This window comes from Gossypium arboreum, chromosome 13, assembly GCF_025698485.1.
Source record: "Gossypium arboreum isolate Shixiya-1 chromosome 13, ASM2569848v2, whole genome shotgun sequence".
NCBI lineage: Eukaryota > Viridiplantae > Streptophyta > Magnoliopsida > Malvales > Malvaceae > Gossypium > Gossypium arboreum.
In genome coordinates, this window is record NC_069082.1 from 114194855 (window position 1) to 114266943 (window position 72089).

The following is a 72089-nucleotide window of genomic DNA, read 5'->3' on the forward strand; positions in this document are numbered from 1 at the left end:
AAAAAAATAAAGTTTACGAGGAATAGGCTCGATGCTAATATTTTATATCGAGGTAAGTTCATATGATTTTTAATAATGCAATGTGTAATTTAATGTTTTGAAATGAAAATTTCATGAATGATATAGTATATTATTGCACATAAAATGTCATTAAATTGTGATAATTGTAAAATGATATTTGAATAAAAGTATAAATTAAATGGAACAACGGACTTGAGTACTTTCATTCAATGGCTAAGACGAATTGATTGGAAAAGACCATGGTTGGACCATGGCAGCATGTGAAATGTGATTTCAGATAAGACCATAGCTAGGCTATGGCTTCGAGAAATGTGATATGTGCTTCAGTATAAGACCATATCCGGATATGGCATCGGTGTGATATGTGCTCTTGCATAAGACCATATATGGGATATGGCATCAGTGTGATATGTGATCCGTGTAAGACCATGGCTGGGTTATGGCCTCGGTATGTGATATGTGACTATGTGCAAGACCATAGTTTTACTATGGCATTGTGATAATGAGGTACTCAATTCCGTAATCGTTCCCTAATTTGATTATGAACGAAAATGTAAAATGGCCCGAAAAGATTAAGAATTGGTGAATACTATGAAAATGACACGATTTGGAATAAGTTCTTGATACTTGATGACATTGAGATTATGGATCTATGCTTATGAAGCATAATTATGTGTTCTTACCATGATGGATGAAATGATATTGTATGGATTTAGTGAATAATAGTGGTGAATGAATAAAAATGGCCTTGGCAATTTTAGGTTACTGCAGTAGTGTATATTTTGAAATTCACCATAAATTTTGGAAATTGAGTTAAGGGCTGAATAAAATATGAGATTAAAGCCTGATGAGTCTAGTTTCATATAGAGGAAATGGTACATGCAATTGGACTTTATGTTATGAGATATTTAAATTGTTGTGAGACAGAGTCTGAATGACTTCGAGATCCCCTGTTCTGATTTTAGAAAATCATTAGAAATTGTAAAAAAATAATTATGAGTTTTAATTTATATATTTAAAATCCTTATCGAGTCTATTTTCAATATGGATAGACGGGAACATCATCCAAGTCCCGAATTATGAGATAAATAATTTTTAGTGAAGAGAGGTCAGAACTATTGGACAGCGAAACAGGGGAAACTTTAATGAATAAACTGTACTAAATGGATAAACCAAAAATTATGGAAATTTTATGGAAGAAAGGTATATGAATCTAGTTTCAAGGAAAATTAACGGAACTTAATTTAGATTTTCGTAGCTCCAGAAATAAATTATTTAGTAAATGTATCTCGATAAAACAGTTTAAGCTGAGTATGTATAATTGTACAATTGTGGTGTTTTATCTTAAAAGCATGTTGGTAGTTGCTTATTAATTTCATATGGACTTACTAAGCATTTATGCTTACTCCCTCCTTTCATTCCTTGTAGTTTTGACAAGCCAGCTCAGAAATCGGGAACGGTCGGAGGCCCACTCACACTATCCGTATACCATCTTGGCATAATGGCTTGTATGTTTTGAGTATGGCATGTATAGCATTATAATCATTTTGTATATATGGTCTTATGATATGAATATTGAGTGGTATGGAAATTCTTGGTAATGATTAGCCATTGGAATGGCTAATCATGATCATATTTGGTGTTATGTATGCTAAATTGCTATCTAATCCATGGAAACCATGAAATAGGCAAATTTTACCATAAAATAGATTCAGACAACAGCAGTGACGTGAGTTTGAAAAATCATTAAAAATAGTAGAGATATAATTAGTTGATGAATAAAATATGTAATTGAATAATTATGAGTCTATTTTCATATGGATGGAACAAAACAGGTATATGAGTTATATTTTATGAGAAGTTAAATTTTTTGTGAAACAGGGCCAGAGCGATTTCTGGATCCCCTGTTCTGACTTTGAAAATTCACCATAAATTGTACAAAGATAATTAGAAGTCATGCTTTATATTTAAAGATTCCTTATTAAGTCTAGTTTTATTAGAAACAAACGGAATAGTCATTAAAACTCTGTACAGGGAGATATCTGATTCGTAATACACGGAGGTCAGAGCAGTTGAACCCTAAAACAGGGGAGACTTTAACTAATAAACTGTACTAATTGGCCCAACCAAAAATTCTAGAAAAAAATTTAGTAGATAGATATATGAGTCTAGTTTAAGATAAAATTTATGGAATTTGATTTCGAGTTTCGGAACTCGAGATATGAATTTTTAAGCAACTATGACGCAATTGGACAGCTTGTCCGAATTTGTTTAAGTGCTCAAATAAGTTTAGTAATGCCTCGTGCTCGACTCCGACGACGGTCTCGGGTAAGGGGGTGTTACATTTATTGGTATCAGAGCAGGTTTAGTCGCTTCTCGGACTAACTTAGCATGTGTAAAAGTATAGCTATACATGCCATGCCACTGATCTGTGATAGTATGATGTCTTCCGACGCGTATAAGTACCGTCTTATTTAGACAGGGTACTCTCCAACCGAGCTGCACTGACCATGTTCAATATTATGTAAAGGTATTTGAGTAAAGTTATGATTATGATAAGTCTCGGTTCAGAAAAGTATGAATAAAAGTTTATGATACATATGTGATAATATGTGAGATTAAAGTTCATATTGTGAAAAATATCCATATTTGCTTAATGCTCATATGATGTAGTGTATGTGGCTTACTTGATAAGATGAACGGAATAAATAGAAAGTAATAGAGGTATGAATAAAGGTCATAATATCATGATACGAATGAAAATGTCCTGGTCTTGATTGGACGTTGAATGTTGATGAATGTTAATGATATATAATTTTTATGAGATAAAGGATTATAATGAAATGAACTTATCTATGTTAAATTGTTGGACTGAATTATATGATTGTAATGATATGTACATGATGATGCACGAAATGAAAGTTGTGATTGTGATGCAAATATTTATGTTTGTTTAGCCTTATATGATGTCATGAACATGAATTAATTTAAATAAATGAATGGATAAGTAAAGCTATCTAGAAAACATAGAATGTATGCATAAGTATATTGTCTAAATGGGACAATAGGAAAATTTGAGTAAGCCAACATGAATATTGCATTGCCTGAATAAATGATATGATTTTGATGATGTTGCTATGATGATGGAAGTTGTGTCATATGTGTATGTATAAGAAAGTTGAGTCAGAGGTCCTACATCCCCTCCCCCTTACCGGAGTGGTACTTATAATAGAATTTCATGAAATTTGTAATGAATAAGTTTCCGGTTGAGAACCCAAAGAGTTCAGTGATAGAATAATTATAATTATGATCAGAGATTGAAAATGAGCTGATAAGTAAAGTCAGAGCCAGTAAAGTATTGGATTGATGTAAAGATTATTGGAAATATGTTTGTTGATAATTACTTGATTGGTGAAATTGTTGGAAAAGAGAGAGAAATCCCAGTTGAACCTTCGGAAAGATTGAATGATACAGATGGTACGTAGCTAGGTCACATGTATGGTGCTGAGTGCACATCATGTGTACAAGAAACTACGAGACATTATAATATAGCTAGGTCGCATGGGTGATACTATATGTACACCATGTAGACAAGAGAGCTAGGGATATATGTAGCTAGGTCGCATGCGTGGTTCCAGGTGAAGGACACCATGTAGACAAGAGAGCTACGAGATAAACTGGCTAGGTCACATGGGTGGTACTAAGTGTTCACCATGTGTACAAGAGAGCCGAACTATATGATGGGTGGAGCTATGTCTGAAACCACCAAGTATCGAGTATTGATCCAAGTGTTCAACAGAAACTTACTATGTCTTCGCTTTGTGAGTTTTGTGAGGAATAAGTGCAGAACTTGGTTATGTGAACGATGTGTTCATTAAGTGACGGGATGTGGCAAGGTTATAAACAAGTAAGTTCGCACGTATTAAGTATTATTATATTGAGCATTTAATGCGTTGGAATCATATAAATGGAATATTTATGAGTATTTTAATGATTAATGATTTATTGACCAAACGAACGGCACTTAGTGTGCGAAGTATTGAGGATGGCACTTAGTGTGCAAGACATCCGAAATGACACAAATGTATGAAGTATTGATGATGACACTTAGTGTGCGAAACATCCGAAATGGCACTTAGTGTGCGAAGTATCGAGGATGGCACTTAGTGTGCGAAACATCCGGTATAGCACTTAGCGTGCAAGACATCGATTGTGCAGCGACATTTCGTGTAAGTATGATTTTGTTATAGATCGCTACAGGTATGTACATGTATGTATGAGCTTGTTAATAAGCATTATTATAATTGAGATTTAATGCTGTATAATTGAATTGTTGCTGAGTTATTTATTTGAAAGATTTCATGTGACAATTATGTTAGGATTATTTTTTCTCAGGTTTGATAATAGAATTTCATTTTTGTACTGATAAAAGAGTAAATAGTCTGAATGAGAAGTGTATATTTATTAGAAAGAGTTGGATATTAGTTAAAGTCACTACGAATGATAAGGTTTTCGTCTTGTGAAAGCTGAAAAGTTTATTACATGTTGACAGAGTTCGGATGGATGAGAATATTGGTAATCGAAGCGTCTGAACTAGACTAGTCTACATTGAGTAAAGACTTCCTGACTTTCAGTAATGTACTGTTGTATGAATTGTGATATGTTTCAAGACAGTGAGGTAATGTGATAGTTTAGAGCATTCGATGTTACATAAAATCTGAGTTGTTAAAGGGGTTATCAAAATTATCCTTGCCAATGTTGATATTAGGACGGAAATGAGAAGGATTATTCTTGAGGCCATATCAGAATTATTTCTATGTCGGAAAGAGGAAAATGTGATGTATCCTATTCTTAAAGGTTTGGCGAGATCTATAAATCATATCAGTATTGAATGAATTCCTACTCATCAGATTCATGGAATTTCAGGTCTCTTTGATTGTTGGATTTCTTGGAATTCCAGTCTCCATTAAATCAAGTTGAGATACGGGTTTTATGTCATGATATCATGGGAAACTGAGAAGGGTTGAAAATTTAAGAATTATTAAGAGATGAGTCCGTAAGCTTTCAGAATATATGAGAAATTAAAGAGATATATTGGAGGCACTGCCTGAGTGAAAGTTCTTCAAAGACCGAATATGAAATTGAGGAATCTAAGTGAAGACCACTTTTCGGTAAGATTTTCGGGACGAAAATCCCTAAAGGGGAGAATTGTAATATCCCGAATTAGGGCCTAATCGGAATAGTGATTTCGTGACTACAAATCCGAGATAGAAATAATTATTTTATAATTATTTTGAGGTTTATGATATGATTGAATGATTGTGTGAAAATTTCGTGATGAAATTCTATGCATAAAGTGCTTAGGTTGAGATTAGGGACTAAATCGAATAATTTGTAAAACTTGCATTCTAGAAGTTTTTAGTATGAAATTGCTTTAGAATATTAATGAGGAGGTCTTAAATAGCAATTTGACCAATTTCTAAGTCTATGGAAAAAAAATTTTGGACATGGATGGAATTTTTGGAAAGTTTAGTAGTAAGGACATTTTGGTCATTTGGATATTAAATGAAACTATGTAGTATAGGAAGTTGTAGATAAAACGGAATAAAAACGAGGTATCGAGACCTCAAATTCATAAACCGAGCCATAAATATTTTTAGAAATATTTATGGAGTGTAAATAAGCTAGTATTAAAGTTTCGTCAAGAAATTTTAAGATTTCGGTAGTTAATTAGGTGAAAAGGACTAAATTGAACTAAGTGCAAAATTCACCATAAATTGTACAAAGATAATTAGAAGTCATGCTTTATATTTACAGATTCCTTATTAAGTCTAGTTTTATTAGAAACAAACATCATACTCATTGAAACTCAGACAGGAGATATCTGATTCGTAATACACAGAGGTCGAGCGATTGAACCCTAAAACAGGGAGACTTTAACTAATAAACTGTACTAATTGGCCCAACCAAAATTCTAGAAAAAATTTAGTAGATAGATATATGAGTCTAGTTTAAGATAAAATTTATGGAATTCGATTTCGAGTTTCGGAACTCGAGATATGAATTTTTAAGCAACTATGACACAGTTGGACAGCTTGTCCGAATTTGTTTAAGTGCTCAAATAAGTTTAGTAATGCCTCGTGCTCGACTCCGACGACGGTCTCGGGTGAGGGGGCGTTACATAAATACTTGCTCTTATTCTTAATTATGTGTTCTTAATTCTTTCTTTGATATTTCAGGATATTAATTCAAGTCTGATGTGCTTATTCAGTGGAGCAAAAATCCCTGTTTAATAGTAGATCTAGCATAATTAAGCGGAGTTGAATGCAATCCTAGACATAGGATGACGTAAATCTGTCGGATTATAGTCAAATTTAATAACGGAATTCATAGATCGAGTTAATACGACAATAGGGGTTTTAATTAGAAAGAGAAATATTAACATAAACTAGGGATATTAATATAAACTAGGAATTTCTACGGATTAAGTCAAGTGAATAAATCGTCTAGTTCAGAAGTGGTAAGTGAAGTCTAGGTGGATTCTTCCTTGGGTATTGTCTTCTTCATCGGTTTTCCAAAAGTATTTTCAAACTTTTATTTCTGTCATGTTCTTCATTAATTAAATAGTTAATTTTAGTTTAAAAACATCCCTTTAATTCTTAGGCTAGATAATAAAAAGATAGTAATTACTAGTACTTTTAATCCTTGTGGATACGATATTTCCAGTCTTATCATAACTATGCCACTGTTCGATAGGTGCATTTTTCTTAGTCAAATTTTTAGTCAGTTTAGCAACCATCAGGAAGGCAAAAGTTTAGTTTGAAAAAGAAATAATTCAAATTCTTTACCTTGACTTTTGGGAAACTGTCGTGCCTCCATGAAAACGACAGTTTCATGAATTGGCTCTTTGAATGTCATTAATTCCTCCAGTTTATCCATTGTATTGAGGCCTTTCTGCAAAGCACAGTTTGTAACCCATCCTCTTCATCGTACTCAAAATGAAATTTCGTTAGTGGTTTAATAATATCAACACTAGAAATATTCAACATTGTACTGGGTTGGCTCATCGCCCCATAAACATTAAATTTTACCACCTCATCGTTGAATTCCATAGTAAGGGTTCTATTTTGAACATCAAACTTTGTACGTGCGATACTTAAGAATGGTCTCTCGAGTAAAATATTAGAATCATTTTTTGAGTAGTTATCCTCTATATCGATGATGTAAAAGTTTGCAGGAAAAATCAATTCATTACCTCTACGAGGACATCTTCTAGTACCCTTTCTGAATATACACGTGACCTATCTACCAATTGAATAATCACTCATGTTTCTTTCGAAAAACCTATGTTTAGCATCTTAAAAATAGATAAAGGTATTACATTAATTGATGTTACCAAATCACACATGGCTTTATTTATGCCAATATTACCTCTTTTACAAGATATAGAAAGTATACATTGGTCCTCACACTTAGGCAGGATTTTCTTTTGTAGCACTGCAAAAACATTTTCTCCCATATTCACCCATTCATTTTCTTGGAGCTTCTTTTTGCCCGTACACAGTTCTTTCAAAATTTTTGCATAGCGTGGAACTTGTTTAATTGCATCAAGTAAAGGAATATTAATTTCTACCTTTGAGAATGTCTCAAAGATTTGTTTTTCCTCTTATTCCTTTTTAACTTGGGCGAGCCTTCTAGGGTATGGGGGAGGTACAACAAATGGTTTATGAGGTGCTGGCTCAATGGGAGCTGTTGGTCCGGCTTCTTGTTCAACGTCGTTGTCACAACTCATGTCAGGAACTAGTTCTAACTCTGTTCCATCTTTTACAGTCATAGGACTTGCATTTTGACGTGGGTTTGGCTCAATTTGAGATGATAATTTTCCTTAGTTCTCCAAACAACTAACCGTAAGTGCTAGCTTACTTATTTGCTGATCTAGTTCTTACAAATGTGTTTCAGTCTTTTGTTGGAACTTTTCGGTGCTAAATGCTAACCTCTCTACTATGGTTTCAAGAGATGACTTTGGAGGTTGATACTGTTGAGGCAGAGGTGGTTTTGGTTGATATGGTTGATTGTATTGAAGATTCGACCCATAGCTTAGGTTTAGGTGATCCCTCCACCCTGCATTGTACGTGCTTGAATATGGATCATAACGCCTTTGAGGTGGCTCTGGGAAGTTCTCAACGGTGCTTACTTGTGTAGTTATGTCCTCAAGTAAAATCGGGCACGAGTCGGTTGGATGATTAGGCTGAGTGCAAATCCCACATAACAGAGTTGGGTTTGATTTTCCTACAAGCATACTTTTAACCACATTAGTAAATTCATCAGTCTTATTTACAATGGAATGAGTATTTAGCTCATGAACCCTTCTCGTTGGTTCTATAGGTGGTCGATATTGTTGAGAATTTGCAGCCATAGTCGAAATTAATTCCCTAGCTCTTTGAGGAGTCATATTCACAAAAGCCCCTCCACTAGCGGTATCAATCATCTTTATTTCCATTGGGAGTAACCCCTCATAGAAAACTGTAAAAGCGATTGTTCAGACAAGCTATGTTGTGGGAAACTTGCCCGCAACATCTTATATCGCTCCCAATTTTCATAGAGTGATTCTGTTTCTTTTTGTTGTATTTAGACTATATTCCTCATTAATTCTGCTGCTCAAGCTGCTGGGAAAAACCTGTTAAGAAACAATCGAGACATATCAATCCAAATATTAACAGATCCCGAAGGTAAATAAAATAATCATTCTCTAGCAGAATCAGCTAATGAAAAAGGAAAAGCTCGTAGTTTTATTTGATCCTCAGTTACTCCTTCTGATTTTATGCTCAGACAACCCATGTGGAACTCTTTCAGACGAGTATGGGGGTTCTCATTTTTCAAACCACGAAGAGTAGGCAATAAATGTATTAATCCCAACTTTAACTCGGACGATGTTTCACCCGCCGGGTAAGTTATGCATAATGGTTGTTGTTCATCTGGTGCAGCTGCAACTTGGCATATAGTTTGATCTTTCATTTCGTCTAAATCTTCGGATAAGTAAATATCTTCGCTGTAAGATCATTTTTCAAAGTCGGGTTGTGTTTGTTTACCATGCTGAATAGCTTCTCTTCGAAGTGTTCGAGCCAACTTTTCTATTTTCGGTTCAAATGTTAGAGTCCTCGATTCTGACCTGGTCATAAAGAAAACAAACAAAATATAAATTCCTACAATAAAATATAAATTCCTACAACAAAATAGCAGTAATTAGCAGTATAGAGCAGTTGGGTCGAATCCACTGGGACTGGTTATTTAATTTTGCTTTTTTCTGTGACCAGAATCGTTGTCGCGGTCATAGTCGTGCCCACACCGATGCGGTAGAAATACTGAAAAAATAAAAATAAAAATTGGGGGTTTAAATTGATTAAGATAATAAAATAAGGAAATATGAAAAATAAAATAAAATAAAAACATATTCATAAATGCAAAAATAAATTTAAGAAAATAAAATAAATGGATAAATAAAATATTTTTTTAAGCTTAGCCTTAGCCTCGGTGTACTCCAATCTTGAATCAATCCTTGAAACAGATTTTCCCTTCAAGCGATAAGCTGGTTATAGCAATCAAGGATCCCTCAAACCGCCAACACTTCCTCTCGTACTCGATCCCGGTATCACCTACAAATTGACCCTTATCGAATTTCCAGCCACGTGGCACATACTCGTAATTTAAGACTTCGGCAGCCTTGTGATCTGAAAAGCCCAACTAGAATTAACGGCCTCAACCGTGTGGGCCGTTTAAATCCGATCACTATCTCGCTTAACGTAATCCAACTAGCTTTTTCCATTTGAACACGCCAATTTGTTCGCGGGATTTTGAATACAGTACCACTGACTCAACTTTCTAACTGTACGCCAAACAATTCCAACCCAACGCACTCTTTTTGAATTGAAATCAAATCAACTTTGAGTGACAAATTTGTACTATCCCATATACCAGAGAGATAGCTAATACTGAATTGCAAATTATTTGATGTGGGTTCATATCTTATGATTATTTTGTTGAAGTGATAACCGGGTTAAGGCTAAAAAAGGTTTAGTTAATCATGGAAAAAATCATGGTTGAAAATAAATAGTTTAAAATAGAATTTTGGAAAGTAGAAAGGAAAAAGGCCTTGGAAGGGAATTAAACCAAAAGGTTGAAAAAAACAAAAAAGAAAGAAATGAAACAGAGAATTGAGTATGACGGAGGAATGAAAAAAAAAACTAAAGAATTTTATTAAATGCTAAAGGTAAAAGTATGTGTTTAATTGGCTGTAGTCACTAGGTATTTATATATATTTTTAGTATTAAAATTTAATTAGATTTTTCTTAAATATTATCACAAAATAATCTTAAATATTATCACTAAATATTATCACTAAATAATTTTAAATATTATCACTAAATAATTTAAAAATCGAATTTAAGTTAGAGATTAAATTTAAATTAATTACAGAGTTATAATAATATAAAAAAACTTTCAATCTTTATCCAGCTAGTTTTGAAAAAAAATCTTCAACACTTCAATCTTTATCCAATCAGCTTTGTATCTTCAATCTTTCAATCAAGCCCTGCACTTTATTTTTTGTTCCAATTTAACCCTATTTTGTAAGAATTTAAATTTAACACACTAACTTTATTCCTGATAATAAAAACCCAAATTTATTAAAATTTTATTTGATAATTACCAAAACTAAATATGTTAAAAATACAAACTTATCTTACTATCACTCTCATTAAATGTCATGCTTAAAACCTCCCCCAACCCCTCTTAGCTTTTCTCTTTCTTTCCCTCCTTCAAAACATTTTTATTTTTATTTTTGGGCCAAATGGACATGGGTTTTGAACTACCCTCCCACCACAAGTTCCTGAACCCTATATATAAAAAGGTCTTTCTGATGACACGTGGCTCTCTTTTTTTTTTTTCATTTTACAAAAGTGATTAAATTTCACTTTTGATCCATTTAATATGCCTACCATATAAAGGAAGGTCATCACCTGGCTCCCTCACCCACGCTTCTTTCTTTTTCTTTCATTTTACAAAAATAATTAAATACGTTCCTTTAATATGCTTAAATTTTATATTTAATATATATACATTAATCTCTATATTTTAATTAATTAACCCAAATAGTTAATATCATTAACTTTTCGATTAAAACATTATATGTTCATATATAATTTTAAAAGTTTTAAGAATGAGAATGATAAGTGACTTTCCATTTCTTTAGATTTACGTCTTTTTTTTTATTTTTTAGTTTTAAAAAAAATAAATTTTAATTTTGGTCTCTCTATTATGCCTAAATTTGAAATTTAACTATTTCACTTTTGTACGGGCCTAAATTTTCCAAGCCCATCAAAAACCCAAAAATGACAACAACCCAAATATAAAACCAAGTCTTGTAGGCCCAAGACTAAAACTAAACCCAAAAATACGGCCCAAAACATAAAATAACATAGAAACCCTAATAGCCTAAGGCGCCGCGCCTCCATTTGCGCCCTCGACAAGCACGACCCCCAAGATTCGGCCCCGTTGCACCAAAACTGCCATCTACAGCCCCGTTGACCCTCGTTGTACCTGCAAAAGAAAGAAAAAAAAGGAAACAAAGATGGAAAACAAGAACGAAAGCAGAAGCAGAGATAAAAGCCATAAACTTTAATAATAACAGCAAAATACACAGTGTTGTAAAGGCTATAAAAGCCAGAATCGACGTTGTAAAAGGGACCCTTTTTTTTTTACAGCATATTAATAAAAAATTCAAAGCAAAAAGGTGATTCTCTTTTAATTCGATTTAATATTTCACAACTCTTTTTAGCAAGTCTTCTCTTGTTTTGGTATTATAAGGATTGTTTACAAAAGGAAATAAGGGGGAAATGATGAAAGAAAGTGTAACACCTCTTACCCAGCCCAAACGTTATGGCCGGATCCGACATGCCACATCGAAGCATTCAAAACATTTCATATTATTGATCCAGAAAAACTTACTTAGTGTTTTAAAAGATAATTTCATTATAGGTTAAAGTGAATGGAAGCTGTGCACCAGGTAGGAAATCGGAAAAGAGGAGGTGAGTCCATCGGACTGCTTAAGTACCAAGCTCCCTTCGGATCCTATCCTAGACATGCATACTGCCATTGCCACACCTTAACGTCATGTATATTTCTAGGAAACCGATTTGGTTAAGTCCTTTTTATGAAAAGTGATTAATTTTGGAAAATACTTTCATTGCAGAAGCTTTGCTTGTTATCGTGGTATTTTGAAATCAATTGTTGTTTTTGAAAACGCGCCCTAAAGCTTTCCAACTTCAACAGTTAAAATAAGTAATAGTTATCTTAGTAACACATACTAAAACCATCAAGAATAATTAAGCGGCCTTATTACATTAAAAAAAAACCCAAAACCTCAAACGTAAATAAAAGGATATCCAGTTCACCAGAAGAAAATCAAACTTTCAGAACGGGTGGCCACTCCGAATTCCCTCACAGCCCAAGCCCACTATGGTTGGGGATTACTGCGTGGATGAAAATAAAAGGGTGAGTTTGAGGAAACTCAGTGTAAAATAACCCAACCATAGTCTAAATCACTCAACCCACGTAAATGTAATAAGTTGGCCTTAGCCCGAATGTAAATTCGAATAAAGCCCATAGGCCCATAATGTAACGTAGCAGATATTACATGTTTATGCGTAAACCCAACCCAGATTCATCCATAACACCCCTGTACCAGCCTTACACCATGTGGGGAGACTACTCGACCCACCCAACCGCTACACACCACAGAAATCGCAGCGAGGCTGCCAGATATTGTGACGAAGTCACCAGATAAGATATTGTGGCAGAGCCACCAGAACAGATATATGTGGCAGAGCCACCAGATCAGATAATCGTGGCATAGCTACCCGAACAGATATATGTGGCAGAGCCACCAGATCAGATAATTGTGGCATAGCCACCAGGACGCTTCCTCCATAATATAACCCATGTCCCCATGCAACAGATGTATAATCATGGCATACATCATACAGAATCAGATCGTCATGCTTTTCAGTCAAAAGTAACCCTAAGGGTATAATGGTAATTTTTCATACATAGGGGTATTCAAGTAATTTAACTATTCTTAAGGTTTTCATACATAATATAGCCATTTACGTACGATCAGAAACACTTACTGCGTTTTCTTACCAATTTGGGCCCGTTGGCCCATTATCCCTTTTTTGGCCCATTAAGCCCAAAAATATGGAAATGCACAGAATCGCGCACTCTGCAGTCTTATCACTTTAGTTTACCATAGACATCAAACTATTAATCTCATGAGCATTCACACACTCGCAAGATCTCAAAATACCGGCTTTTCGGCATTTCTGCTTGTGCCGATCTAGTCTATAAGAGGGTGTTAGTTACACACACTTTGCTGACGATATATCTTGTGAGATCCACACACGAACCGCCTACAATTGGATTACTAACACGTTAATCTAACTATTCAAATACAAACTACGTATTAACCCCTTACAATATTCGGCCAACCACACCTATAGACCAGAGTAAGCTTATAAGAAATCAATAAGCAACTCATTAACAAATTTTTGTCAGTGTTTACCACATAATCATAATTTCACCGCAAGCTGTCTTCCTGAGCAACAGTCACTAAATTATTTATAACTGGAGCTACGAAACTCCAAATCAAGTGCCGTTAATTTTCCCTGAAAATAGACTCATATATTTTCTATCCATAAAATTTTCAGAATTTTTGGTTTAGCCAATCAATACCAGATTTTTCTCAAAGTTTCCCATGTTTCACTGTTTGACTAATCTGACCACTCTTCATTACGAATCAAATTTCTCATTGTACAGAATTCAAAATATGTTCTTGTTTATTTCATTTGAAACTAGACTCAATAAGATTTAATTACATACTGTATTCAGATTCTAATTCATCTCCCACAATTTATGGTGATTTTACAAAGTCACGTTACTGCTGCTGTCCCAAGCAGATTTATTACCAAATCACTCTTTCACACATACCTTGCATGCATTTTATTTAAACATGTATATCACCAACCAATCATCACATATCTATGATTTTACTTAAGTATAATCTCTATTTCATCATTTTAAAGCACAACATGTTAGCTGATTTTTCTCTTTAGCATTTAAGGCACATGCATGCTCATTTGTTTGGCTCAACTTCACCTATCTTCCATTTTTCATCAAAAGAACATGAAACAACAACCATTTCCTTCATTTTAATTCATGACTAAATGCTCACAACACAACTAAAAACCAAAATATGCTTCAAGAGTTAAGGTAGAATCAAGAAGAACTCATGAACATCAAGATAGAAGCAAACTACCATGAACTTACCTTCAATTTTTTTCCCCAAGTGACCGAACATTCAAGAGCTTTCTCCTCTCCTTTCTCTTCTCTAACTTTCGGCTATGATGAACAAAGATGGACAAAACTTTGTTCTTTTCACCCCTTTTTCTTTTAATAAAATTTCATATTTCATCCATTTAATTCTTTAATACAAAAGACATGAAATGTCCATCATGGAACATTTACCTAAACCATTATCATGGAACATTTACCTAACCCATTATCATGGAATATTTACCTAATCCATTATCATGGAACATTTACCTAACCCATTATCAATTTGTACCATGAATTATGGATATCAAGTGCTCATATTGTCTACAACAACATGATGGCTGGCCACTTCAGGTAAAATGGGAGGTTTGTCATGCAAATCCTCCTATTTTGCACTCCTATTTATTTGGCCACTTCAATTTAGCCTATAGCATTTTCAAACATTTTCACATAGGTTCTATTTCATAATTTCACTCACAAATGACAAAATCAAAGCATGAAATTTTGCCAACATTCACAGAATTCCCGAAAATTGGGGCATTACAACTCTACCCTCCTTAAAGAAATTTCATCCTCGAAATTTACCTGATCCAACTAGTTGAGGGTATTGTTGACGCATAGTCTCTTCTGATTCCCAAGTAGCTTCTTCCCTTCCATGATTACGTCAAAGCATTTTCACTAACGGGACAGATTTCCTTCTGAGAACCTTAACATCTCAAGCCAATATTTGCACAGGCTCCTCCTCAAAGGTCAAATCAGTCTGAACTTCAAATTCTGCAACTGGTAGGATATGAGCAGGGTCAGAACGATAACGCCTTAACATAGAGACGTGAAAAACATCGTGAATCATGTCTAACTCTGGAGGCAATTCCAACTGATAAGCCACTAGCCTACTCGCTTCAAAACCCGATAAGGCCCAATAAACCGCGGACTCAACTTGCCCTTCTTACCAAACCTTAATATCTTCTTCCAAGAGAAACCTTTAAGAAGACCATATCACCTACTGAGTACTCAATTTCCTTACGCTTCAAATCTGCATACGACTTTTGCCTATCAGATGCTTCTCTTAACGGTCCCTAATTATTCTGACCTTATCCTCAGTATCAGCTACCAACTCTGGTCCAAGAACTTGTCGCTCTCCTAGTTCGGTCCAACAACTAGGTGTACGACACCTTCGTCCATACAGTGCTTCATACGGTGCCATTTGAATACTCGCCTGGTAACTGTTATTGTATGCAAATTCTGCCAACGGCAAGTAATCCTCCCAACTACCTCGAAAATCAATCACGCATCCCCTCAACATGTCCTCCAGAATCTGAATAACCCTTTCCGATTGACCATCAGTCTGGGGATGGAAAGCCGTACTAAAATTCAATAGCGTCCCCAACGTCTAATGCAACTTTTGCCAAAACCGAGATGTAAATCTGGGATCCTAATCAGAAATAATTGAAACTGGGACTCCATGAAGTCACACAATCTCTGCCACATACAACTTGGCTAACTTTTGAAGTGAAAAGTCAGTATGAACAGGTATGAAATGGGCCGATTTGGTCAACCTATCCACAATCACCCACACCGAGTCTTTATTTGATGGTGTCAAAGGCAACCCACTCACAAAGTCTATGGTTACCCTCTCCCATTTCCAAAGTGGTATCTTCACTGGCTGCAACAATCCAAAGGGTAATTGATGCTCAGCTTTCACTTGCTGGCATGTCAGACATTTCCCTACAAACTCCGTTACTTCTCGTTTAAGTCCAAGCCACCAGTACAATTCTCGTAAGTCGTGATACAACTTGTTCCCTCCAAGGTGCATGGCACAAAGTCCTCAATGAGCTTCCTTCAATATTGTCTGCCTCAAATCAGAGTCCTTCGGAACACAAATTCTTCCTCGGAAACACAGAACTCCTTCGCCATTTAACCCAAACTCAGAAGTTTCCTCTTCCTTAACTTGTTGGAAACGAGCGACCAAAGACTCATCGTTCAACTACTTTTCCTTAATCTGATCTACCCAGGTTGGCCTCACTTGCAACTCAGCCAACAGACCTCCATCATCATATAGACCCAGACGAGCAAACATTGCTCTCAGATCAGATACAGTTCTACGACTTAGAGCATCGGCTACCACATTAGCCTTGCCTGGGTGATACTCGATCGAACAGTCATAATCCTTAAGCAACTCAATCCATCTCCTTTGCCTAAGGTTCAGCTCCTTCTAAGTCAACAAATACTTAAGACTCTTGTGGTTTATGTATATAATACACCTCTCCCCGTACAAGTAATGTCTCCAAATCTTAAGTGCAAATATCACTGCCGCCAACTCTAAATCATGAGTAGGATAGTTCCCTTCGTGAGGTTTAAGCTGTCGTGATGCATATGCAACCACCTTACCCTCTTGCATTAACACGCAGCCCAAACCCACGTGTGATACGTCACTGTACATAGTAAAATCCTTCCCAGACTCCGGCTGAATTAACACAACTTTCTTTAACTTCTCAAAAGCTTCCTGCTGCCTCTTAGTCCATACAAACGGTACTCCTTTCCTTATGAGTTTTGTTAAAGGTGCTGCCATCACAGAAAAACCTTCCACAAACCTTCTGTAGTATCCTTCCAGTCCTAGGAAACTCCGTATTTCTGACACTGACCTAGGCGGCTTCCACTCCAAAATCGCTTCAATTTTCCGAGGGTCCACCTTAATCCCCTCAGCAGAGACCACATGTCCTAAGAAGGTTACCTCCCTCAACCAAAATTCACACTTGCTGAACTTCGCAAAGAGTTCATTCTCCCTTAACACTTCAGCACTATACGGAGATGCTCATCATGTTTCGCTTCAATTTCAGAATATACCCGGATATCGTCAATAAAGACGACTACGAACGGATCTAAAAATGGTTGGAACACACGATTCATCAGATCCATAAATGCTGCAGGAGCGTTCGTCAGTTCAAATGGCATAACTAAAAACTCGTAATGACCATACCGAGTCCTGAATACCGTCTTATGGATATCCGCCTCCTTAACCCTTAACTGATGATATCCAGATAGGGGGTCGATCTTAGAAAATACAGAAGCCCCTCTAAGCTGGTCAAACAGATCGTCAATCCTTGGCAGTGGATACTTATTCTTAATTGTCAGTTTGTTGAACTGGCGATAATCAATGCACATCCGTATTGTACCATCATTCTTCTTTATGATTAGCACTGGTGCTCCCCATGGAGACACGCTTGGCCTAATGAAGCCCCTATCCAACAACTCTTGAATTTGTGCCTTTAGCTCCACCAACTCCTTCGGTGCCATTCTATACGGTACGATAGACACTGGTGCTGTTCCAGGCAATAAGTCGATTCCAAACTCCACTTCTCGGTTCGAAGGCAATCCTGGAAGCTCCTCCGGAAAAACATCTTGGAACTCATTTACAGTCCTAACCTTATCCACTGATAATCCTTCCCCTTCCGACTGGCTTACAAATGCCAAATAGGTCTCATAACATTTTCGAATCCACTTTTCGACTCTTAATGCTGACACCACATTGGACAAATAATCCCTTCGCTCGCCTATCATCATAACCTCCTCACCCTCCGTGGTCCTTAACACCATTCGTTTTGCAACACAATCCAAAGTTGTCCTATGCTTAACAAGCCAGTCCATTCCCAGAATGAGGTCAAACTCTCCGAACGGTAACTCCATCAGATCTCTAGGGAAAATCCTACCTTGAGTTTCTAAGGGTACATCCCTATACAGTTTGTCTAGCCTAACCGAGTGACCCAAAGGACTTAGTACAGATACCCCACTCACAATCTCCTCAGAGCAGTCCAAGTCGTCCATAATCCGTTCTGTGGCCTCCAACCAATATTTCACCACATTCGGAGCTATACCAAACACGCCCTTAAAGATCTCTGTTCCGTTAGTCCCGAAGTCATTCAGAAATAGATCCCTGAATTTCGTTGCCCGAACTTGCTCCGGTAACCTTTTCCAGAACACGAAACATTGCCTGTGACAGAGCATCATCCTCGGCGGCCTGATCATATGGCCCATTCTCATCCACCGGTGGTGGTCGTGCTACTCCAGTGGGTATGTGTTCAGAAGACGAAGATCCAGCTTGAGTACTACCTCGGCCTCGACCATGGCCTCTTCCCCGAGTAGCTCTCGTATTCATATCGATTTATCTTGATTACGAATTTTTATGCATCAATTAATATTCTAGTGTTTATTACAGATATTTTATGAATCAGACAGTAGTTCAGAGTTTGTTTTCACAGAATCGAAGTCTAGCTACAGTTTAAGTCTCTTATCAGATTTTCCTATGGTTTCAGTATCATCCTATCTAGAGTGTCCTAGTAGGGTTTCAGTACAGACAGATAATTCAGGAAAATATTCAGAAAAATTCAGAATACTTACGGACTTGAGCCGGAGATTCGGAATGCCATCTTCTAAATATCTAAATTTTAAAAATCGAGTTTTTCGCATTCTTTATAAAATTTTCGCTTTAGAAAATCTTTTTTTTTGTAAACCCATTCCACAGCTGAGTTGTTACAATCTAGGCTCTTATACCACTAAATGTAACACCCCTTACCCGGCCCAGACGTTATGGCCGGATCCGACATGCCACATCGAAGCATTCAAAACATTTCATATTGTTGATCCAGAAAAACTTACTTAGTGTTTTAAAAGATAATTTCATTATAGGTTAAAGTGAATGGAAGCTGTGCACCAGGTAGGAAATCGAAAAAGAGGAGGTGAGTCCATCGGACTGCTTAAGTACCAAGCTCCCTTCTGATACAATCCTAGACATGCATACCGCCATTGCCACACCTTAACGTCATGTATATTTCTAGGAAACCGATTTGATTAAGTCCGCGGTATTTTGAAATCAATTTTTATTTTTAAAAACGCACCCTAAAGCTTTCCAACTTCAACAGTTAAAATAAGTAATACTTATCTTACTAACACATACTAAAACCATCAAGAATAATTAAGCGGTCTTATTACATTAAAAAAACCCAAAACTTCAAACGTAAATAAAAGGATATCCAGTTCACCAGAAGAAAATCAAACTTTCAGAACGGGTGGCCACTCAATTCCCTCACAGCCCAAGCCCACTATGGTTGGGGATTACTGCGTGGATGAAAATAAAAGGGTGAGTTTGGGAAACTCTGTGTAAAATAACCCAACCATAGTCTAAATCAGCTCAACCCACGTAAAGCGAATAAGTTGGCCTTAGCCCGAATGTAAATTCGAATAAAGCCCATAGACCCATAATGAGCGAGCAGATATTACATGTTTATGCAGAAACCCAACCCAGATTCATCCATAACACCCCCGTACCAGCCTTGCACCATGTGGGGAGACTACTCGACCCACCCAACCGCTACACACCACAGAAATCGCAGCGAGGCTGCCAGATATTGTGACGAAGTCACCAGATACAGATATTGTGGCAGAGCCACCAGAACAGATATATGTGGCAGAGCTACCAGATCAGATAATCGTGGCATAGCTACCAGAACAGATATATGTGGCAAAGCCACCAGATCAGATAATTTTGGCATAGCCACCAGGACGCTTCCTCCATAATATAACCCATGTCCCCATGCAACAGATGTATAATCATGGCATACATCATACAGAATCAGATCGTCATGCTTTTCAGTCAAAAGTAACCCTAGGGGTATAATGGTAATTTTGCATACATAGGGGTATTCAAGTAATTTAACTATTCTTAAGGTTTTCATACATAACATAGCCATTTACCTACGATCAGAAACACTTACCGCGTTTTTTTACCAATTTGGGCCTGTTGGCCCATTATCCCGTTTTTGGCCTATTAAGCCCAAAAATATCGAAATGCACAGAACCACGCACTCTGTAGTCTTATCACTTTAGTTTACCATATACATCAAACTATTAATCTCATGAGCATTCACACACTCGTAAGATCTCAAAATACCGGCTTTTCGGCATTTCGGCTTTTCGGCTTGTGCCGATCTAGTCTATAAGAGGGTGTTAGATACACACCTGTTTGCGACGATATGCTGATGAGATCTACACACGAACCGCCTACAATTGGATTACTAACACGTTAATCTAACTATTCAAATACAAACTACGTATTAACCCCTTACAATATTCGCCAACCACACCTGAGACTGAGTAAGCTTATAAGAAATCAATAAGCAACTCATTAACAAATTTTTGTCAGTGTTTACCACATAGTCATAATTTCACTGCAAGTTGTCTTCCTGAGCAACAGTCACTAAATCATTTATAACTGGAGCTACGAAACTCCAAATCAAGTGCCGTTAATTTTCCCTGAAAATAGACTCATATATCTTCTATCCATAAAGCTTTCAGAATTTTTGGTTTAGCCAATCAATACCAGATTTTTCTCAACGTGCCCAATGTTTCACTGTTTGACTAATCTGACCACACTTCTTTACGAATCAAATTTCTCATTGTACAGAATTCAAAATATGTTCTTGTTTATTTCATTTGAAACTAGACTTAATAACCTTTAATTACATAATTTATTCAGCTTCTAATTCATCTCCCACAATTTATGGTGATTTTACAAATTCACGTTACTGTTGCTGTCCCAAGCAGATTTATTACCAAATCACTCTTTCACACATACCTTGCATGCATGTTATTTAAACATGTATATCACCAATCAATCATCACATATCTATGATTTTACTTAAGTATAATCTCCATTTCATCATTTTAAAGCACAACATGTTAGCCGATTTTTCCCTTTAGCATCTAAGGCACATGCATGCTCATTTGTTTGGCTCAACTTCACCTATCTTCCATTTTTCATCAAAAGAACATGAAACAACACCCATTTCCTTCATTTTAATTCATGACTAAATGCTCACAACACAACTAAAAACCAAAATATGATTCAAGAGTTAAGGTAGAATCAAGAAGAACTCATGAACATCAAGATAGAAGCAAACTACCATGAACTTACCTTCAATTTTCTTCCCCAAGTGACCGAACATTCAAGAGCTTTCTCCTCTCCTTTCTCTTCTCTAACTTTCGGCTATGATGAACAAAGATGGACAAAACTTTATTCTTTTCACCCCTTTTTCTTTTAATAAAATTTCATATTTCATTCATTTAATTCTTTAATACAAAAGACATGAAATGCCCATCATGGAATATTTACCTAAACCATTATCATGGAACATTTACCTAACCCATTATCATGGAATATTTACCTAATCCATTATCATGGAACATTTACCTAACCCATTATCAATTTGTACCATGAATTATGGATATCAAGTGCTCATATTGTCTACAACAACATGATGGCTGGCCACTTCATGTAAAATGGGAGGTTTGTCATGCAAATCCTCCTATTTTGCACTCCTATTTATTTGGCCACTTCAATTTAGCCTATAGCATTTTCAAACATTTTCACATAGGTTCTTTTTCATAATTTCACTCACAAATGACAAAATCAAAGCATGAAATTTTGCCAACATTCACAGAATTCCTGAAAATTAGGGCGTTACAGAAAGTTACTTACCCGAGCCTTGAATTGTTGGTATCGCATTGGAGTTCTTCTCCGTTAAAGTTGAATCCAACAAAGGTGGGGACTTTCTTTTTGATTCTTCATGGTGGAAAGTGTCAGATTCTTGATTATGGATCTAAAAAGGGTTAAAGAACGAGAAGACCACCCTCCGTCGACCACCGTTTGCGATGGCTACAAGGCGGCTAGGGTTTGGTCTCTTTAAGATTCGCACAAATGAAAAAAGGGGGGGAGCTGCAACCTTTCTGTTTGTTTTTGCAAAAACAAAAAGGAAGAAATGAAAAAAAAAGTGAAAATTTAGTTTAAATAGCAGTATAAAACAGTGCCGTTTTGCACCAAAGGCACCAGCAATGAAACAATAACAGATGAGCAGACCGCGTGCGACCGACCCGCCTCGGGGGGATCCGCGTTTCACTCTTTGGGTTTATTGCGTTTGGTCCTTCCATTTTCGTATGCTATAATAATCGCCTTCATTGTTTTTTTATTTCTTTTAAATTTCACGCACATTTTGTGTTCGCTTGATTTAGTCCATGTTGAAACGCAGCGCATAGGGTCTGGGGATAATTTCCAAATCAACCCTCCATGTGTTTCAGCGTGTTTCACCTAGGTCCTCGATGACCTATTTTCGTTATTTATAATTTTTTCCCTTGAATTTCAACTTGATCTCAGCCTAGTCCTAGCCTTTTAATTTATTTATTTGTTTATTTATTTAGCTTTTTTTTTGGAACTGTTTTAGTTTTATTTATTTTACGTTTGTTTTTATGTACCATTTATTTTAAATCACTTCATTATTATGTATATTAAGATCAATTTTGCACATTTTAAAGTATTATTATTATTATTATTATTATTATTATTATTATTATTATTATTATTATTATTATTATTATTGTATATATATTTGTTTATTTTAAACTATCACACATATTTTTATTTGGAGATTATATATATATCTTTTATTTTACACTATTATATATATGATACTTATTTTAAGTCTCCTATATGTCATTTAATCACGTTATTTCACATGCTAATTATTTTTAAGTTCTTTTATTAGGTATTATAAACCACTTTGTCATCATTTGTTCTAAGAGTTCATATATTACCTATACTAAATTGTTTATATATATATATATATATATATACATATTATTTCTTTTAAATTTACTTTTCATATATTATTTACGTTAAACTCCTTCATGCTATCTTCAAATATTTTATAAATTATTTATTTTAGGTTGCCCCATATATTATTTTATTATCTTGAATATTAATGATTTCTAATTGTTTTACACCATTTACTTTAAATCGTTTTTATAGTGTCTATTCTAAACTTGTTTTCTATACCTATTATCTATTTAGAATTGTCTTGTTTTAAATTGCTTTATCATTCATTTTATTTCTTTTTGATTATTAATGTCGGTACTCAAATTACTTGTGTTGTATGATTATTGCAATTGTGTACCAAAGTTTTTTTATTCATATTTTCATGTCTATGTGATTCTTTATTATAACATTCATTCGCAAATTATCAAGCTACGCCAATGTTGTCATTCATTTTCATTTCATTAAAGTCATTTCAAAGACCATATACTTACCCAAAAAAAAAGGGGCAATATTTCATGTTCGGAAATATCGAGAAAATCATGCCCTACGTGTTGGGTTTCGATTTATCGTTTGGCCGAGCAATCGAATATCTTTTTTAAAACTTCAACGCATAAGTTTTGGAAATCATAAGATGATTTTGGCAGCGAATATTTGAAATATCGTGTCCTACGTGTAGGATGTGATATTTTATTTCTTCAAAACAAAAGAATCTTAATCGTTTCATATTATTGCATTTTTATTCAAGAATTTTAAAAAAAAAAACAAGGCAATGCTTCGTGTTTGGAAATTTTGAGAAATTGTGCCCTACGTGCTGGGTTTTGATTTATTGTTTGACCGAACGACCGAATATCCTTCTTAAAATTTCAATGCATAAATTTGGAAGTGATGAGATGATTTTGATATCGAAGGTTTGAAATGTCGTGTCCTACGTGCTGGATGTGATATTTTATTTCTTCAGAACAAGAGAATCTTAATATCCACCTCGAATTATCCAAACATTCATAAAAAGGGATCATATTTTAAAATTTATTTTAAAACCCTTTCAACTTCCGACATCAAGACATTAATTAATCAATTAGGTACCAATTTTAGGCGTTACGAAGGTGCTAACACTTCCTCGTACGTAATCGACTCCCGAACCCGTTTTCTCAAGTTTCGTAGACCAAAATCGTTGTTTTAGTAAATCAAAGTATTTTATTAAAATGACCAAATTTCTAGGTGATCCGATCACACCTAAATGAAAAAGATTGGTGGTGACTCCCGTTTTCGTTTTTGCCTTTAAAACCAAAGTCGACCCCATTTTCAAAAAAATGGTTTCGACAGCTTGGCGACTCCACTGGGGAGCTCAAGAGTCGAGCCATAAACTGATTAATTTTTTTCCTTTGTCGAAAATTGAAAATTCATTTTTCGTTTTAAATTTACGATCCCTTCATTACATTTCATCCATCTTTCTTACGGTTTTCATTATTTTATTCCTATTTTCTTTATTGCTTCGAGTTTTTTTTATATATCCTCGCACATTGCATTGTATGACCGTTGTGGTCACACCTCTTAAGTGGGAGTGAGAAACTATTCCTTCGTGAGGTTTTCACCTCCATGTAGGATAGTGGATCACTTTTGGGATACATCCGTACCTATGTCTTCGTGAGATTTTCATCTCCATGTAGCCATAGGAAAATGTATTCCCCTGAACTGAACTCGGTCTATATGAGCCTATAATGGGTAAGGATCGAGGAATCTGCTAGTTCGGGTACCCTTACTCTAGAACCAAACTACATATAATAAGCCCTAAGAGCCTACTCTAGGTAGAACCACACGAGACCCTAGTGATTACCCGAATAGGTGCTTGATATTTCCTGTTTGCTTTGAGTTCTATTACGTAATATTGACTTGCTGTCTTTTGTTGTTATTGCATGTCATTTCATCATAAAAAGGCGTTGATTCCCGTTTGGTTACTAAGTAGAAGAGCTTAGCATGGAAAAGGGGTTTCTTGATAGAGTGGAGGATAATACGGCAGTCTGAGTATGGTCTGAGACGACACAATAAAAGAAAGGTGATAGTTTGACCGAAGGATATGAATCAGAATTGTGGGATTTCACTCGCATCGGGTGACTCAAAGTGACCTAGAAGAATTAAAAGAGATATGGGGTCAATGGAATGATGAAGTCAAGCAACTCTTTTATTGTAATTACGGTGACTTACCCTATTTTCTTGATGCAAAGGTGGACAAGTATCTATTTCGAGCCCTCGTGTAATTTTGGAATCTCGCCTACAGTTGCTTCACCTTCGGAAGAGTCGATTTGGTACCTACTGTGGAGGAGTACATGGCTTTACTTCGTTGCCAAAAATTTAGGTCGACAAAGCCTACTCAAGAGCTACTAATGTCATGGTTTTCGTAAAAAATTTAGTGAGTATCACGGGGATAAGCGAACAGTGGGTTGCAAGTCAAATTAAGCATAAAAGTGACAGTAAATGTATTCCTTGGAAGAACTTGAGGGATCTAATTCTGGCACATCCGGATATGAAGAAGAGGGTTGACATTTTCGCTCTGAGTATCTACGGTTTGGTTATCTTTCCCAAGGCTTTAGGATATGTGGATGAAGCGGTCTCAGATCTTTTCGATCGACTTGATAAAAGAGTCACACCCATCCCGGCAATTCTACAAGAAACTTTCAGATCCTTGAGCGCATGTCGGAGGGCAGGTGAAGGAAGATTAATAGGGTGTGCTCAATTATTGTTAGCTTGGTTTCATAGCCACTTTTGGAGAGTAGAAAAGGTCTCCTATTGAGTTTTCTCCGAGAACTACTCCTCACTGAAAGAATTAGTGGGTACGCCAAGACGGGATGACTTTTCTGAAGAAAAGTGGATGGCGATTCTCTAGAATTTACAAGCTGAAGATATTGAGTAGAGGGCCCTATGGATGATCCCTGGTGATATCATATATCGGTGTGGGGACTTTGACTAGGTCCCCTTACTTTGGATATGGGGAGCCATTGGGTATGCTCCACTACTTGTGTTAAGACAGTATCGATTGAGGCAGTTCGTACTAGCGACACAGGGATTAGCTCAATTTGAGTTCTCTTATAAGGACGATAATTATAGGAAAAAGGTTCGTGAGATGTCAAATGCTTGGAAACGAACCCGAAGAATGAAAGAATTCACGGCGGGACCAATGACGACCCCCGAGTATGACCGGTGGTAAGGTAAAAGAATCGACGACAACATCCCAACGCCAAGTCAGGAAAATGCCCAACCAATAGAGGAGCATTTACAAATAGTCCCATCCGAGTTAGAAATCATCAAGCAAGACTTTGAGAAAAGGAGCTCGGAATTGGGAAAGAAGATAGAGCGATTAGAGGAGGAAAAGATACGGCTAGGATTAGATGTCGACATCCACAAGCTAGAGGCTGAGAAGCTAAGGAAAGGGAAGAAAAAAGCCGAAGAGGACTTGGATAGTCTGAAGACTGATTATAAGAAGCTGCGTATGTCAGTAAGAACTGCCGGTTTGGGTAAAACGTCGGATCAGTGGCGTCAAGAAATTGAAAAAAAAAAGGCTAGAGCCAAAAACTGGGAGAAAAAGTTTCAAGATGTTCGAGTGCTGGAAGATGTTTTGAAAAAGAGTTTGTCGGAAAGCCAAAGCGAAAAAGAGAGGTTAAAAGCTCAAATAGCCGAATTGGAAAAATCGCTACATCTGCATCGTAGTTGTAACTCTGTAACTGAGTTGAAGGCTAGCCTGAGCAAGATCGAGGAGTTGAAAGGGAAAATAGAGGAACTCGAGACGACACTACAAGATAGCAAAAGTCGAGTGGAATTCCTTGAGGAAAACAATGAACATTACAAAACACAGCTTTACCACTCTCAAAATCAGATCAGAAATAAAGATTATGTCATGGGTGAAGCCGTGGCTCAAGTTAGAGAGATAGCTGATCATTTGCAAACCTTGGCAGTTCAGGCAGATGTATTAAGCCTAAAATAAAAGTCAGAATCAGATCGAGGCCGGGACTTAGCTTGGCTTCTTAGGAAAGTTAAAGCTTTGGGCATTAGGGTAAAGTTGTATATATAATTATCCGTTCTATGTAAAGAAATTTTACTTCTAGCAAAGTTGTTCTAATGAAATTGAATCAGAATCAACCCCTCTTTTTGCATTCATCCATTCCTTTGCATTCATGCATTTGCATTACATTACATCATATGCATTAAAGGCCACAAAAAGATTCTAATTAATTAAAAATGTTTCAGTAATCTAGAAACCGATGAAAATCTCTCAAATACACATCCCTACGGTACAAGAAGAAAAACTAAAGTAATGGATAAAAAACTAGAAAGACTGGAGCAAATGCAGAAAGAGATGCAGGAGCAGATGCAAGCACAAGTGCAAGAACAGTTTGCTAAAATCCAGCAGGAAATGAGGGGCTAGATGCTAGAATCACAAAGAAATATGATGCAAGAGCTAACCCGACTACTGACTAGTAGGCTGGACAAAGGAAAGGGCCTTATGGCCGATATGGAAGATTCCCTCTACCCTCCTGGTTTTATCCCGGCAAACGCTCAAACGCAACATAAGGCATACACGCAGAGTCCATCCATTACTGAAAATCCCCTCTATCCCCCTGGTTTCAACCCGATGAATGCTCAAACGCAACCCAAGCTACACACGCAAAGGCCGTCCGTTACAATCAGGCCCCAGCAATTTCAGGCCGATACCTCGATACCAATCAACTTTCAAACGGGCTCAGGCTCTAATCCCGAAAATAACCCTGTTAATCTTATAATCCCTCATATGGATAACATGGCAGAAGAAGAGAGAGTGAGAACGAGGCTCTCGAAAGAATTGGAAGACCGATGCAAGTAGTTAGAGGAAAAGTTCAGAGTGATGGAAAGTGCTGACTATCACTCTGGGATCGACGCTAAAGATTTGAGCTTGGTCCCAGACCTAGTCCATCCTCCTAAGTTCAAAACCCCAGACTTTGAAAAATACAATGGAACTAGCTGTCCAGAGGCTCACATCACCATGTTCTGTCGAAGAATGGCAGGGTACGTTCACAATGATCAACTGTTGATCTACTACTTCCAAGACAGTTTGGTCGGGTCTGCTGCCAAATGGCATAACCAACTAAATCGTGCTCAAATCCATTCATAGAAAGACTTGGCGCAAGCTTTCATGAAGCAATACGACCACGTGACAGACATCACACCCGACAGAATCACGTTACAGAACATGGAGAAGAAACAAAATAAGAGCTTCAGACAGTATGCCCAAAGATGGAAAGAGGTGGCGACGCAGGTCCAACCACCTCTCCTGGAGAAAGAAACTACCATGCTTTTTATCAATACTCTGAGGGCTCCATTCATCAACCACATGCTGGGAGGCGCTACTAAAAGCTTCTCAGACATAGTAATGTCTGGAGAAATGATAGAAAATGCAATAAGATGTGGGAAGATTGAAATGGGGGAAAGTGCCAAGAAATCAGCCGCAAGAAAGAAAGAAAACAAGGTGAACAACATGAGCATGCACAATAAGAGTTACTCCAAGCCAGTCACCGTAAGCCAACCTAGGGCTATGGCTACTAGCCATCAGGGCTCCGTAAGATAATATTCAAAATCGAGGCCTAACATGGAAAAAGTCTAATTTACGCCAATCTCAATGTCATACAGGGAATTGTATCAGAGCTTATTCGATGCTCATGTGGTATCACCTTACTACTTGAAACCCTTGCAACTTTCATTCTCTAAGTGGTATGATGCAACGCTCAGTGCGAATAACATGCAGGAATCTCAGGACACACGATTGAGAACTGCACTGCCTTCAAAAAGGTAGTCAAAAGGCTCATAGGCATGGGCATTGTCAAGTTCGATGAGCCCACAGGACCTAATGTGACGGGGAATCCGTTACCTAGTCATTCAGACAATAGGGTAAACGTGATAATTGAAAATGGAAGGAGGAGAACCAAGATGAATGTATCAGAGGTAAAAAACCCATTGAAATGGGTTTGGAAGAGGATGATGAAAAGAGGTTTAGTCACACAAGATTCAAGGGAAAGGCCTAGAGAAGCGAGAAGATACCGCAAGTTTCATGCCGATGAAGGCCATGACATCCAAGAGTGCAATAAGTTCAGGTCCATAGTTCAAAATCTGATGGACGAAAAGGAGATGGAATTTTACGAAGAAATCGAAGGATAAGAAGAATGAGAGGTTTACGCCTCAGAGAAAGGAGCAACAGAGGGGGTCCAAAGAGTTAATCAGCATGTGGTGATAATTTCGCGACCAAAGAACAATGAACCAAGAGTACAAATGGCGTCGAGAGTCATAATCCAGAAGCTGGTATCCTTCCCTTACAAGGATAGTAAAAGGGTTCCCTGGAATTACCACTGCAACGTAACGATCCCGAGTGGGGAGAACTCGGCTAGCGCTTCAAGGGAGAACCAAGATGTAGGTTTCTATACACGCAGCGGGAGACGTTATGATCCTGTGGGTACAGGAACTAAAATTGTTAAAGGAAAGACCCCAATGGATGAGCGAAGAAAGGAAAGGACAACCAACCTGAATCACCAGTCAATGAGCCGATGACTGAAAAGGAGGATAAAGAATTTTTAAAGTTCTTAAAGCATAGCGAATATAGCGTTGTAGAACAGCTACATAAGCAGTCGGCTCGTATCATAGTGCTAGCCTTACTTTTGAGCTCAGATACACATCAGAGCGCATTAATAAAGGTACTAAACGAAACCTACGTCGCGGATGATATCTCTGTCAACAAGCTGGACCGACTCGTCAATAATATAAGTACCGATAATTTTATATTTTTCAATGACGATGAAATACCACCGGGGGGAATGGGGTCAACAAAGGCGCTACACGTAACCACCCCCTGTAAAGGACATACACTACCGGGAGTGTTGATTGACAATGGGTCTGCACTAAATGTCCTACCTCTATCCATACTGAATAGGTTGCCAGTGGATAATTCCCACATGAAGACATGCCCAAATATAGTAAAGGCATTTGACGGCACTGAGAGAAAAGTAATAGGAAGGATTAAAATACCTCTTTTGATCGGTCCAAGTACGTACGAGGTGGATTTCTTAGTGATGGACATCAAGCCCTCTTACAATTGTTTATTGGGGAGGCCATGGATTCACTCAATAGGGGTAGTGCTGTCATCGCTGCATCAAAAGCTCAAATTGGTAACGGAAGGCCGATTGGTGACCATAAACCCAGAAGAAGACATTTTACATCTGTTACCAGCGACGCGCCATATGTGGAGACAGATGATGAAGCAATAGAATGCTCTTTTCGATCATTAGAATTTGTGAACGCGACCTTCATCGTCGAAGAGAACAAGGTCTCGGTGCCCAAAATCTCTAAAACTACCAGGATGGGCTTACAACTGATGGTTAGGAAATGAGCTTTGCTCGGAAAGGGGCTTGGAAGAAGCTTACAAGAAAGGATCGAGACACCCATGCTCATGGACAAACGAGACCATTTTGGCTTAGGGTACAAACCAGATGCAAGTAAAAGAAAAAAGAGATAGAGAAGAGTGCGTTTAAACGAAGAAGAGGTCAAATGGGAGCCAATGACCTTTTCTCATATATCCAGAACATTCGTGTCGGGAGGGACCATTTACTCTGAAGGAACATCAACAAGGAAAGGGTCTACTTTGAGCGTTAACACCATATCCGAAGAAGAGACGAGAGAAGAGAATCAAGCAAGCATTTGCCCATACGTGCCTAAGAGCGTCTTGAACAATTGGACCGTGGAGGAGATCTCTGTAACTTTTAAAATTAATTCAGAGTAATGTCCAAAACAAGCTTATTGCTCTAAGTCTAGAGGCAATAAGAATCCTTTTGTGAAATAGGCTCTTATCCAATATCGTTATTTCAATAAAAATGCATCTTTATGTATCATCTTGAGCAAATATTCTTTTATTCTTTCCATTTTATTCATAATCATACCACCAATAAATATTCTTAGATTCTTTTATTCTTTGGACTTTTCTTCATCTCTATAACAGGTCTCCAGATATCAATGATATGAGTAACGCTGCTACTGACTCAGAGTCTCATTTTGAGCAAGATATGTGTACGGAGGATTCTCAAGATTTTGAAGATGACCGAAACGGTAACTTATCTCCGGATTTGTTAAGAATGGTAGAACAAGATGAGAAACAAATCCTACCTTACAAGGAGTCAGTGGAAATCGTGAGCTTAGGAAAGGGAAAAGAGGTGAAGATTGGAGTTTGTATCATCGTGGAAACAAGGCGAGACCTCATTGAGTTACTACAAGAATTCAAAGATGTCTTCGCATGGCATATCAAGACATGCCCCGGGTTGAATACCGATATCGTAGTACACTGAATCCCTATAAAGGAAGAGTGCAAGCCAGTGCAACAGAAACTCCAAAGAATGAGACCTGATGTTTTGTTGAAGATAAAGGAGGAGGTCAAGAAACAATTCGACGCCGGTTTCTTACAAGTCATTAAATACTCAGAATGGGTAGCCAATATATTCCCCGTTCCTAAGAAAGATGGAAAAATACGAATGTGCCAGACTATCGAGATCTGAACAAAGCCAGCCTAAAAGATAATTTCCCGCTGCATCACATTGATACATTAGTGGATAACACGGCAGGTTACTCACTTTTCTCTTTTATGGATGGCTTCTCGGGATACAACCAGATAAAAATGCATCCTGAAGATATGGAAAAGACCACATTCGTGACCATATGGGGAACATTTTGTTATAAGGTGATGCCATTCGGACTGAAAAACGCAGGAGCAACATATCAGAGAGCCATGGTAACCCTGTTCCATGATATGATGCACAAGGAGATCGAAGTTTACGTCGATGATATAATAGCGAAATCTAGAACAGAAAAGGAGCACATACAAGTCTTGAATAAACTGTTCTTAAGGTTAAGAAAGTTTCAACTAAAGCTTAATCCCGCAAAATGTACCTTCAGGGCCAGGTCAGGAAAGCTGTTAGGATTCGTAGTCAGTGAAAAGGGGATCGAGATAGACCAGATAAATTCAAAGACATACAAGATTTACCTCCACCACGCACTCAAAAAGAAGTTCGAGGCTTCTTAGGAAGACTAAACTACATCACCCGATTCATTTCACAACTAACGGAGAAGTGTGACCCTATATTCCGTCTCCTTAGGAAACACAACCCAGGTGCATGGGATGAGGAATGCCAAAGAACTTTTGATAAGGTCAAGCATTATCTGTCCAATGCCCCAGTACTAATGCCACATTGTCCAGATAAGCCATTGATATTGTATTTGGCAGTTTTTGAAAACTCCATGGGATGAGCATTAGGCCAACATGATGAGTCGGGAAGAAAAGAGAAAGAGATATATTATCTTAGTAAAAAATTCACCGAATGTGAGACAAGATATTCGCCGATCGAGAAATTGTGTTGTGTTTTGATTTGGCAACCCGGAGACTGAGACAGTATATGTTGTACCACACAACTTGGTTCATCTCAAAACTAGACCCTGTGAAGTACATGATGGAGTCAAATGCTCTCAACGGAAGAATGGCTCGTTGGAAAATTTTGCTTTCTGAGTTTGACATAGTCTACGTAAACCAGAAGGCTATAAAAGGGAGTGCAATAGCAGATTTTCTGGCCAGTAGAGCTCTGGAAGATTATGAACCTTTGAGCTTTGATTTCCCAAAAAAAGATCTAATGTATGTTGCAACCACTAAAGGAGACTCTCAAGAAGATCATCCTTGGAAACTGAATTTTGACGAAGCCTTAAATGCTGTAGGTAACAGAATCGGGGCAATTCTGGTATCCCCAAATGGAGACTATTATCCCTTTACTAGTAAATTGGATTTTGATTGCATGAATAACATGGCAGAGTATAAAGCATGCATCATGGGTATCCGTGCAGCTATTGAACGCAAAATCAATGTGCTAGAAGTATATGGAGATTCTGCATTAGTGATCTATCAGCTCAAAGGTGAATGGGAGACGAGAGACCCTAAATAATCAATTACCGAAAGCTGGTTCTGGAGTTAATTAAGGAGTTTAACGACATCACTTTTTGCTATCTCCCACGAGATGAAAACCAGATGGCTGACACCTTGGCAACTTTAGCTTCTATTATCAAAGTAAATAAGCAGGAGGATATAAAGCCTATCCAGATGAGTATCTATGAGGCTCCAGCTCATTGCTACAACATTGACGAAGAAGAAGAAAAAGATGATCACCCTTGGTATCAAGATATACTGCGATATGTGAGGAATCGTGAATACCCAGACCAGGCAACTGAGAATGATAAAAGGACGTTAAAAGGCTGGCTAGTGACTATGTCTTAGATGGAGAGATCCTATATAAAAGAATAAAGGATCAGGTGCTCCTAAGATGCGTGGACGCTGTCGAGGCTAAGCAAATCTTAGAAGAGGTCCATGAGGGTGTTTGTGGAACACACGCTAATGGTTTCACAATGGCCAGACAAATCATGAGATTCGGATATTATTAGTCCACTATGGAAGGGGATTGCATCAACTATGCAAAAAAGTGCCATAAGTGCCAAATCTATGGAGATAAGATTCATGTACCGCCTTCACCTCTTCATGTCATGACTTCTCCATGGCCTTTTTCTATGCGAGGCATGGATGTCATCGTGCTAATCTCGCCGAAAGTATCTAACGGGCACCAATTCATCTTTGTAGTCATCGATTACTTCACCAAGTGGGTAGAATCCACTTCTTATGCCAACGTCACGAAATCGACAGTCAATAAGTTCTTAAAGAAAGAGATTATATGTCGATATCGGATACCTGAAAGGATCAGATCAGACAATGCACTAAACTTGAACAACAGCATAATAGCAGAGGTCTGTAACCAATTTAAGATTAAACACCATAACTCGTCACAATATCACCCAAAGATGAATGGTGCGGTAGAAGCGGCCAATAAAAACATCAAGAAGATCGTGGGAAAAATGACTGAGACTTATAAAGACTGGCATGAGAAATTACCATTCGCCCTCTACGCCTACCGAACGTCAGTCAGAACCTCTACCGGAGCAACGCCTTTCTCTCTGGTTTATGGAATGGAGACAGTTCTGCCTATTGAGGTTGAGATTCCTTCTCTATGGGTGCTGTCAGAACTAAAGTTAGATGAAACAGAATGGATTCAGTCACGGTACGATCAGCTGAACTTAATTGACGAAAAGAGGCTGAAAGCTATTCATCATGGTCAAATGTACCAAAAGCGAATGATGCGGGCTTATAACAAGAAGGTTCACGCTAGAGAATTCCAAGAAGGAGACCTTGTCTTGAAAAAGATCCTCCCCATACAAAAGGACTTTAGAGGAAAATGGACACCTAATTGGGAGGGACCTTATGTGATGAAAAAAGCTTTCTCTAGAGGAGCTCTGATTTTGACCGAGATGGATGGAAAAAGCCTGTCTAATCCCGTGAATTCGGATTCGGTCAAGAGGTACTTTACCTAAAAAAAAACACAGAGAGGCTAAGGCGAAAACCCGTAAAAAAGGCATTTTGAGACCAAAGAAGTTTTGAGTTGAAAACCCGGGAATGGGCAATTCAAATTTTGATCGAGGATGGAGGCATACGGTAGTCTTGTCTTCTTTGAATTAACAAGAAAGAGGGATGCTACATCTTGGGGCATCAACAAAGTACTCTTGCTTTTCCAAACACATATCAAGTTCAAAGGGTCCTCAAGAAGTTTTGTGTAGAGAAGTTCATGCTGCGATATCTGGGGCACCTATTTTCATCTTATTCATTTTGTATCTCAACAAAATTTGCTATTTTGATTACTTGATTCATTTCGAGCATTGCTCTCAATAAAATCCCGTCTTGTTCATTGCGATAATCTTTTCCAAGCGTTTTTCATTGAAATAATGATTAATGGACTAATGACATTCAAAAAAGAGTTTTGCATATTACTCTAAAATGATTCTAAATGATACAAGGACCTAAAACGGGACTAATTAGTTCGAATTACCCAAATTCAAGGAGACATTGGGAAAAAAAATAGCCCAAATTGTGATTATTCTTCAAAAGATACCGGCTAAAGAAAAGGGGAGAGTAATACGTCAGTGATAAAACCTCGATGAACAACGAGTAATATCAAATTAAACATTTAAAAATGACATTTTGCATTCATACAAACATCATTCATACACATCCAGTTAGGAGCATTTGTTTCATTCCGATCATAGCAACCTAATCATTTAGTAAAGGTACATGAAGCTGATTCCACAGATCATGTCCCTAGAAGATGGAATAGCAACATCGGTGAAATCACAAACCTTATCTCCCTGAAGTTGCAGTGGAGTGGGTTGAAGTTATAAGTCTTATCTCCTTGAAGTTGCAGAAGAGCAAACTGATGACAGATGATCTTATCTCTCTGAAGTTGCAGTGGAGTAGATCAGAACAAACATCATCTCCTTGAAGTTGCAGTGGAGCAGGTTGAAATTTACAAGTCTTATCTCCCTGAAGTTGCAGTGGAGCAGACTGAAGATAGTAGATTTTATCTCTTTGAAGTTGCAGTAGAGCAAATTAAAGCTATAAATCCTATACCTCTAAAGTTGCAGTAGGTCGGGCCAAATCTACCATAGTGAATCTTATCTTTCTGAAGTTGTAGCGAAGCAGATTGAAGCCACCAGCCTTATCTCCCTGAAGTTGCAGTGGAGCAGATTGAAGTCACAAACCTTATCCCTCTGAACTTGCAGTGGGACAGGTTGAAGTTACAATTCTTATCTCTCTGGAGTTGCAGTGGAGCACATTAAGGATATTCGAAGAAAAGAAATGTCAAGAAAAGTCGAGACTCGGCTGGTCCGGGCAAAATTGGCCCTTTTATAGTCTTTGTTTCATTCCCGTTATACGACAATGAGCAAAGAGGGGCCGCTGTACGGGCCTAAATTTGCCCGGCCCGTCAAAAACCCAAAAATGAAAACAACCCAAATATAAAACCAAGTCTTGTAGGCCCAAGACTAAAACTAAAAACAAAAATACAGCCCAAAACATAAAATAACACAGAAACCCTAATAGCCTAAGGCGCCGCGCCTCCATGTACGCCCTTGGCACGCACGACGCCCAAGATTCGGCCCCGTTGCGCCAAAACAGCCATCTACAGCCCCGTTGACCCTTGGTGTACCTGCAAAAGAAAGTAAAAAAGGAAACAAAGAAGGAAAACAAGAACGAAAGTAGAAGCATAGATAAAAGCCATAAACTTTAATAATAACAGCAAAATACATAGTGTTGTAAAGGCTATTAAAGCCAAAATCGACGTTGTAAAAGGGACCATTTTTTTTTTACAACATATTAATCAAAAATTCAAAGCAAAAAGGTGATTCTCTTTTAATTCGATTTAATATTTCGCAACTCTTTCTAGCAAGTCTTCTCTTGTTTTAGTATTATAGGGATTGTTTACAAAAGGAAATAAGGGGGAAATGATAAAAGAAAGTCACTTACCCGAGCCTTGAATTGTTGGTATAACATCGAAGTTCTTCTCCGTTAAAGTCGAATCCAACAAAGGTGGGGACTTTCTTTTTGATTCTTCATGGTGGAAAGTGTCAGATTCTTGAATATGGATCTAAACAGGATTAAAGAACGAGAAGAACACCCTCCTTCGACCACTGTTTGCGGTGGCTACATGGCGGCTAGGGTTTGTTCTCTTTAAGGTTCGCACAAATGAAAAAAGGGGGGGAGCTGCAACCTTTTTGTTTGTTTTTGCAAAAAAAAAAGAAATGAAAAAAAAGAGAGTAAAAATTTAGTTTAAATAGCAGTATAAAACGGTGTCGTTTTGCACCAAAGGCACCAGCAATGAAACGGTGCCGTATGAGCAGACCCGTGTGCGACCCGACCCACTCCAAGGGGATGCACGCGTTTCACTCATTTGGGTTTATTGCGCGTTTGGTCCTTCCATTTTCAAGGCGTTACAATCTGGCCTTCATTGTTTTTTTTTCTATTTCTTTTAAATTTCGCCACACATTTTGTGTTTGCTTCAGTTTAGTCCATCTTGAAACGCAGCGCATAGAGTCTGGGGATAATTTCCAAATCAACCCTCCATGTGTTTCAGCGTGTTTCACCTAGGTCCTCGATGGCCTATTTTCGTTATTTATAATTTTTTCCCTTGAATTTCAACTTGATCTCAGCCTAGTCCTAGCCTTTTAATTTATTTATTTGTTTATTTATTTAGTTTTTTTTTTGGAACTGTTTTAGTTTTATTTATTTTAAGTTTGTTTTAATTCTACCATTTATTTTAAATCACTTCATTATTATGTATATTGAGATCAATTTTGTACATTTTAAAGTATTATTATTATTATTATTATTATTATTGTATATATATATTTGTTTATTTTAAACTATCACACATATTTTTATTTGGAGATTATATATATATATATCTTTTATTTTGCACTATTATATATATGATACTTATTTTAAGTCTCTTATATATCATTTAATCATGTTATTTCACATGCTAATTATTTTAAGTTCTTTTATTAGGTATTATAAACCACTTTGTCATCATTTGTTCTAAGAGTTCATATATTACCTATACTAAATTGTTTATATATATATATATATATATATATATATATATATATTATTTATTTTAAATTTACTTTTCATATATTATTTACTTTAAATTTACTTTTCATATATTATTTACGTTAAACTCCTTCATGCTATCTTCAAATATTTTATAAATTATTTATTTTAGGTTGCCCCATATATTATTTTATTATCTTGAATATTAATGATTTCTAATTGTTTTACACCATTTACTTTAAATCGTTTTTATAGTGCCTATTCTAAACTTGTTTTCCATATCTATTATCTATTTAGAATTGTCTTGTTTTAAATTGCTTTATCATTCATTTTATTTCTTTTTATTATTAATGTCGGTACCCAAATTACTTATGTTGTATGATTATTGCCATTGTGTACCAAAGTTTTTTTATTCATATTTTAATGTATTTGTGGTTCTTTATTATAACATTCATTCGCAAATTATCATGCTACGCCCAATGTTGTCATTCATTTTCATTTCATTAAAGTCATTTCAAAGACCATATACTTACCTAAAAAAAAAGGGCGATATTTCGTGTTCGGAAATATCGAGAAAATCGTGCCCTACGTGCTGGGTTTCGATTTATCTTTTGACCGAACGACCGAATATCCTTCTTAAAACTTCAACGCATAAGTTTTAGAAATCATGAGATGATTTTGGTAGCAAATATTTGAAATATCGTGCCCTAAGTGCAGGATGTGATATTTTATTTCTTCAAAACAAGAGAATCTTATTCGTTTCATATTATTGCATTTTTATTCAAGACTTTTAAAAAAAACAAGGCAATGCTTCGTGTTTGGAAATTTTGAGAAATTGTGCCCTACGTACTGGGTTTCGATTTATCGTTTGACCGAACGACCGAATATCCTTCTTAAAATTTCAATGCATAAATTTGGAAGTGATGAGATGATTTTGATATCGAAGGTTTGAAATGGCATGTCCTACGTGCTGGATGTGATATTTTATTTCTTCAAAACAAGAGAATCTTAATATCCACCTCGAGTTATCCAAACATTCATAAAAATAGATCATATTTTAAAATTTATTTTAAAACCCTTTCAACTTTCGACATCAAGACATTAATTAATCAATTACGTACCAATTTTGGGCGTTACAAGGGTGCTAACACTTCCTCGTACGTAACCGACTCCCGAACCCGTTTTCTCAAGTTTCGTAGATCAAAATCGTTGTTTTAGTAAATCAAAGTATTTTATTAAAATGACCAAATTTCTAGGTAATCAGATCACACCTAAATAAAAAAAAAATTTGCGGTGACTCCCGTTTTTGTTTTTGCCTTTAAAACCAAAGTCGACCCCATTTTCAAAAAAATAGTTTCGACAACTTCAATTTCCAATATAAATTAGTCCTTTAATTTTATAATGTTATTAATTAAACAAATAATTAATATTATTAATATTTTAAATAAAACATTATATGAATATATATAAAATTTGAATGCAGGTTTTAGTGACAAATATGTAGTTTTTATTTCTTTTTAGGTTTGCTTGACAAGGATCAAACTTTAGCTTCAGCCCTTATACTAAGCTAATTAATTTAAATATTTAATATTTAATTAAAACATTTTGACATCAATTTTATTAGGAACACTATTCTAAAAATTTATTTTATCATGTTAAATTGAAATGAATGTTTTTAAAAATCTATTCAAATTATCATGTTAAATTGAAATGAATGTTTTAAAAATCTATTCAAAAGTTTTCAATATTATTTTTATTGGTACTTAACTACCAAGTGCTTGAGATAAAAATTGAACCTAAAATTTTATCCAAAAAGTAGAGTAAATTTCTGAAAATAAAAGTAAGCTTAGACCTTAAAAGTATATTTTGACCTTTAAATTTATACTAATAAATTAACACAAACAAATAATCGCAATGCCTAAGACTCGTACTAGTATTGAGTTAAAAGATTGTAATGAGACCAAAGTGTTGTTTTTTAAGAGAATATTTCATGTAAGTATGCATCAAACTTTAATATCATAAATAAACAGAACATGAAATAGCTGCATTTGAGAATAATCTCTTAGTTCAGCATTTGAGAGTTTTAGACAACATTGTATTTTTATCATACAACTTCAGTGACTGCTTCCAACCAGAAAACGATAAACAGGTCGCAACTGGAAGCTTTTTGTGAATATCAGACTCTTTTCAAACATCAAATTTTCCAAATTTCCGTATGTAATTGACATGGAATAGCTTACACTGCATAACATGTTATTTTAAGAGGGCAAATGATACCAAACAGTCTTCATGCACCGCTTGCATACAAACGGGTCCATTCCTTTGCTGCAATAAGCATAAGGGATATCGAGAAGAGTCAATTATAAGAATGGGAGCATATCATCTTTCCAGTAGTAAAGTAACCAAATTCCAAAGATTTAATATAAGCAATCACAGATTTTACCTGTCTCGACGGCTTCAGCCTCATTTGTTTTCCAGTGCTTAGCAATGTTTTCAGAGAGTGGATCATCGGGATTTGGAGCACTCAAAAGTGCTTGAATACTGAAATAAACATATTAATGTCAGTATTAACTTTAAAATCAAGTGCTACCATAACTAAAGATAGTAACACACACTCCCCAAATTTAACAATATTGATTTCCAGCAAATGAATTTGTATCTCATAATATCTTACAATACCTTAAAAGTACAGTTCGTATCTGGAGAGCTGGACTCCATTTGTCTTTGAGAATATCAAGGCATATTCTTCCAAGCTGAAAGAAAATTCAAACCCTAAAGAGCCAAGAAAAATACAGATTTTGACACCATAAAATAAGGAGAAAAGAAAGAACAGTTGCCAACCTTGTCAATGTTAGGATGATATATCTTTGTAAGAAATCGAACCTGTTACACCAAATTGGTTAAGGTGGATGAAAAAATAAAATAAACCATGGAGGCAACATTAACAGTTGATTAAACTGTTCTGAGAGAATAGAGGAGAACAATAAATTGATGCTGAAATGCCAACTATTGAAGTTTCGAATGCCATTGCATCAGCTATATACAACCCAGTACAGAGTGCAAGCACAAATTAGATCATTACCAGCGAGAGTTTGCTCTGCACAACAAATCAGATGCAAACATTCTTCCTAAATAAAAGCAAGTGCAACGTCCAAAGCAAAGAGCCAGCTACTTAGGTAGTATAGGCTGTTGCACTGATGTCAGAATAAGGACACTTTTAAAGCCAGTGCATATGACATACTGTCAAACATTGAATTCCAACATTTTCCTTTAAATTATGTCATCAAAGAAAGTAATCATATAAGATCAAGAGTTCATCAAAGTGAAACGACAATAATGCATGATAGACATTTAATTCTACCATACCCAATAAAAAAGACAACAAATTCTGCTGAAACTGAAATCTCCAAAACTATAATCATGAACCAACTTCAAATTACAATTATCAGGCCTCAAACATTGTTTACCTTTGAGCTATTATCATATGCCGTAGAGTAACAGGAAGGTCATGCTAGTAACTAAAAATGACTCGAAGTTGCTTACCTTGGGAGCAGCCATGGGATATTCTTCAGGCAAAAATAGTTCCAACTTGAAAACCCCACCTGAATAAATATTTGAAATGATAATGCATCATATAAGATGCAAAAGTACAAAAATAATTACAAATGAAAAGAAAAACTAAAAAGGGCAATGAGATATTAACAAAAACAATACTCCATAACCAGATCAAGCACTACAAAAGCCTAAGAAGAAAGCTAATTGGACTTAAATTTTAAGACAAAAAGATTTAAACAAGGCTTCATTTTTCTCTCTTCCAAGCTGAAAAACCAGGGGGGAAATGAAGTAAAATAAACACAGCACAAGCATTATTTTCTCTAGAAGTTTCCTTACATATTGAAATCCTCTTATTGACTGAAAATCAGCAATTTTAAGCTCTTTATGACTTAAATAAGCCAAGACTCAACTGGTACACAATTCATTTTCAACACATTGAAATACTACTCACAACTATTAGAAGAAAATAACAGCTACCTTCATATGGTGACTGTGTTGGACCAAGGATCATCACATTGAAATATCGCATGTTATCCTCTGATGGTGAAGCACTAATTCCAGGTGCTGTATCCGAAAATACCCATTCAACAAGGGGGAAAAAAAATTTTCAGCTCATAACATTTAAATTAGTAAACAAAAACACTGACACCAAACAAAATTCAACAAAAAATTCTCAAAAGTACATAAAATGGGAAAAAGGAAAAGCAAAGTAATTACCAGGTTCACTGAGGAGACGCTGAGTTTCCTGTTTAGATCAAAGAAAAATAAACAGAAATAACCAAGAATTTTTTTAAAAATTCACACAAAAAATGGAGGCAGAAAAAAGCTTTCGCCAATCAAAAAAGACGATCCAAAAGTAAATAGAAAAGGCTTTTGGTTCATCAAAATTTAAACAATTCAGCTATAAGACTAAACTCTAAAACCCAAAAGTACAACAGAAGATGAAAAATAAAAAGTAAAAGAAACAAGATTTTCTTGAGGTTTCTCGGGAAACAAACAACTAGGAGAAATCGAAAAGGACCAAACGGAGATCGAAGGAGGAACCTTGATGATTCTTCGAGGGAGATTACTGTTGGCCATTGACAAGGATCGATTGATTAAGCAAAAGGGAAAGCAGAGAAATTAGGGTTTTGAGAATTGAGAGATGGAAAGAGAAAATCTGAGTAGACAAAGAGATCCCTCGGTCTCTTTAACTCGCTCTCTATTTTTTTTTTTTCTCCAAAATGCAATGATTTTGACTTTGTTCTTTACTTTTCTTTTTTATTTTATTCCATGTATAAATAAAAATATTTATAAATTATTGGGATCAAATTTCCTTTTAACTTTAATTTAGTAATTAAAAACTAGTTGTTAGTTGTTTCTAGTGGTAAAAAATTTATATTTGGGATTTAAATTGTGTACAATTATTTTTAAGGTAATTTATTAAAATAATTATTTTTTAGGTTTTATTTTATTTATTTATGTTTAAAATATTACGTTTTAATCGTTATCATGTTATAATATTTTAGTCACTAAATCGTTCATTAACGTTAACATTGTAATGATAAGTGATGTGATAAGTTAAATCATTATTTATTTTAAGTTAAATTCTACTATTAGTCGTATATTTTTTTCAGTATGAGTAATTTAATTTTTTTATATTCTTTTAACTTTTTTTCACTCTTTTTGTTTCTCCTTATGTTTTTCAAATGGAACAAAGTAATTAAACTCCATTTTCTTTTTATTAAAAAATCTATGTGTTTTTTTATTATTCCAAACCAGCTAAAAAGAATAATAAGGGTAGGCAATAATCCCCTTTTGCGTCTTCCAAATCCATGGTTGAAATCCCTCAAAGAAAACATTAATGAAAGTGAAAGTCCAGAAGCCATTCGGTTTCTGGCAAGAATGAAAAAGCCCAGCCAAAAATAGTAGCCTAAAGCAGCACGGCCTCCTACTCTCGGCCTACGTTATTTGACGGTAAACAGTCTCACCACAATATTATTTCGCATGATAAAATCATTTATTTAATAATTAGATTTAAGGATTGAATCTTAATTTGATTGTTTTTGGTATCATTTTCAATATAGAAAAATATTTTGAGCGTATTAAAATATATTTATTCTCTTACGTAAAAGTTAAAAAAGATTACTTACTAATTCTAAGCAACGTATCAAAAAAATTAAGTTAAATTTTGTTATTAGTTCTTAATATTTTAATCCTCACCTGTGTGTTATTTATGGTAATAAATTTTACCAAATTACTACTTGTGTTTTTTGCTTAGCAAGATTCTCCAGTATTCTTAAACCTCTATTTTTTGGCTGAGTAACTATGCTTAATAATGTGTATAGTGTCTATTTTTTACTTAGCTCGTAGGTCATATTTATTATGTTTTTTCCTTAGCAGGATTCTATGTTATTCTTAATCCTCTAATTTTTTGTAGAGTAACTACGTTCAATAATGAGTATGGTGTTTATTTTTTACTTAACTCGTAGTTCCTATTTATAAGGAAAATTCAAAGTAATTCTACTTGAACAAAAAAAAATCAAATAATAATATTTTAAAAGAAAACACTGAGTTCATACGAGATTACTTATGGTGGATGACACATATACTGGGAGTATCTTGTCTGCCTCCCACCTAATACAAGTGGGTTTATTGGGTCATTCTTGTATTTGGTATAATTATATGTGTTTTTCTGTCTTTAAACCAATTCACATAATTTATTCAACCTAATAATTAGTTTTCTATTCTCAAAATATCATTTATTTAATTAATTCTATCAATTAAATTATTTTTTCAATTCAATTCTAATTTCGTTAAAATTATAACGACTTTAACATACTAGAATCCATAAGTAAATAAATTTAGTTGTCTCATTTTCTAAAATTGCAATGAGTAACTTAATTTAATTTTCACTCTAAACTTCAATTATTTAATTAAATTAATCACTAAACCATCTCTTGCTCTTTGTGAGAAACTGCAATTATTGCGGATAGTAATACATGCAATCTATTTCTTTTTTTTGTCATTTTCATTCATTCAATGTATCGATTCTAAATGCAATCCATAAAGGGTTGTGTTTGAGCTAGTAGCGGGACCAATCGAGCATGTATAATTAGGACTCAAATAATTTGTAATTAAGTTCTAAATTTTTGTCTATTAATTACAAAATTATTTAGTCATGGAGTCAATTCACTAAAAGTATCTGATTGAACTATCCCTCATTATATACCATTACAAAAGCAACTTATAATTTTGCTCGTTCATTGACATTACTATTAGTGTGTTTCCTTCGTAGAATACCCTTTATCTCTTTGAGTTGAATTTGTTCACTCAATATGATCCCATTTTATCTCATGGTAAACATTGAATCTTCCTTCATTAAAAAGTCTATTATTAACATATAATAATGAAATCATTTGTCCTTTACAAATTACATGTGGCCACTTTTTTTTCATCAACCAATAAATGCTAGTGAGAGGATACCTTTTACCCTTTATTGGACTACGAATTCCACTATTGTATGCAAAGATATGTCATACATAAGTTGTATATCCAACATACCATGTAACGACCTAGTTTCTAATAGTATCAGAAATTTTGATTTTTGGAACTCATTTCTGTAAATCGAGTTTGTAAATATTAAATAAAGATATTTACGAAGTTAATAAATTGATGAATTAAATTTTGGTTAGTTAATTTAGCCAAAATTGTGATTAATTAAGGCCTAAGGACTAACTTGTAAAGTCCAATCGCTATAGATTTTAATTAGGGGATGGCTTGGGGATTTAAATTGCAATTAACTAAGGTCTAAAATAGAAATTAAACCATGCATAAATAAGAGATGGTGGGTGGTAATGATGTGTGTGGATTAATTTAAGTAATTAAATATTAATTTAATTAAAACATAGTTAAATAAGTAAATTAAGGTTAATTAACAAACTAGTCTTAGTATAAAAGTGAAATTTGTGGATGGAAAAATGGTATATCATCTTCTCCAAGTTACCAAAACATAGTTAAATAAGTAAGTTAAGGTTAATTAACAAACTAGTCTTAGTATAAAAGTGAAATTGGTAGATGGAGAGATGGTATATCATATTATCCAACTCACCAAAACAAATCAACAGCAAAAGAAGATGACATTTTTAGGTTCCAAGCTATTCTATCTTTAATTCAAGTAAGTCCCTAGCCATTTTTCTTTTAGTTTTATGGCAATTGAATAATGAGAGGTTGATTTAGCTAGCCCATGTACTGATTTGTAAATTTATTAAAGTTTTTGAAAGTTATCATTGTTGAAAATTAGATTAAATTGGTGTGAAATTGTTAGAAATTAAGCTTAGTTTAAGAAAATGGCTAAATTGTAAAGCTAAATTATTGATTTCGTACATTAGGGACCACATTGAATAAAATGAGAAAATGTTGGGAAATGTTGGTAGGAATAGCAAGTAGGAGGTCCCTAATGAATATATGTGAAATCGGATTTCAATCTGAAGCTTTAAATTGAAAGTTATGTTTATCCCAGGTTTAGGGACTAAATTGAATAAATTGTAAAATATGTTTGATATTGTAATAGATTGCAATTTGAATCGTATTTGATGGTATTATATGTTTTGTGATTTTATTTAGCTAATAATGACACAAAATAGTCGAGAGGTGACCGCCTCCCGACATACCAATGTCAGAAATGAGAATATTTTTACAAAAGATAAGGAATTAGGCGATGTCCACAAGTATATGGGTCAGGTTATAATATAGATTTGTACAACGAAGTACTAGAAGTACTCTGAATATTGTACCCAAGGGAGGCTAGACTAAACTAATATTAACTTCTACGCTAACGGGTCTAAATTAGTACTTTAATTAAATTATATTACGATTATTCCTAAGGTGATGATAAAAGATATTTTATAAAAGTAATGAAAACAATTGCAAAAAAAGATTGTAGAATTTATCAGATTAAGCGACAGAAGACTAGCTCGCTTCAGTGTTCATAATTAACTTCTACTTCGGGTTCTATTCAATCAACTAGTCATTAACCTAGCAAAGCATATTGGCCTTCCACTAACCTAATTAGTTAGCAATAACTACTTATCTTTTGATGTCACAAGTCAGACCAGATTGGGGTAAGGTTTTCACGGCAGGAAATACCAATTTCAGGTTCATTCCTACCTACATGACTTCCTAGGGTCATCAAGCCTAGGTTTTAGGTTCTTCTTCTCCCAATCAATTAATCTATTAAGAAACCCTACATAGGTGTTAATTAATCCCACGTCCACTCGTTAATCTCCCTTACCGAATTAGTTCCCTATGGATCTAACACATGCAATACAATTGATTTGAAAGATAAACATTGACAAAAAAATCAAAAGTAAAGATGAGAAAAATCCTGATATAAATAAATAATACGACGCGAACAGTAATTTGTGACGAGTTTAACAGATCTACAATCCAATTCACGCGAAGAACAAAATAAAAGTTACAATTGAAAGTAAAAGTAAAACTGTAACACCCTATACCCGGTCCAGTCGCCCGACCTAAGCTATAAGGTGTTACAACAATAAATTTTGAACGACTTTCATAAAAGCATTTAATAACAACCAAATGATTCGTTATCAATTATTTCCATGCTAATCAATCAATTTGGGACCTAAATCGAGCTTACGGAACATATAAAGCAAACCAAGATCAAATTTGGGTTAAATTGAAACTTCTACAAAAATTTGAGTAAAATGTGTAAACAGAGGTCGCACGGCCATGTAACAAGGCTCAGCCCGTATGGCTCAAGAACATGGCTGTATGGCCAAACCATGTAATAATTCTTGCCCGTGTAACTCAGGGTCACATGGTTGTATCTCCAGGCCATGTAGCTTTCTAAAACCACATGGATAATCCTGCACCAAAAATCAAATAAGCCACATGGTTGTGTGAAGTGATTGTGTGCACCTAAAATAACTTCAAAAACAAGCCATTTTCTCAATCATTCCTTAGGATCCAAGCCAAACCATTTCCAACCATTTTTACCTATTAAAAACACATTTAAACATGCCAAAATATACTAATTCAAATACAACCTATGTGCCTAACCAATATGCCACATATGGCACCACAATTCAATGTGAAACATAAACCATTCATGTCAGTCATTCAAACACCAACAATTACCATAACATATACTTACCTAAACGCATAACAAGCTAACCAAAACTTGACCAAATTCACCTCATTACCATATATCAAATACTTAGTAAACTCATACAATATAAGCTTCGCTTACCTCAAAGTCCTATCATATATTTAATTCAATTTGAGATACAATTAAACCTATAAAAAAATCCAATCCACATCATTAATATAGACAACATGCTTGAGTTCAATCATATGAACATTCATAAGTATTTTCATTACCAAATAAACCAACTATAAACCTAAAACCAAATCACAAGAGTTTTATAGCCAGCTTTACAGCTAAGTTTCCAAGACTTTAATAGTCGACTTTTCCGATGAAATTTCGTAAAAATACTTCAGTATACAAATAGTAGTGCCTGGTTACCCAATAGGGTCAACCTACATGAAAAATCACTTGGCCAGGGCTTAAAATTTCATATATGCAGGAGTTGGGAACCTGGGCAATAACACAAACCTATATACCAGTATTTATTAATTGCATCAAGATATACTTGAGATAAATTATAAATCCAATCCAACAATAATAATTATCGACAATCTTAGTATAACAAGTAAACATAAATGAGTAACTTCACAGTGTATGAACCTACTTGTCAAAATGGTAACGATTAAACAATCAGGGATTAATTGGTAATTTTTCCTTTTCCTCGTACATCGTTTGATCGTTGAGATTCTTGATCTAAAGTATAATTTGATTTAATTAACCAATCCAAACAACATAACACAACATATAAATATCATGTTCTATCTCAACTAATTTATACTAAAATTCCTCAACTTTTATATCTACCACAATTTAGTCCCTAAAACTGAAACTATTATAAATCTCACATTTGAGTTTCGATTTCGAAATCAATCTCAATTTAGTCCTCCAACAGTCAACTAAAACAAAAAAATTTTGAATTTTCATACACATTTTGGACTTATTACACTTTAGTCTCTAAGTTCAAAACTAACAATTTTTACTTTACAAACTTGTCCATTAACATATCTAAGGTTCAAAACTAACCAAAGAACCATAAAAGCTTAAAGAAAACATCAATGGAAAGTTTAAAAACCTTTAACAGTTTCGTGCGATAGTCCATGGGTTAGCTAAATCAAGTCCCGAGATTCTAAAAACATAAAAATTACAAGAAACCAATCAAAAATGGCTTACCAATTAGAGTTTGAAGCTAGACGAAGGTTAGGTCTTGTTCTTCCTTTTAGAATCAATTCTTAAGGTTGAAGATGACCAAATACATTTTTTTTCCTTTCTTTTCCTTTCGTTAATTATATTTTATTACAAAATTAACTAAATAATATAAAATAAACAAAACATTTCCACTAAATCTAAGCCACCAATCATTAAACGCTATTCGAAATGGTATATTTACCATTTAAATTCCTTAACAATCCTTAATCATGCTTTTTAGTTAATGGAATTCAAGAAAGATCAAGTTTTATATCTTTTACGATTTAGTTTTTTTTTCTTAATTAATTAACTAAAGGTCAAACTTATCAGACCAAATTTTAATACAACACTCATATAACTTCATAGATATTAAATAAATAATATTTTCTAACCCATGCATAGGAATTGGGGTCCCAAAACCACTATTTTCAACACCATTGAAAAACGAGCTATTACAACTCTCCCCCTAAAGAAAATTATCTCCTCAAAATTCGTACCAGCAAACAGATTAGGGTATAGTGATTTCATAGATTCCTTAATTTCCCACGTTGCTTCTTCAATACCGTGACGGTGGCACAAGATTTTCAATAACAGAACTCTTTTGTTATGAAGTTTTTTCACTTCCTGAGCCATAATTTTCATTGGCTCTTCACTATACGACGAATCCGGCTATAATTCAATTTCATCAATGGATAACACATGTGACGGATCTGATCGATAATGACGCAACATTGATAAGTGGAAAATGTTATGAAACTTTTCTAACTCTGGTGGTAAAGTCAAATAGTATGCTATAGACACGATTCTCTTAACAATTTCATACGGCCCAATGAACCTCAAGCTAAGATTCCTTTTTTTTTTTTGCTAAATTATAACACCTTTCTCCAAGGTGAGACCTTTAAAAATACTTTATCCTAGACTTGAAATTTGATATCCTTTTGTTTCAGATCAACATATGATTTTTATCGATCAAAGGCAACTTTCAAACAATCACGAATAACTCTAATTTTATCTTCAGTTTCACGGATCAAATCAATACCAAAACCTTTTTTTTCACTCAACTCGGACCAATACAATAGAGCTCTACATTTTTGTCCACACAAAGCCTCGTACTAAGCCTTTTTGATACTCATTTAATAGATGTTACTATAAGCAAATTCAACTAACGGTAGAAATTTCTCCTAGCTGCCTTCAAACTCGATAGCACAACATCTCAACATATCTTCGAGAATCTGAATTACTCATTTAGACTGACCATCTAACTTGAGATGAAATGTGGTACTAAAATTTAATTTCGTACCTAGAGGTTAGTGTAGTTTACCCCAAAATCTGGAAGTAAATCTCAGATCATGATCAGAAACAATGGATACTGGCACATCATGCAATCAAACAATCTTAGAGATATACAACTCAACTAATCTCTCGAGTGAATAATCCGTTCTGACCAGAATAAGTGTGCAGATTTTGTTAACCTCTCGACAACAACCCAAATAACATCTTTCTTTTTCGAAGTTAAGGGTAATCCCGACAAAATCCATTGTAACTCATTTTCATTTCCATTATGGAATTATCACATGCTGTACCAAACCCGAAAGAACCTAATGCTCGACTTCCACCTGTTGGCAAACTAAACATTTAGTTACAAATTTCGATATTTCATGTTTCATACCTGGCCACCAATATATTTGCTTCAAATCATTATACATTTTCGTATTGTAACACCCCATACCCAGCCTAGAAGTTAAGACCAAGTCTAAAGGTTACATCTAATTATTTTAGAACAAACCAACCTTTAATTACTTTAAATTCAATAGTCAAAAAGCATGTAATTATTTAGATCAAACATAAAATTTAAATTCCAAAGCGTAATCCAAGACAAACACACGCTAACGAAAATTTATAAAAGCAACAATAAAATAACTAAAGAGGAATGATTGAGCTCCTGCCACATCGACCTGCCTAAGTCTGTGGGTTACATGTAATCCAAACAAACAACTAATGAGTTTACAACTCAGTGTATAACTTACATTTTCAATTAAACAGTAAAATAAGAGGTGTGATTTTAGTTCGTCTTTAGTCAGTCAATTCTCATAATTGGATACAGAAATAGAAGATATTAGATACAATTATAGAACAATTTAGATACAGATGCAGATTCTACCCACAACCGCTATACACCATCTCCATCCATCCCTACACACCATATAAGGTATCAAGTACCCATTTATCCATACACACCATATAGTGACTATGTGTCAGTTTTCAAAAATATTGCAGTCAAGCTATTGGATCAAAATGCGATAACTCGCTAAGTCAGATATGAGTTTATGGCTTAACCACTAAGCTCGACAGATTATTAAACTGCCCACACTTCCTCAGTTTCACAATCCCAACCAAATGTAGATACAGGTTAACAGATATCAGTTATGCGCATATAGAAATACCAATTCAAATCATGCTCATGTAAAACTATCATAGTTACTTTTCAGATTTCATGTCAACTATATGTATAAAAATAATAGAATATCCAGTAGCAGATCATTAGAATACATTTTTATTGTCTAATTAAGATTATACTAACCTTACGGTAGGCCTACGTTTGATTCGAGCAACGATTATGGCCTGAAGGAAAATTTTTGATTTTTTTTGCCCACACGCCCATGTGGATTCACACGGCCTGGGCGGTTGGCTTGTGTGGTCCACATGGCCAAGCACATGCCCGTGTGACTCAAAACTCAATGTAACACCCCTAACCCGTATCCGCTGCCAGAACAGGGTTTCGGAGCATTACTACTATTTACAGATCACTAAAAAAAATTTAAATACTTATCGATTCAATGCATCATATAAATAAATATATTACCATTCAATCAACAGTTTGACACTTGTATAAGCATCAAACAGGAACATTGTTAGTATACTTGCACATATCTCATATAAATTCAACATTGATATATCTGTTTTCTCGACATATCGCACTTGAGTTTAATAATAGTCTCAACTTACATAATTTCCTTGTATCAACATATCAAAGATAATCATATATGTATATGTCATGAAACATATCATGCTCTTACCGTTTCTTCATAAACATATATCATTCATTTCATTATATCAATATTTCATGCTTCATCATTTCCATATATTTTATGTATATTTATTCGGTAATAGCTTATATCAAACTTAACATAAATTATATTCCATGTACTTATACTTATTTCGTTTATCCATTTTCATAATTATTTCATACAACGCTTTTGTACATATATTTCCATATGACCAGTTCTTGTAAACATTTCACACAACCATTTCATATAACCATTCGTCATCTGATACATTTTACGAATATCAATTGTTCAATGAGATGTTATAGCGTCTCTCATCCACGGTCTTATTTATCTTTGACGTGATGCCATAATGTCTTTCAACTATGGTCTTACTCATTTTCTGTCATGTTGCCATGGTATCTTTCAACCATGGTCTTATTCTTTTCATGTCACGTTGCCATGGTATCTTTCAACCATAGTCTTACACATCTCATATCAGGTTGTCATGGTATCTTTCAACTATGGTCTTACACATTTCATATCTGGTTGCCATGGTATCTTTCAACCATGGTCTTACACATTTCATATCAGGCTGCCATGGTATCTTTCAACCATGGTCTTACACATTTCATATCAGAGAGCACACTCTCGCGAACCTCATCCTTACGGTGGGATTACCACCAAAGCTAAATCCTCGTAATATAAACTCATAGAGTATTGTCCGGATTACGGTCGAGGCTAAATTCAGACCCTAATTCGGATTACCCGTCCGGCTAAATCCGTTTTACACGTATTCTTCGGAGGGCTATATCGGGATAGGATCACCGTCCGGCTAGATCCTTTTACCGTCAATTCCTTTTCGAGATCCATCGAATTTTCTGTCATTCAACCGGATTTCTTCCCATTTTATCAAATATATCAATGTTTCATTAATTTTCATACAATGAACATTCAAATCATATTCACATCAATAACATACAATCTCAAGCATTTAAGAATATAATTCAAGTTACACGAACTTACCTCATTACTTGTTTATGTTTATAATTTCATTAATCTGATATATTTTCTTTTCCACGATCAAGCCTCATATTTGAGTAGTCCGGATCTTTATAAATAAATTTAATCATCATTTTCATTCATTTCATATTCTAATGCATTTAATTAATGCTCTAGGCAAAATTACCATTTTGCCCCTAAACTTTTAATTAATGACGATTTCGTCCTTAGGGTCAGGAAAATAAAATTCTTGCAATTTAATCCTTCTTTCCAGCTATTATTCTCATATATATTGATAACAGTCCATGAATTCTATAAAATATCAAAATTTTCCATAATTTCAACACTTTTCAATTTAATCCCTAAAACATGTTTTTCCCCGATCTTGAACTAAATTAATAATTTCATTCAATTTTGTAATTTAAATAATAAAATAATCCATTTCATGCAATTTGGTCATTTTTGGCATGTTTACGAAATTGCCCATAAAGTTTTACTTTTATTCAATTTAGTCCCCGAGCCTAAAATATGCAAATTAGCCATGCTAGATGAATATTCATACATATTTTTCCTCCTCCTCCTCTCCATTCCACATCCTTAATGTAGATAACACACTTGTAAGTAACATTATCCATAATTTTTATTATTTACTTTTATGAATATTCAAGTTGTCTATCTGCGTCATAGTCACTAAATTATTTATATCTGGAGCTATAGAACTCCAAATTAAGATCTGATATTTTTCCCTGAAACTAGACTCATATATCTTCTTACCATAAAATTTTTAGAATTTTTGGTTTATCCAATAGGTACAGTTTATTCTTTAAAGTTACCCATGTTCTGCTGTCTGACAGTTCTGGCCCTTCTTCACTAAAAATTAATTATCTCCTCGTACAGAATTCGAATGATGTTCCCGTTTGTTTATATTGAAAATAGACTCATTCAGGATTCTAAAAATATAAATTTAATCCCATAATTATTTCTATCCAATTTTTTATGATTTTATAAAGTCAGAACAGGGGAACCCAAAATCATTCTGACCTTGTCTCACAAAATTCATCATATCTCATGATTTACTTCTTCTATAAGAAACTAGACTTAATAAGATTTAATTCCATATTTTTTTCATCTTCTAATTCGATTTCAACAATTTATGGTGATTTTTCAAAGTTAGTCTCTCTTCTTTGTCCAAACTGTTTTTGTGCAAGCTATTAATTACCATGTTATAACACTCTTATTTTCTTTTTCTACACCATTTCTCATCACTTTCTCTTATTTTTTTCTTCACTAACATATCAAGAACATAGGACCTTATGTAAGAAAACTCTACTATAACATTATTTCCATGCTTTATCAATAATAACAAACTTAAAAACATATTGAAATCTTGATGTACTTACCTTTTCTTATTGACTTCAATCGTTAACTTGATTTTTCTCTCTCCTCCAGCTTCGATTTCTTGAATCCAACTTGATATTCTTGCTCCCCATCATCTCCTTGCTATCTTTCTCTCTTGATGGCTATGGAAATTCTTTCAATTTTAGGTGAAAATAATGAATTTTTGGTGGAAGGACTAAATTGTAAAGAAAGCAAACTTCTTTTCTTCTTCTTATCTTACGTTAGTTTGCATGGGAAAGGAAATGTGTTGATAATTCTTCATCTTTCCTTCCTTTTATACTAAATAAATAATAATATAATAATAATAAACATCTCATAAAATATTAATAAAATAATATTTATCTAATTAATTAATTTGAAATATCATCAACATAATCATTACATTCTAGAATTCTCTCTCTTACTAATTGACCATTTTGCCCTTCATGATCTTTTAGAATTCCATTCTTGAGTCATCACTTAATTTGGTAAAATTGTGATTTAGTCCCTCATAATTTTTTTACCTATTCAATTTGGTCCTAATTCATCAATTTTTCTTGGTTTTTAGATCATTCAACCCTTAAAATATTTGCACCATTAGTCCTTCAACTTTTTTATATTTACACTTCAACCTCTTAAATTTTGAGTATTTACTCTTGTGCAACAAGACTTTTCTCATCTTTGCAATTTAGTCTTTTCTTGAATTAATATATCATAATATACTTCTCAATATTGACATCACTAAAAAATTCCCTTTTTGTCACTTTATTTCCTTATTTTACTATATCACGGATAATATTTTACTGTAAAAATTTTCGGGGTATTACACTCAAATTATTTTCCCCATTGCTCGGATACACGCCCGTGTCTTTGGCTTGTGTGACTCTAATTCCAAACAGTGAGTTATACGACCTGGACACATGTCCGTGTCCCTGGCCTGTGTAAACCTAATTCACAAACAGTGAGTTACACGACCTGGCACACAGTCGTGTAACTCACACGGCCTACCAGATAGTCATGTGGTGGCTATAGCCATGTTTTTCGGCGTTCATAAATCTCAAAAAATCGAGTTTTCATTACACACCTGACACAATTTCAACATATAAGCAACCATGGTGAATTCAATGCCTAAAAATGATAATCCAGCAACTAAATTGCTAGAAATAATAAGGAAACCATTTTTTTGTCAAAAAGTTTCGACCAACCTCAACTCGAAATTTACCCACTCACATTGCATGTAAAATAAAAGGCGAAACTAGCACGTTGGAGAAACGTCTCCAGTAAAATCTCTATCTAAAAAAGAAGCTAATCGAATGCCTAAATAGAGAATATAAGAAAAATAAGTAGAAAACCCATTTCGACAAAACAAATGTATAACACCCCTAACTCATATCCATCACCTGAACAGGGTTACAAAACATTACTGGACAAATAGAATAGTAACTCCTTCAAATCATACATTAATGAAAACATAATCAAATTTCATTCAAATACATTCATAATGTCCCTTAATCAAGCCCTTGAGGCCCTAAAAATACTATAGAAACAATCCGGGACTAAATCAGAAACATTTAGAAATTTTAGGAAAAAGTTGTAAAATTTGAAATGCATAGGTCACATGATCGTGTGACTCACATGGCTGAGACACACGCCTATGTCTAAGGCCGTGTGGACATTTGAAATAGAGACATATGGTCGTGTCCCAGCCCGTGTCCATGCCTGTGTAACTTACTAACTTGGGTCACACGGCCAAGCCACACGCCCGTGTGCCAGGCCGTGTACCCCTTGAAATGACCTCACACACCCATGTGTCAGGCTGTGTGCTAGGCCATATAACTGCCTGACTTGTAAGCATTGATCCTACAGGGGACACACGCCCGTGTCTCAAGCCGTGTGGACCTAAAATGTTCCTTAATCAAGAAGTTTATCATTTCAAGCTTACTTAGAACCTAAGTAAACCATTTACCAATCGAAATACCTATCCAAAATTACTTTAATCATGCCAAAAACATACGAAAATCAGCCTAATTCCATACCTAACCAATGTACCCTCATTGGTACCACAAGTATACATAAATTTATATTGAAACATAATATCAATTTAACCTATTAATTCATTCAAGATATCACCTATAATCACCAACTCAAACATACCATATCTTAGCTACTTAACAACAAATTCATCATATACACTTTTATTCATTCCAACAAGTATCAAATGGACATGCTATCACATATTGATAAAATACCAAAATTGCCAAAAGAAGATCAACCAAAGCAATTTGTACAACCATTTCATACTTAGCTAATTACAAATCCAAACATTTGTATCATCATTCAACCTATTACATTGCATATAATCTGAAGTAAACATTCAAAAGCTATTGAATTAAGCTGGATAGTGTGACTTGAGTGTTGATTCGATTTGTTCAACATTTAAAGTATCTACAAGAATAAAGTTTAACACAAGTAAGCTCAATGAAGCTTAGTGAGTTCGACGTATTAAATCGATAAATCTTATCGAAATGAATATAACATTCCAAAAACTAATATACAACTATGAAAGGTTTCTGCCATCCACAATCCCAATTAGTAATTCATAATTAATCAATTCAAATCTCAAGTATATATGGAAAATTCCTTAGAGTTACCCAACAATTTAACTTACTGAGATTTTCAACTCAAAGAACAGCTTACAGGTAGAAGTACATCATCAGTCCAACCAAACACACCAGATGCTCATTCGAGCCAATCCATCCATTACACCATTGTTCATAAGAGCTAATCCAACCAGCACACCAATGCTTATAAGAGCTAAACCAACCATCATACCAATGTTCATAAGAGCTAATCCAACCAACACACCAAATAGAGAGTAATAACATGAAAGTTCGCAATAAATGTTGAACCTCAGTTCAATCGGGCAATATAAAAATATATCCCTCCAATACCATCTCCACTCTAAACCACCATAACGTACCAAATCCCAACTGTACTCTATCCCGCTTTCAAATTAAGTCGATGATCAAGTTCAATATTAAACCTCAAATTACCATTCATCATCGACAATTAAAACTAATTATATAAAATGTAACATGTTAGACTACTCAATAGTTCATTTTGATATTAAATTCTAAACCCTATGAACTTACTTGGACCAAATTGTAGAAGTTACAGAAGTTTAGGGACTATTCTGTAATTTTTCTTTTTCCATGAGTATCTACGGGATCTTGATCTAAAATGTAAAATTCTTTATTTATTAGCATATATTTCATTTCCAAACCATTTTATAATTAATACCTTTTTTAAAAAATTACACATTTACCCTAAACTTTTATAATTTTTACAATTTAATCCCTTAACCCTAAATCCATCAAATTAACCATTTTTTTTCTCAACTCAATATCTTATTCAAACTTACTAGGTCCTCAATTAGCCCTTAGAAAACATATAATTCACTATTAAACCCTAATATTTTGACAATTTCACAATTTAATCCTAAAATCAAAATCTAATAAAAATCACTTTACAAATTCATCAAATAACATAATTAAAGCTCCAAATACATGGTATTCATAAAAAAAAATTCAATATTCATCAATAGCAACTTTCAAAATTTTTAACAGAATTAAAAACGGAGGTACGGCTAGCTGGACCTAGTTGCAACGATATCAAAAATATAAAAATTACAAGAAACGGAATCAAAATAGACTTACATGCAAAGAAATAAGCAAACCAAAGCTTTCTCCCTACCTTATCTATGGAATTCGGCCATATGAAGAAGATAATGAAATGAATTTTGTTTTTCATTCTTTTACTATAACTTAATTTTAATTAAACTTTCATTTATTTACAAAATTGCCATACAATTCACACTATTTTATTATTTTCCATTTAATTGCAGTCCGACTATTCTAATTAAGGCATGATTGTTTCTTATGTCCTCCCTCATTTATTATTTAAACCATTTGGTCACTTAATTACTATAATTACTATATTTTGTACCTTTTACAATTTAGTCCTTTTTCTTTAATTAACTATCTAAACATTAATATTTTCAAACTAAATTTTAATACGACTTTAATAACTCTATAAATATTCTAAAAATAATAATTATGAGTTAACACGATAGAAATTTGTGGTCCCGAAACCACTGCTCTGTTACCATTGAAAATCGGGCAATTATAGAAAGATAACAAACGAAAACTCATTAAAATAGAAGAGAATCAAAACAAAACTTACACAATAACCTTCCAATCAACACGATGAGCAACGTAGAACTCCCAATTCAACCCATTAAAAATTTACGGAAGCAATCAAAAAGAAAAAGAAAAGAAGGAGAAGAAAGATGAAGGACAGTATGAAGAAGGGAAAAGAATGTTTCGTTTAAAAAACTATTTAATTTATGAAAAATTATAACTAAAATTTTACCAAGTAGCATAAAAATATTTTCTTATTGTATGTGCAGAGACTCGAACACAAGATTCGATATTATACAAAACTTAACCATCAAACCAAGAAACCTTATTCTTGACATAAATTAATGTAGAAATAAACTTAAGTCAAACATTCAAGGATAAGAGTTGATGTAAAAGAAAAAATAAAATATAAAAATTAGTTTTACAATAAACTTAACTATTATAATAAAATAATGTTATAGAGAATAATTATTAGGGTAAACTAAAGTTAAGGTCACTCTAAAATATGGTTTATCTTATTTTGATCACTCTATCTTTTTAAATTTAACCACTTCTATTAAAATAATTGTTCGAACTAGTCACTCTCGTTAAAATGATATGTTTTCCACTAATAGATTGCTAATTTGACACATTAGCCTATTGAGTGATGACATGTGACATTTTTTTGTTGACTTTTGATTAATGCCAAAAACCTCTCTCTAATTAATCTAAAACACTTTTTTTTTCTTTATTTAAATTAAAAACATAAAATTAAAATATAAAAGGCATTTTACCGAATCCATACATATTATAGTTGTCAGACTTCAACTTCAATGATTGCATCAAGCCCGACACAACGTTTAAGTTCCTAGATGACCAGTACTTCTCCGACGTTGATGAAGATATAGACAACAGCAGAGAAGAAGCAGAGGTGACTTTGTCACTGCTTCTCGACCCAAACCATAAAGTGTTGAAAAATATGGACATTATGTATATAATAAGATTAATTACATGTTATTATTTACTATCATAATAGGTTGCCCAAATTAAAAGTGATCTAATTTGGTTAAGGTTTATTGTGCTTTAATTGTTAAATAAAGTATGGATCAAATATGTGTAGATACTCTACTAACTAATTTCTAATTAATGATGAGCTGATTAGAAATTAGTGTTAATGTGAAAAAGTTATATATTAGGGTCATGGTCCCCAAATTACACATAACATAACTTTTGTAATATCTCATCTTTAGAAAAGAGAGAGCCAACTTCTCTAGATTACTTATGTGCTAATTTGGAAGGTCAAAAACGCAATAGATTTCAAGAAATCGATGAATTTAGATACGCTTCGGCATCTAATTTTGTTCTTAATTTGTTTGTTATTATTTGACATGACAAATTCTAGTTTATGATTTGTTAAATTTTATATCATATATTATTTTATGGTTCAAACAAGTGGCATCTGAGTCTTGTCATTAATTAATTTTCTATTATTTTTATATTTATCCATTCTTGAGAGCTTATGGATTTGATACGTGGATTTAATGTTCCAATTATAAAAATATTAGGTTTTTTTGTTTATGCTAAAATTTTAGGGTTTTGATTTTCAATTTTCAATTTTGGTGTTGGATTGTTATCCCTCAATTTTGAATAAATATAATCTAAATATAGTCATTCGATTATAATTAAATTTATTTGGGCACACAATGACTTTGATCAAATTAGTGTACAAGGTGGTTGGGTAGTAACAATATATAGTAATACGAGCATCAAGAAGCCTTTCGGCTATTTACTTGCTTGCCATATTTGAAAGATGTGCCATGCTGTTCAATGACCATCATCATATTATATATATAACTTAATTTGTTTCTCCTGAGCTACTTTTAAAAGTTCAAGTTAATAAGATGAGTAACCTTTTGGCGACCCTCACTCTTATTTGGAGCATATTTGTTCATGAGAAAGAAAATTAGTTGGAAGTTTGGATAGGCTTCATCAATTTTGCTTTTAAGTCTTAAACTTAATTATGATTTTCATTTAAAAGCTATAGACTTTCTCCAATAACTGCAAATATCAGGTGCTTTTGAGATTGCTGGTTTCAAGTCTATTCTCTTCTGCATGTTTTATATTTATGGTTTAGTTGTTAATTTTATGCTATCGATATTTATTCAATTTTTACATACTCATGAATATTTGGTTATATTATGATGATATGATTTTTATATAAATTGTAATATATGCCTATTATTATGATTTTAATTTTGAAAATTTTAATTTAATAATTTTAAATTTTATATGCTTTTGGACCAAAAGTTGTAAACAATTTATGGATTTATGCTTTTATTAAAATATATATATTTGGTGGTTACAAAATTTTTATAAATATTCATTCATATAAAGGTTTTTTATTCTAACCCACTTAATTATAAATTCAGTTCGGGGTTATATGTAGATACAAAGTAAGTTGGTAATATTTTTATTATATGCATATATATATATCAATGAATTTAAGGGTATAATGCATGGTTTTATTTTGCATGAATTGATATTGATTTTAATGATATGGTTATAAACTTTGGTCGAATTTGGTTTTGACATATATGGTTTTAAAAAAAATCAATCAAAGATAAAGATTTTCAGTTTTTACTTACACTATTAAAACAACCTTATTTTGGGTTATCTCGGAAACTATAGTGCAATCAGAAATTTTAGTTTTGAGCTTTAACTATTGGGTAATTTTTAAATTTGAATATTGATTATATATATATTTTTTAAATAACTTAATGGAAGCAATAAGTCGCCAAAGTGGTCTTTTTTGTATAAATTATTTTGTTTTAAAGTATAAAAGGTTGTGTGCATGTAACTTAAGTTATGTTCATATTGATCATCCCAAATGAAGGTTAATAATATCACATATGCAACTATGGTAATAAACATGTGACAATTATTCAGTTTTACATGTGAACAATAAATTGGCCCTAAATAAAGATTTATGGTTCGACATGTTCTTATTGTCAATGTTTGATTATTGCACTAAGATATCACTTACAAGTTAATATTTTGTCCACAGATGAAATATTAATGGAGTGTTTGACATCTTAAGATGAGGTTTACCTTTATTCAAATTATTTTGGTTTAAATTTAAAGTCTTATGTGAGGTTGTTTATGATTTATTCAACTATTATTATATTTTCCAACATCATTGTATGTTGTTTTGGGATAAATATATATACTATTATCTTTTAATTTGATTGAAAGATGGAATTAAGGAAAACATTTTGAAACAAATAAATTCAGATTTTGGCTTTAGGTTTTAATTAAGGATGTCTAATATTTTAAATAGATTAGTTGAAACAAAATGCCGCCAAAATGACCTCTTTTGTGTAAATTAGTCTATTTAAAATATCAAGATGATTATATGTTTTTATGATTCATACGTTTATTAATTGACCCAAAGGTAAGTTAATATTTGGTAGAATTTCAACGACATTTTTGGTGATAAATGTGTGACAATTATAAGGTAATTTATGTGAACAATAAGTTAGTCCAATGATTAATTCATTGTTTGACATAATTTATTTGTCAATATTTGATTGTTACAACAAGAGTACCGTTTACTGTTAATATTACTATCCAAAGACTTGATATTAATGTTGTGTTTGTTTGGCATCTTGAGAAGGGATTAGTCATTATCTTGAATTTATTGTTTACTTATTAATATTGATGTGAGCTTATTTTTATTTATTTTTGTTCTATATTCAACTAGCTCATCTTCTGCTGCCATAATATCTGCTAACATCACTTCTATACCCATGCTTAATGGGATTAATTTTAAGGAATGGAAAAGGTACTTACTTATAATACTTGGCTGTGTGGACATAGAACTTGCATTAACTGAAGAACAACTTGCACATCTCATTGCAGAAATCACCCCTGATGCTAAAAGGGATTTTAAGAGGTGAAAACATTCAAATCGCATGAGTTTAATGATCATGATGCACAGCATTCCAAAAGCCTTTAGGGGCACAGAATCTGAAAAGATTACTTAAGCCAAGTGTTTCCTTGACCAAATTGAAAAACGTTTTGCTAAAAATATTAAGGTTGATATGACACCACTTTTGACTTCTTATATGAAGTATAAGGGTCAAGGAAACATGGGGGAGTACATTATGGAGATGTTTCATGTTGCCTCAAGATTTAAGGCACTTAAGATCGAGCTTTTTGAGGAATTGATTGTTCTTATGGTTTTGGTATCGCTTCCTGCACAGTTTAACCAATTTAAAATTAGTTTCATATGTTAATAGGAGAAACAGACTCTAAATAAGCTCATTTCTTATTGTGTATAAAAGGAAGAAAGGTGAAATATGATAAGTCTGAAAGTGCTCATTTGGCCAGTGCCTTTAAAGACAGCCACTAAAGCAATTGCAAAGACACCTTATGAGCTTTGGACAGGTCGAAAGCCTAACCTAAAGCACTTTTACATTTGGGGATGTCCAGTTGAAATAAGGCCCTATAGGCTACATGAAAAGAAATTGGACTCCAAAATGGTAAACAACTACTTTATTAGTTATTCTGAGCAATCTATGGGTTATGAGTTTTATGATCCCACAATGAGGAATATTTTTGAAATGAGAATTGCAACTTTTTTTAAGGATGTTGAGTTTGGAGGGAGAAATAAGGTTAAAGACATTACTTTTGAGGAGAAATTTTGTTGATGGTGTTTAAGTTCTCATACCTATCATTGATCAAGAAGTGAATCCAGAACCTTAATAAGACAATGTTGAATGACTCCCTATTCAAGATAAGGTAATTGTTCTAGAAGAACAAACTCAACAACCTTAAGAATGAATGTCATTAAAAATGTCCACTAGAAAAAAAAGGTTACAATGGCTTTAGTGGAATATTTTGACCTTAAACTCTATTAGATGAATGTTAAGTTAATAGTTTCTTAATGGTAACATTAATCATACATTTATATGGTGCAACTAGAGCTGATGCAAAGTTAATGATTTGCAAATTAAAGAACTTCATCTATAGGCTTAAGCAGACTTCTCGTCAATAGTATTACAAATTTTACCAAATGATTATCTCATTCGGTTTAGATATGAATTTGGTAGATAATTGTATATACCATAAGTTTAGTGGGAGTAAGATTTTGTATTTGGTTTTATATGTAAGATTTTGTATTTGGTTTTATATGTTAATGACATACTGTTTGTCAATAATAAGTTAAGTCTTAACCAATACACCAATAATGCTTTTGAGATTAAGGAAATGCGTGAGATTCCCTATGTCTCAAAAGTAAGGAATCTAATGTATATTTAGGTTTGTACACATTTGAATATTGTGTACATTGTTAGAATATTAGGCAGATATTTAAGTAACCTTAGTTTGGACCATTGGATAACATCCAAGAGGATTATGAGGTATCTTCAGAGAACAAAAGATTGTATGCTTACATATCGGAGGTCTAATAAATTAGAGATCATCAAGTATACAGATTTTGATTTTGATGGAATATTGATGCAAAATTTTTCCACTAAGGTGCCAATTGTGATAATAATTGGTAGTCCTTTATTCCAAAAACAATAGGAGCACGTCAAAGTCAAAACACATAGACTTTAAGTTCTTAGTTGTTAAAGTAAAAGATCAGAGTGGTTAGGTGTCTACAAAGTATATTGGGACAAACTCCATGATTATAGATCTACTTATTAAGGGACTACTACCCAAGGTTTTTCATGAGCACACTGCTCATATAGGTGTAATGTCATTTGAGGATATTTGGTTTTAGTACGAGTTTGTACTTTTTAATGCTTTTATGTTATATGTGCATTTTTAGTTATTTTAGTTTACGAATATTAAGTTTAATTTCTACAGAAATAAAGTTTATTTGGTTTATTCATACTATGATTTTGGTAAGGTCTGATCTTACTAAGGTTTAAGGAGGACCAGTTGGAAATAGACATGTTTAGATCATATTGTATGTAATTTCCATACTACACATCTATACTTGATCTATGTCATTTGGTTGTGTTAATATACGTGACCAGAGATGAATTTAGTTACGATATATGTAACAAAAGTCGCATTAGTTCTATGTTAACATAATTAATAGACGAAATTGTTCGGAATACTTTTTTGGATATGATAGTAAAGTTTTATGCTCATAAGGTTTTATAATTACATGTAATTATAGAGTAATTAATATATGTAGTCCAAATGGGAGATTATTAGAAAATATGGACATCACATATATAATAAGGTTAATTATATGTTGTTATTTACTATCATAATAGGCTAGCCTAAATTAAAAGTGATCTAATTTGGTTAAGGTTTATTGCGCTTTAATTATTAAATAAAGTATGGGTCAAATACGTGTAGATACTCTACTAACTAATTTCTAATTAATGATGGGCTGATTAGAAATTAGGGTTATGATCCCCAAATTACACATAAGATAACTTTTCTAATATCCCATCTTTAGAAAAAAGAGAGCCAACTTCTCTAGATTACTTTGGAAGATCAAAACCGCAATAGATTTCAAGAAATTGATGAATTCAGGTATGCTTCCGCATCTAATTTTATTCTTGATTTGTTTTTTATGATTTGACATGACAGATCCTGGTTTATGGTTTGTTAAGTTTTATATCATATATTATTTTACGGTTCTAACATAAAGCTCATGAATGATCAGACGTGAACACGAGGTAGTACGTGTTTTTCGAGATGGATCCATATCTAGATTTGGATTATGGGCATGTGGATCCAAAAATAGAAGCCCAAGACCAAAAGCAAAACAACTTTGGAACTAATGGAGTCGTCCCTATCCAAAGAAACACCGTCTAAGCTCCGATGGTCACCGATCACTGCTTCAATATGGACTTCATTTCACCTAAAGCTTTCCCTTTTTACTACAACTACAACCCTCACTGTCTTAGCCACAATGTAAGCAAGTAAAAGCTACTACTTGGTTGAGTTGGTTCTTCCATAATTAAAGCTTGAATCCTTCATTTATTGTTTTTGCAGATACCATCGTCTTTTTGGATGTTTAGGTGGCACAAGATGGTGGTAGTACGATGACAAACATATCAGTACCGTGCATGAAAGTGACGAAGACGACCCATCAAACGGTGCAACCTTCATGGACGGATAGAAAAGAGAGACTAGTAAGGTATAAAGAGAAGAGAAATAGCATAAAATTCAAGAAGACAATACATTATGCGTCAAGGAAAGCCTACGCAAATGTGGGGCTGAGGATCAAAGGAAGGTTTGCGAAGAGCAGTGATGTTGAAGTCGAAGTTGATGGCGATAATATGTATGGATTCCGTAAAAAATCCTCTTTATATTTTAAATTTATGTTTTAAATTTAATTTAAATTTTAAAAAAATGGTTTAGACTTATTATAGAAAGGTCCTAAGCTTTAGATAAAAGTTAACATAAAAGTCACGTGTTGTCACTCAATTGGTTAATGTATCATGTTAGCAATCGGTTAATCAAAATAAATTTATTTTGACGAGAGTTATTAGTTTGAAGTTTGAACAATTATTTTAACGAGAGTGACTAAATTGAAAAAAAAATTAAATGACCAAAATAAAATAATTTGTATTTTAGAATCTTAGATCGATTTACCTTAATTATTTTAGAGAGGTTTCATTGTATACTCTATAAATATTTCGAACAACATTAATGACATCATATTATCAATTTTATAAAATTTACGGTAAACTATTCGCCTAATTATGAGTCTTTCTTTTTGTCACCTAGGGTCACCTAACTATTGATAATTTTAAATTGGTCACCCAACTAATAGAGATTGTTTATTTTTGTTCATTTCGTTAATTGCACTAACGTGAGGGTGATGTGACAATTGAAAAATTGGTATAATAACAAATTTAGCCCTCAATTTTTACATATTACATCAATTCAATTATAATTTTAAAAATTAACCAGTGCAATTTACAAATGGTCTCAATTTGGTCTTAATTCTAAAAAGTTTAAAAATATATAAAATAAATAAATATTATCCAAATAATAAAAATTTTAAATTTAAATTTTTTTTCATATATTTATTTATCAAAATAGATGGAGTTGAAAATTAATTAATGAAATAGTTGAAATGCACTTGGCACCTCCACGTGATGACTAGAGGTGCTTATGGGTCGGGTTTGGGCAGGGCATATACAAGGTATTTAGACCACTTTTCTAAGTCCAGGCTTGGCTTGCCCCAAAAATGGGCTTACTTTTTTGTCCAAGCCTGACCCGATTTAAAAAAGTAAATTCGGGTCCGACTTGACTCGTCCATATTTGACTTTTAAATTAATTTTATTTAAAATTAATTTTTTTAAATATAATACACTAAATGGACTAAAAATACTAAAATAAAAGTTTTATAGCACATTAAAATATATTAAAAAGTATTTATATTAAAAACACTACCATAAATATAATAAATATTTTGTTATATTAAAAACACAAATAAATATAATAAATATTTCATTGTATTAAAATAATATTTAATATTTTTGTTGGGTTATTTAGTTGGGTAAGTTTTTTAGGTCTTGAACAATGGATTTCATTGTTATTGCATCAGGTGATTTAATATATATATATATATATATATATATATAATTTAACATATATAAGTTATTTAATATTGTTCTATAACATAATATTCGGGTCGGGGTAAAAAAAACTTGCCCAAATCTTCACCTTATAAATAACGGGCCTTAAATTTTAGCCCAACGCTTTTTTTTTTCCGGCTTTTGTGCTTGGCTCACCTCACCATTAGCAGGTTTAGTGATGACTTCTATAATTCTTTTAGGTTCACATAAAACATGGATAAATATCTTAAATAGTCCCCATCTTTTGTCAAATTTTAATGATAGTTACTTTCATTTGGTTTTTCTTTTTCAGTTTCAATATAATATTATTAGGTTTCATGCCAAGAATTTGGTGGGAACTACAAGTAAATGTCACGTTGACTTTATTAATTTCTTTTTTGAAAGAATTTATCTTGAAAATTTGATAAAATTATGAGGGACCATTTGTGATATTATTCCATTTTTGTCCAAAACATGGAAAACAAGGTTACATTGAACTAAGAAATGGAATAATATCACAAATGGTCCCTCATAATTTTATCAAAATTCTAAGATAAATTTCTTATCCAAATGATGAGGGACCATTTGTGATATTATTCCATTTTAGTTGAGGGTAACCTCCAAAGAATGGCCTGTTTCTATGCTTTGGAAAATGGAATAATATCACAAATGGGTCCCTCGTAATTTTATCAAAATTTGAAGATAAATTATTTTAAAGAAATTAACCAAATCAATATCTTATCAACTTGTATATCCCACCAAATTATTGACTTGAAACTTGTATTGAAACTGAAAAAGAGTAACCAATTGAAAATAACTAACATTAAAATTTGACAAAAGATGGGAACTATTTATAATATTTATCCATTTTTTATTTGAGCCTAAAGATATACTGTACAACTTTCAACTCGGCTACTCCTTGTGCGGATTTACTATTTCACTAACCCATAAATTTTGATAAATGACTTAAATACTCAAATCCAATTTTTTTTAAAAACCATTTTACAAAACGCGTCTAGTTAGACATGTTTTCGGTATATTGACAGGCAGGGATGAAGCCAGAATAAATATTTACGGGCGAATAAAATTTTAATTTTTTATAGTTTATATCTTTATAATTTGTAAAGAATTAAATCGAATTTTTATAATTTTAGGGGGGCCAAAGTGCAAATTTACCTTTACTAATTTAAAATTTTTTAAAAAATTTAAGGGCCAAAAGAGTAAATTTACATTTTAGGAGGGCCAGGGCCCATGCCAGCCCCCCTAGCTTCGCCCCTAAAACTGGAAGCGTTTTTTGCCACATCAACACTAAAAGTGACAACGCCAATATTTTTTCCTATTTCCTAGTGTTACCTATTAATATGAAAATAAAACTTACAAAATATTTTTTTATATAGACCCAAAATATCATTTCCCTTGTCTTCTAAGCGATGTCGAATATAGGATAAGGACATATATAGACTCAAAACTCATTTGCAACTTGTTCTTAGACAATGTGAGATTGTTCACTCTTCATATTAAAAATATTAAAAAACAATTTAAAAATTAGTGATTAAATTGTAACTTGCTCTTTATATTTTTATAATGTTATTAATTAGTTCAAATAGCTTATACCGTAACTTTTTAATTAAAATGTTATGTGGTCATATATAATTTAAAAGCAATATTTATTTTGTAAACTCATTTCGTATTTATTTTTCTGTTTTTAAAAAATATATTTCTTATGGTGATTCATTTTGGTATTTAATTTTTTTTTTGGATTATTGTGGTAAAAGAATTACATTTTACAAATGTTGAAGATTTGTTATGTAATAAAAATTTTGTTATTGGGATAAAATGAAAAAATAAAAATAAATGAGATTGTTTTGAAAAAATATGTGTAAAAATATTAGTAATTCTTCAAAAAATAACAAAATGGTACAAAATTCACCCTCCACCATTTAGATCATATTTTTGCACTAGAAAATATTAGTGTGCCCATCTCTCTCCCTCCACCCAAAAAAATAAATTTTTTTATACTGGTGTCATTCATTTCTCTCCCTCCACTGTTAAAATTTTTTTTATACTTATGCTGCTCATCTCTCCCTTTCCATCCTTAAAAAATATTATTTTATAAAAGCACATCATTTTATAATGATAATTTATTATTGTGTTAGAAAAAAACATGGATGTCGGCAATCTCTCTTCTTCCACCCCTTAGAACCGTTTCAAACTTTCCATTTTGATAAATAATGGTATTGACGTACCATTTTAGTAATCATACAAATAAAAAACCTTAAATTTTCAAGGATTGATCAGGAAAAAAACCATCACAAAAATATGAAGAAGGAGAAGATCCGTTCCTTCCACTCTTCTCTTTGCTTTAACAATGGATTGAAAAGAACTCACATTAACACATTTTAGACACACCCACAAAACATGAATGAACATACCATAGATTTTTATTTATACTGCAGCAGCAGTGGCAGAGGGAGAGGGAGATGGACGGTGAGGGAAGAGGGGAGAGGTTTTCATATTTTTATTTAATATTAATATAGTTTTTTATTTAATATTAATATAAAATTTTATTTAATATTAATATAAAATTAAGTTTTATATTTTATATATTTTAAAAATATTTATGTATTTTATGCATTTTATTTTTTAGAGATAGGATTCAATTCAGATTATTTGTAAATTTTGAGATTAATTTTTAAATTATAACTAAATTAATATAATATGTAAAAGTTGATAATTAAATTTATTATTATATTAATTTTTAACTGTCATTTCATTCTCCTGTTAACACAATTAACTGAAATAAATAAATAAAACTCAATTAATTAAGTGAATAATTTAAAAAAATTATAGGTAGATGATCCAAAACAAAATAATAATTGGATGTCCAATTAAAAAAAACGAATAGATGCAGGACCAAAAAGGAAAATGAAGGATAATCAAGGGTGAGTCTGGAACTCTGGATGTAGTTTTCTCTAGAATTTAAATCCTCGAGGCAAATTTTGCACTGTGCAGTTCTTATCCACTATTTATTTATGTCCTGTGGTTAGGTGATGAAGTAATTGAGGTAGGTGAGGGGGCGACCCGACAGTACCGCTCATCTTTACTCCTGCAATCACGATAATGATCAAGTAATCATGCATTTAAATATTTGTAATATAATCTCAGATTTGATTCTATTTACCTTTTTGAATTACTCACTACTAAGCAATCAGAAATTCAACCAAAAAAATATTAAAATATAAAAAAGATTGGTGATATAGATTATATAAATTAGAGCTAATTATAGTTGAGCCGGGTCCAAATAAAAAATTTAGATCCGTTTGCTAGGTTCTAGTTCGATCTGAAAAATAGACTTAAAATTTTATTTAAGTCCGACCTGAATAAAAATGTTAAAATTTGGGCTTGACTTGGTCAACCCATTTAAATTTTTTATGTTATATTAATTTTTTACATAATTTTTAAATATATATAATACATAAAAATACTAAAATATTAAAATAAATATTTCGAATAAATTGAAAATAAATTTAAAAATATGTATACTTAAATGATACTAAAATAGATGCAACTTAACAAGAAAGCGTCTCTAAAATAATAACAAAATTAACAATAAAATAAGTATTATACAATATCCAAACAATAACAACAAAATAACATCAACATAATAGTGAAATTATAGCAAAATAGAAAAAAATAACAAGAAAATATCATTAAAATAACAAAAAATAGTATTTTTTTGTCAATTAGTGAATTCAAGATAGGCTCGAGCAAAAAATGTCTTACCTGAAGCCCGGTCTATTTTTAAAACGGATCTTTTTTGTAGCCCAAGCCTACTTTTCGAATTTATATTTTTACTTAAACTTTCTCACTTTTCAAACCAACCTTCAGTGAGTAGATCTAATGTAAATTTTATAAAGGAAATTAAATAACATAAAAAAATACTAATTGAGGCTTGAAATTCGTAAAATGATTAAGCGGCACTCTCCATAAATTACCTATTGGTGGATTAAAGTAATGATAATGAGGTTTACTATTTTTAGTTTAAACCCTATTAGTGGTTTGATCATATTCCAGACTAGAATGAAAATGATAATAGTTAAAATAAAATTACTAGTGAGAAATGTGTATAGATTTAATTGCAATAATAATTGTGAGATATAAAGAGAAAATGATCCGTTAAAATATCTTTAAAATTTGTATATAATAGTGTTTTTGAATGTGTCTAAGATTCCAACACTAATAATTATATAATATTAAATTATTTGCATAGAAAAATTATATTTTGATAAATAAGAATGATTGATAATAATTTTATTTTATTTATTTTAATTAATTAATATAAAATATAAAATTATGTATTTTTATTAAAAATTACGAAATAATTATACAATTTTTATAGCAATTTTTAAGGCACAACACTTTTTCAATCTTTTTCAATTTTGAAATTGAACAATTTTTAAGGCACAAATCTTTTCAATCTTTCTCAAAAAATTTGGAGCAATTTAGTTCCGTTTCATTTCGAAAGTGAGCAATTAAGGATATTAATCACGATGTTAATGTTTCTCATTAATTGTACATGATTTTGATTGGTATAATAATAAATTTGCCCTCAAAGTTTACATATTTTATCAATTTGGTCCTAATTTAATTTTTTTCCTGCAACATTTGTGTAACTGTGTAAATGTTGAGGTTGAATTTGCTGAATATTTCAAAATTAAGGACAAATTGACAAAATATGTAAACATCGAAGGTTGAATTTGTTACTATACTAATTAAAATTATGTACAATTGATGAAAGACATTAAGTTGTGATTAATTGTCTTTAGTTGCTCACTTTTAAAATTGATAGAGATTAAATTACTCCAATTCTTTTAAAAAGAATTAATTTACTCAATTTCAAAATTAAAAGAAACTAAATCTTTTACCAAAGAATTACCATTATGTTGCAAAAGTGGAAAAAAAATGATAGACCTGAAAAAGTAGATTGGAGGTATATACTAAAAAGAAAGGATAATGACTAAGACCAGGCTTTTTTTTTATATACAAATAACCTAAAAAAATTAATTAATTAACAAAATAATCTTGACCAAAAATTATTTAATCAAATGACTTGTTTTTTACAATATAAAGCGGTGTCCTCAGTTGGTCAGGTGGCACAACCTACTTTTTCGACTGAATCATTACTCAATGATCATCTTTTAAAAAATTAATTATTTTTTATGTCACCACTATGTCTGGCAACACTTGTATATATTTTTCAAAAAACTTATGAAAAATACAGGTAATCACGGTGAAAAAAAAAAAGAAGAGAAAGAAATATATTTTAAAAGGTGTCGTCGGTCAATGATAATGAAATTTGATGTCGTCGCCATGTCAGGCCCACACCCTTTTTTTCGTTTCTTTTTTTTCCCCAATTATTTTCTTCT

At 33.5% G+C, this 72089-nt stretch overlaps 2 protein-coding genes and 1 pseudogene across 2 annotated transcripts; 2 read left to right on the forward strand and 1 right to left on the reverse strand.

Moving 5' to 3' along the window:
• Positions 1–25568: 25568 nt before the first annotated feature.
• LOC108462534 (spindle pole body component 110-like) lies at positions 25569–27023 on the forward strand. The gene is made up of 2 exons (XM_017762471.1): positions 25569–25749; positions 26251–27023. Exons 1-2 carry the CDS (start codon positions 25569–25571, stop codon positions 27021–27023), a joined length of 954 nt encoding a protein of 317 aa, XP_017617960.1.
• Positions 27024–39563: 12540 nt separating this feature from the next.
• LOC108461275 (ubiquitin-conjugating enzyme E2 36-like) lies at positions 39564–42394 on the reverse strand. The gene is made up of 8 exons (XM_017761070.2): positions 42177–42394; positions 41850–41877; positions 41610–41696; positions 41121–41179; positions 40419–40460; positions 40257–40330; positions 40021–40118; positions 39564–39902 (listed from the first exon to the last, which is right to left on the reverse strand). Exons 1-8 carry the CDS (start codon positions 42210–42212, stop codon positions 39865–39867), a joined length of 462 nt encoding a protein of 153 aa, XP_017616559.1. The 5' UTR covers positions 42213–42394; the 3' UTR covers positions 39564–39864.
• A 15845-nt stretch (positions 42395–58239) lies between these two features.
• Positions 58240–65427, forward strand: LOC108462535 (zinc finger protein CONSTANS-LIKE 4-like; annotated as a pseudogene).
• Positions 65428–72089: the final 6662 nt, after the last annotated feature.

What these genes read in the sequence shown, in the direction of transcription:
- LOC108462534 (XM_017762471.1), top strand. Translation starts at nt 25,569, where the DNA reads ATGAAGAAGAGGGTTGACATTTTCGCTCTGAGTATCTACGGTTTGGTT. An exon ending in GAGCGCATGTCGGAGGGCAG is followed by an intron (nt 25,750 to 26,250) that starts GTGAAGGAAGAT and finishes ACCGGTGGTAAG; the next exon opens with GTAAAAGAATCGACGACAAC.
- LOC108461275 (XM_017761070.2), bottom strand. Translation starts at nt 42,212, where the DNA reads ATGGCCAACAGTAATCTCCCTCGAAGAATCATCAAG. An exon ending in ATCATCCTAACATTGACAAG is followed by an intron (nt 40,331 to 40,418) that starts GTTGGCAACTGT and finishes ATTTTCTTTCAG; the next exon opens with CTTGGAAGAATATGCCTTGA. An exon ending in ATACGAACTGTACTTTTAAG is followed by an intron (nt 40,119 to 40,256) that starts GTATTGTAAGAT and finishes TGTTTATTTCAG; the next exon opens with TATTCAAGCACTTTTGAGTG.